Consider the following 72,089-nt stretch of genomic DNA (forward strand, 5'->3'; position numbering starts at 1 on the left):
GACGGCATCCACTGAGCTAAGACTGACATGAGGGCAGGGAAAAACTCAAAAACATGTCAAGTCAAGTCGTGTTAAATTTGTATAGCCCTTAATCTCAAGGAGTCTCTCGGAGACCAGCTCGGTAGCCTAGGTGGTAGGGCGCCCGCTCCGAGACTGGGAGGTCGCTGGTTCAAGCCCCGGCCGAGTCATACCTAAGACTTACAACATTGGTACCCATTGCCTGCTTGGCGCTTGGCATTAAGGGTTGGAATTGGGGGGTTTGGTCACCTAATGACTCCCAACACAGCAGTTGGGTCTAAAAACCCGGCGCCGATCTAAGGCGACGAGTCACGTCGATAGCTTCGCGGGACAAAATGGTTTCCGGTAGATATCACGTTGATGGTTGATACTGGCTGAATAATAATAAATAAAAAAGAAGGGCATACAGACCACAGATTATTGCAAACTAAACATCACTGATCTAAAACCTTCAAGAGGGAAAGGAAAAAAACTCAAAAACCTCAACATGAGGAAAATGAAGAAACCTTGAGAAGGGACCACACATCAGGCAATCCCCCTTCCAGGAGGACCATAGGAAACTCAACTTAAAATATTTACATATATATAAAAATCACAAAACAATTTTAACCTTTTTCACACATTTAAAATCAACAACACAAATCAACAACTAACCGGCTGATTGAGCCTCTTCGTTCGCAAACGATCACTAATTCAGACAGGAGTGAAGGCGTAGGTGTAAACGGCACGGACCTGTTGAAACTCCTTCCCTGTTTCTTGAGTGGACCGTTTCACAAACATATTTAAATCCCAAACGAAAACATTACAACATTACTCCAAACCTAAACATCAAAGTCAGTGCTTAAAAACAAGGCCTTTTATATTAATTTCAGCATTTTTTTTCCTTTTCAATCATGTTGAAGCCAAAGGTTCATATGACACTCAACCCCAAAACAATTTCGGAAGCTTCTTCTACTTTACAAATGATCGTATCTTACATCATTATCACAATCATGTCTCGTTGACAGATTAACTTTCTGTCTATTTTTTTCTCACTCTTCCTTTGTCAGCCCGTCAACAAACTTCTGCCCCGCAAGATGTGGGTTTCGACTCGGTCCTGTTCCTGTTGGTATTTCCTGTCCAGTATTGTTCCCGTTTATTTTGTCCTGTTTGATATCGGTTTCCAGGTTCGTCCCCGTCTATTTTTGTCCTGTTAATTATTTTCTCCAGTATTCGTCCCTGTCTAGTTTGTCCTGTTTATTTTCCATATCCTGTTTCATTATCTATCCTGTTTGTTCCCGTCCTGTCCGGTATCAACCCCGTCTGTCCAATATCAACTCAGGCAATTGGTATCGATCTCGTCGTCTCTGGCTTCCTGTCTTTCCACGCCAGACCACTGCCTAATCTGCATGACTCCCCATTTCCCGTAAAATAAAAGGCTTGTGTGAGTACATCACGCGTTTGGGTCCTGATCCAGTTCTGATTCTTGACAAATCATTTGTTTATCCATTTAAAAATGAACAAATATACTGACTTTCAAACACTGACTTTGACTTAACCATGATGTACCACAATGTTAATTGAGTACTAAATTAACCTTCATTGGTGTGAACTCAAATACTTTTTAGTGTTATTCTTATTTTCTCTCATTTTAATTTCAATATGGCTGGTTTGGTGTGTTTTTTTTTGTTTTTTTGCTAGTATGGATGCTTAATTAAACGGTTTGGTCCATTTTAGGACTTTGCAGGCCTGACAGCTCGTTTTGCTGTTCCCTAAACCAAAAAGTGAACTGCACTTATGTGGCTGCAATCCATTATGACCAATCATGTATTGCTGCAAGCAAGAAACTGCACAGTGTTCTTTTTCAGGGCCCGGCTGTTCTTTCCTGTCATTCTATCCACCAAAAAGTGAACTGCACTCGCGCGGTTGTGATCCATTATTCCCAACTGCATATTACTGCGAGTGGGGACTGGTTGAGCGCACTTACTCAATACTCATTCTTATCAAGTGGCATTAGCTGAACTCATATAGTAAATAAAAACAAATTTTCAAATGTTTTTTTATAGATCTGACAATTTAAAATATATTTCCTGGTGCTTTCAGATCATCTGTCTGATAAAATTGATAATTTTTTAAATTCATGAAGTATAATTGGTCTTATATGGCTTCACTATTTCAGACCTTCCAATTGGTCAGTTCTATCGCGTGGGTCAGAAGAGCCCAATTTTGTCAGGCCTGACAGCTCTTTTTGCCGTTCCCTAAACCAAAAAGTGAACTGCACTTATGTGGCCACAATCCATTATGACCAATCATGTATTGCTGCAAGCACGAATGACAATAAAGTAAATCTGAATCTGAATCTGAAGCAGGAAACTGCACAGTGCTCTTTTTCAGGGCCTGGCTGTTCTTTCCTGTCACTCTATCCACCAAAAAGTGAACTGCACTCGCGCAGTTGTGATCCATTATTCCCAACTGCATATTACTGCGAGTGGGGACTTGTTGCACTTACTCAATACCAGGGTTGGGTAGGGTTATTTTAACGGGATTACTTTCAATTACTTTTGGATTACTCCAATACCAAATATGCTAATAAAAGACAAAATAAACTAAATATGAATAAAATGATGACTCACAACACGTGGTAAGCTTTCTCTCCTGGCTTTGATCTCTTTGATCTCCGGCAAAAGTAACTTAAAATGCGACAGAAACAAAATGAAAATAAATCCAAATATCATTTTTGCCGTTCCATGTATTCCGTTACTCCCCAAGCCTGCACAAAATGTAGTCATTTTGTTCTTATTTAGTTTCTTTTGTCTTTTATTAGCATATTTGATATTGGAGTAATCCAAAAGTATTTGAAAGTAATCCAGTTAAAGTAACCCTACCCAACCCTGCTCAATACTCATTCTTATCGAGTGGCATGAGCTGAACTCATATAGTAAATAAAAATAAATTTTCAAATGTTTTTTTAATAGATCTGAAAATTTAAAATATATTTCCTGGTGCTTTCAGATCATCTGTCTGATAAAAGTGATGATTTTTAAATTCATGAAGCAGAATTGGTCTTATATGACTTCACTATTTCGGACCTTCCAATTGGTCAGTTCTATCGCTTTGTTTGGGCTACCCCGGTATTCAACCACATCATGTATTCCGTTTCACATTGATATGAGATAAATATCGATTCCGAAACTCCACCAGCTTGCGCGGCACATATGTCGGTTTGCAACGTGATAGTGGAGCTCTTAAATTAACTCCGATCGAGTGTTTTGCTGTGCTTACACTACATGGCGGTTAAAGGTCAGCCATTGTGAATTCGGTGCGATGCGTTGCGCACAAATCATCTCCAAAAAAATTCAATATCCGCTTTTTAGCATGAATAAATGATGCGCCGTGTTTATGATTAAAGGCCGCCGGAACAAATATCGAATGTTTAAAAACTCCACGCGGCCTCCCCGTTATTAATATTTAACCTTTCACCCTCGCGGAACACGTGGAGCTCTCATTTTATCACAAAACTTGTGTTATCCTCCAGAAAGTAAACGTTGCTCAAGTTGTTTATCGTCAACACATCAGTCGAGCTAATGCAATCTTCGGGGCTGGAGTTCGAGTCCCTTGCGAACGCACCCCGTGACGTCAAGCGCATTATACGGAGAGGATGCGTGCAATCGGGGGATACGCCACGGGGGCGCGCACATGCGCACACGCGCAATGAGAGAGAAAAGGAGAGAGAGAGAAGCGAGAGAAGAGGGACGCGAGCAGAGGTTGGCGCCACTAAGAGAGAGAGGACCATGCTGGATTGACTGCAGACAAGCAACCGCAATCAATGGCCGGGCTTTGAAATCGTTTGCAATTTATCGGCAAGGAAAAGGAGAAGAGCGAGCGTGCGTGTGCGTGCGTGAGAGCGGGGTGGAATTAAACAATCCCCCCCACCCGCCTCCTCCTTTTGATTTCCTCCCCCCCAAACATGGAGCTCACGATGGAGAACCTGCACGGCGTGGCGCACTCCCACCAAAGCGGGGACCTGATGAACTCCCCCCATCACGCGCGACAACCGTCGGCCTCGCACCGGAACTTGGTGTCGTCCCACGGACGCTCGGCTATGGTGTCCAGCATGGCCTCCATCCTGGAAGGGGCGGGTGATTACCGCACAGACCACGCGCTCTCCGGCCCGCTGCACCCGGCTATGAGCATGCCCTGCGACTCCGGAGGAATGAGCCTAAGTAGCACCTACACCACCCTGACGCCGCTCCAGCACCTGCCGCCTATTTCCACCGTGTCGGAGAAGTTCCACCACCCGCACGCACACGCGCATCATCACCACCCTCACCCGGCGCACCAGCGCCTGACAGCGGGCAACGTGAGCGGCAGCTTCACGCTCATGCGCGACGACCGCGGCCTGGCCTCCATGAGCAATCTCTACGGCCACTACCCCAAGGACATGTCCGGTATGGGGCAGTCGCTCTCCCCCCTTTCTAACGGTTTAGGCCCGCTGCACAGCTCCCAGCAATCCCTCGGTGCGTACGGCCCCGGAGCTCACCTCTCCAACGACAAGATGCTCTCCGCGGGGGGGTTCGACTCCCATGCCATGCTGAGCCGGGGCGAGGAGCACCTGGCGCGGGGGCTCGGAGGCCACGGCGCCGGCCTTATGACGTCCCTCAACGGCATCCACCACCACGGGCACCCGCACTCCCAAGCCAACGGCTCCATGTTGTCGGAGCGAGAGCGGCAGACGGTGGTGGGGGGCGCGCAAGGAGGAGGCTCCGGCCAGGTGGAGGAGATCAACACCAAGGAGGTGGCGCAACGGATAACGGCCGAGCTCAAGCGCTACAGCATCCCGCAGGCCATCTTCGCGCAGAGGATCTTGTGCCGCTCGCAGGGGACTCTCTCCGACCTGCTGCGGAACCCTAAACCATGGAGTAAACTCAAATCGGGGCGCGAGACCTTCCGGAGGATGTGGAAGTGGCTCCAGGAGCCAGAATTCCAGCGGATGTCGGCGCTGAGGCTTGCAGGTGAGTGACGAGGCGGCACTTGGGCGCGGGCGGGCGCACTACCGAACCGAATCAATCGGGAGTCGATGCGGCCAGACTGTCACACGGACGCGTACGACGTCGATGCTATCGAATAAAACTTGGTCGGGCAGTTCAATGTTGGTTTACTTGGATTGATGCTTAAAAACGCACGCTAGGGTGACTCGTTTGCGCACTTTTACGCACAAGAATTATCGCAATAAATGCAAGCAAATATGGCCTAGGATGAAAATTAGAAAAAGGGAGGGGCGGGGGGTGCACGACCTCGCGTAGATCAATACACTCCAGGTCCAAGCGTCCCCTTCCAGAGTGGCGCTCTGATAAATGATCGATCCGGATCAAGGAAGACAAAAACAGACGCGCGCCTTCTCCTCAAAAACCGTTTTGCAGGAAAACCCCCCTCCTGTCTGTTTTTTTTGTTTGTTTTCTATCTCCATCATCCTCGTCGATGAAGAGGACTTAAATAAAAGCACTCGAGACGAGCTTAAAAGCTCTCATCGACGCCTCTTTGGTGTAAAAGGCCCGTTGGACGTCAATCAGAACCCCCCTTGTTTTTTGCGCCTCGTATTTCAAGGCAACACTTCAATTAAGGCAGGCTATAGTGGCATATTTTAGTTCCAGTCGATGCCTTATTGAAAAGCACTTAATTGGCATGTAAATTGTACCTCCGTGCTGTTTTTTTTTCCTTTCGGTCAAGGTTTCTGGTAAATAAAGATTTAAACGCCGCCCTGCAATTGTCTCTTTAAGTGCCACCGCAGTTAAAGCTAATTGGGCTGTGCGGGGGAGTTTTATATCTTCGACACTCTGTATCGGGATAAAAGAAGCCGATATTCGTCGAGTAATTGAAGACCAAGTAAATCTATTAGGGATGGAGGTTGGGATGCAAAAAAGACCAGGTTTTATATATTTTATTGAGCAAAAATCTGCGTAAACAGACCAAAACGACGCTCCTGGGGACAAAATGACAAATGAGCGGCATGCAAATTATTTTACTGATTGCATTTAAAATATCCATTATCCCAAGTGTGTGTGTGAGTGTGTGTGCGTGTATAAGAGAGAGTGGGGAGGTTTTGCACTGAAAGTGAGGCTCGCTGGGCCACATCAATCAATAACTTCAAATTACTATTCCAAATTCATCACAGTCGCACAAATCAATGCGAGCTGCCCTGCTTAGCTAATGCGAAAATGCATGTACTGTCTCTACATGTGCGCGCACACATGCACGGAGAGTGGCCCGTTTTTAAGCGGATGGGCTTGCCCTTCACGCCTGATGGGCGAAAGACCCAGAGGCTCCAATGCTCACCCAAATAAATAGATACATACAATACCGTTCAAAAGTTTGGCGTCACCAAGATAATTTCAAGTTTTCCATGAAAAAGCCACACTGAGTTTTATTTATCAAATGAGTTGGGGAATATCTGTGTTCTTTTTCCCTTTTTAATCTCTTTCTTTTGCTGGATACAGTTTTTTCATTGCCACTCTGCCTTTAAAGCCAGCACCCCGGAGTCGACTGTAGATGTTGACACTGGTGTTTTGCGTGTACTGTTTAACAAAGATGCCAGAAAAGGACCTGTAAGGTGTCTATTTAACAAACTACCGACGCTAATGAACTCCCATTTTCTTTTTCTGGTTTAAGCCTGTTTGTCATCTGAAGGGAGTAGTACCCACTGTACAGGGAGTGCAGAATTATTAGGCAAGTTGTATTTTTGAGGATTAATTTTATTATTGAACAACAACCATGTTCTTAATGAACCCAAAAGTCTCATTAATATCAAAGCTGAATATTTTGGAAGTTGGAGTGTGGCTTTTTTAGTTTTAGCTATTTTAGGAGGATATCTGTGTGTGCAGGTGACTATTACTGTGCATAATTATTAGGCAACTTAACAAAAAACAAATGTATACCCATTTCAATTATTTATTTTCATCAGGGAAACCAATATAACAGCTCAACATTCACAAATATACATTTCTGACATTCAAAAACAAAACAAAAACAAATCAGTGACCAATATAGCCACCTTTCTTTGCAAGGACACTCAAAAGCCTGCCATCCATGGATTCTGTCAGTGCTTTGATCTGTTCACGATCAACATTGCGTGCAGCAGCAACCACAGCCTCCCAGACAGTGTTCAGAGAGGTGTACTGTTTTCCCTCCTTGTAAATCTCACATTTGATGAGGGACCACAGGTTCTCTATGGGGTTCAGATCAGGTGAACAAGGAGGCCATGTCATTAGTTTTTCTTCTTTTAGACCCTTTCTTGCCAGCCACGCTGTGGAGTACTTGGATGCGTGTGATGGAGCGTTGTCCTGCATGAAAATCATGTTTTTCTTGAAGGATGCGGACTTCTTCCTGTACCACTGCTTGAAGAAGGTGTCTTCCAGAAACTGGCAGTAGGACTGGGAGTTGAGCTTGAGTCCATCCTCAACCCGAAAAGGCCCCACAAGCTCATCTTTGATGATACCAGCCCATACCAGTACCCCACCTCCACCTTGCTGGCGTCTGAGGCGGACTGGAGCTCTCTGCCCTTTACCGATCCAGCCACGGGCCCATCCATCTGGCCCATCAAGACTCACTCTCATTTCATCAGTCCATAAAACCTTAGAAAAATCCGTCTTGAGATTTTTCTTGGCCCAGTCTTGACGTTTCAGCTTGTGTGTCTTGTTCAGTGGTGGTCGTTTTTCAGCCTTTCTTACCTTGGCCATGTCTCTGAGTATTGCACACCTTGTGCTTTTGGGCACTCCAGTGATGTTGCAGCTCTGAAATATGGCAAAACTGGTGGCAAGTGGCATCTTGGCAGTTGTACGCTTGACTTTTCTCAGTTCACGGGCAGTTATTTTGCGCCTTGGTTTTTCTACACGCTTCTTGCGACCCTGTTGACTATTTTGAATGTAACGCTTGATTGTTTGATGATCACGCTTCAGAAGCTTGGCAATTTTAAGAGTGCTGCATCCCTCTGCAAGATATCTCACTATTTTTGACTTTTCAGAGTCCCTCTTCTGACCCATTTTGCCAAAGGAAAGGAAGTTGCCTAATAATTATGCACACCTGATATAGGGTGTTGATGTCATTAGACCACACCCCTTCTCATTACAGATATGCACATCACCTGATATGCTTAATTGGTAGTAGGCTTTCGAGCCTATACAGCTTGGAGTAAGACAACATGCATAAAGAGGATGATGTGGTCAAAATACTCATTTGCCTAATAATTCTGCACTCCCTGTATTAGGAGATATTCACATATGGAATAGGCTTCATTTCTTAGAACAGCAATCGACTGTTGAGTTTCACATGAAAATTATTTTTCTGGCCATTCTGAAAGTTTAATCACACCCACAAATGTGATGCTCCAGATACTGGACTCGCTCAAATGAAGGTTGGTTTTATCACTTCTCTATTCTAGCTAAACTGTTCCAGCTGTGCTCACATAATTTCACATTCATTAGCTTTTTAACACAATTAGGAAACACGTTTTACTATTAGAACCCTGGAGTGCTGGTTGCTGGAAGTGGGCCTCTATACAGGTATGTAAATATTACATTAAAAATGCAGATATTTGCAGCTAAAACAGTCATTTATCACTTTAAAATAATAAGGGGTGTATTTCTGATTATCTTCATCCGAAAAAAAAACTGTGCTTTTCCTTCAAAAGCAAGGAAATTTCCAAGCGACCCCAAACTCTTAAATGCGTGTGTAATTCAGATACAGACACATATTTCCCCCTTATTTTAATGCGAGATAAATAGCATTAGCATTGCAAGAACACTAGACATTTTTTTCAAAATGGCGGCCAAAACAATCCGTCTTTTTTGCATCTGTGTTGAATTCCACACTCCATCTCAATGTATTTGCCGGGATCAATACAGGCCTGATCGATAAGGATAGCCAGTGCATCTATCAATTATCCCCGCCTCAGCACTCTCTCCCTTGCAGGAAAAAAAGGGGGTGGGGGTTATAAACGGACAGCTGCTGCTTTTTTTTTTTGGAGCAATTGCTATTTTCTATGTTCATAATGTGCAAAAATTCTTTTGGGGATTATCACCAAGAGTGTCATTTATATATACTACACTTATATATATATATTTAAAGGCGTCGTATATCAAAAGCAGGGCAATTTTCCAAACAAATAAAACGAAATGAAAGGCACAAATGCTTGAGATATTTCAGTTGTTCGGTGGTTTTATTGATTTTTGTTGTTGTTGTACGTTTGGGAAATACATTAAATGCTATTTTGGGAGGTAAAAAAAAACAGGGCTACATGTGTCCATTTTCTAAATTTATATACTGAGCAATCGATTATATTTTTCACATGTTTAGTAATTTACAATTACATAGGACAGGGCTCACCATTATTTCTTCGTTTTTTTTTGTTACTGATGAGTGCAAAGGGTTTCCAGTTTGCTATGCATTTGAAGGTATGTTTTTTATATATGTGAATGAAAATAAAAAACTTGATTTCGAACATTAGAATATAAAATCAGGATAAAAACAATAACAAAAATAATGTTAACATGTTCGAAAAGGGGTAGTAAGAAGCAGATGCTTATTTTCCCTACCCCTTTATCTTCCTTATTAATTACATTTTCCAGATAGCTCCTCTTTTGTGTCTAAATATAACACAATTTCACGGATATACATATTAGATAGGTCGGATATCAATAATTATAATTATAACAATAGTCACATATGTTATATACTATTCATCGTACCCATCTATTAACGCCATAATGCTACTAGTCACTAAATATTATTGAGACACCAATGATAATAAAATCAATAATAAAAGTTAGGATATGATAATAGTAACAATAACAACAAGGTTGACTATAACTGTAAACGTAGTATTTCCAATCTCCCCTATCACTCATACCCCATTTTCTTCATCTCTGTATTCTGCTAGTAATGTTTTTTGTATTTGAATTTGAACACGTGAATATTTGGACATTGTTTGATCTCGTCTTGTAAATTGTTCCAAAGTTTGACTCCACACACAGACACACACATACTTTTCCTGGTGGTTCTCACCATTGGGATTTTGAATTTACTACAGCCCTTTAAGTCAGTGATTTTCAACCTTTTTTGAGCCAGGGCAGGTTTTTTTACACTGGAAAAATTTTGCGGCACACCACTAACCAAAAAAGTTATAAAATGACACTGAACAGTATGTTTAATTACAATGTAATTTATAATACCCCCAGTTTTTACAGTACAGACACTTGACAATGACATAATATTTGCAAAAAATGATTCATAAATCAAATATTATATTTTAAAAAGTGACATTGGATAATTTCTCACGGCACATGTCACTGTGTCGCGGCACAGTGGTTGAAAATCAATGATTTAAGTTATAACTTTCCTCTATCCGAGTGAATAATATTTGGATGTTTTCTGGCGCTATGTTTTTGTTGACCTTAAATAGCATTTTCGAAGTTGTTACTATGTTATTAGGTTATTAACGGGTTGCAAACATTAGAAATTGGGGTTAAAAGAGGCTCAATCAACCACGGAAACATGACGGTTAGTAATCAAATATCCCAGAAAATCACAATGACCCATCACATTTCTAATGTAACTCATCCAATGCTTTTACTATGTTATTATTATTTTATTGCCTTGTATTCGTGGTTAAAAGTGGGGTTAAAATAGGCAAAATCAACCCCCTAAAACAACATAGCAGTTAGAAATAAAAAAATCAAGTAATTCACAATGACCCATCACATTTCTGAAATGATTCATCGTGCTATTACTATGTCAGTACTGTGTTGTTATTATGTTATTACCAGGTTATCCTTATCAGAAGTAGGGCTCAAATAAGCCCAATCAACAACTGAAACCTTATGCCAATAAGAAATCAAGTTTCTTAGAAAATCACAATCTCCCACTACATTTATAATATCGGAACATGTCATCACGATGTTGTTACTATGTTATTATTTTATATTAACATGTTGTAACTGTTGGACAAAAACAGGCTCAACTACATCAAAAACATCACGAGAGCTATAAAACAGATATCCTAGAAAATCACAATCGCCTATAGTCGCCACCATGTCAGTCATCTTGCTGCTACGCTGTTCTCATTTTGCACTGATTTTTGTTTGCATTAGACAATACAGTGCCATCTAGTGGTCAAGTATTACACAATGTACCTTTAATCTTATAGTTTGGTAGACACTCATAAAAAGGAGAGAAGACATCAACGGATTTTGAACTTGTAAGGTGGTCAGGGAGCGAAGTACAACCTGTTCTAAAAGCCCAAACCCCGGAGTCCTTTCTTTTTTATTAAATCTTCAAGGTTACAAAAAGGAGATCATCCCTAAGGGGTGTGGGGATCAATGAACAGCAACATGATTGGCTAGAAGTGACAATCAATTCTTTATGGTAACATACATTAAATGATTCACCCAACGCTTTACATACAAGTTTAATATGTTCTTGGATGTTGCTAATTGCTTGTATCTTGAGCGAATTTTCCTCATACAAAATAACTGAAAACCCATTAATCCGTTCCCGCCCTGCCAAAATTTGCATCTGCAGGTGTTCGATAGTAAAAACAGAACAAATTATTTACAAAACAAAAACAAAGAAATCAATCAATCAATTCTTTATTGTAACAGATCATTCAATATTTATGCTGTTGTGCACCCGAGTGCTAAGAAGCACAAGGGAAAATACCAAATATCGAGACGCAAAATGACCCTAACACAAAATGATTATCCTTTTTACTTATCTTTTTGCGAAGATTGAAAAACAAGTAGAAGAAAAAGGGAAAAAAAGAAGAGGGGAAAAAGAGAGTAAAATGAAAAAAAAATGGAAAAGAAAAAAAGGTAAAAAAGATGGTAAAAAAGGAAAAGGGGGAAAATGAAAGAGAGAGGAGAAAGTTAGAAAACAGAAAAAAAGAAAAAGAAAAAGAGAACAAAGAAGTAAAAGAAAGAAAGAAAAAAAAAATTAACAGTGAAAGATAACAAAATAATTGAAACACCGATTTTTTTTTTTACTATGTTCTATTTTTTTCTTTTTTTGTGAAAAAATATTAAAATTATGTGCAAAAGAAAAAAAAAGAAGACACTTTTAACGGTAGACTTGGCAGCAAGATGGCGGCCAATCGTGTCAGCACCCTCTCGGTGAGGATCACCTGTCAAATAACCAGGGTTGTGTAGCGTTACTTTAACTTGATTACTTTCAATCACTTTTGGATTACTCCAATATCAAATATGCTAATAAAATACAAAATAAACTAAATATCTGCGATTGGCTGGCATCCAGTTCAGGGTGTCCCCTGCCTACTGCCCGATGATTACTGGGATGGGCTCCAGCACCCCCGCGACCCTACTGAGGATAAGCGGTGTAGCTAATGAGATGAGATGAGATATAAACTTAATATGAATAAAATGATGACTCACAACACGTGGTAAGCTCCCTCTCCTGGCTTTGATCTCTTTGATCTCCGGCAAAACGAACATAAAATGCGACAAAAACAAAATGAAAATAAATCCAAACAGCTTGCCAACATCATTTTTGCCGTTCCATGTATTCCGTTACTCCGCAAGCCTGCACAAAATTTTGTAATTTTATTCATATTTAGTTTCTTTTGTCTTTTATTAGCATATTTGGTAGTGGAGTAATCCAAAAGTAATTGAAAGTAATCCAGTTAAAGTAACCCTACCCAACCCTGCAAATAACTGTTATACAATGTGATAGGTCATATATTTTTGCTTACTATATGAATAAATATTGTTTTTGTTTCGATCATTTTTTTTCATCACCAGGAGGCGCTAAAATCAAACACACTGTCCCTTTAACAGCGAAAAATAAGAATGTTAGGGGAAGGATTCAGTACGTTTTAATGATGTACTTATAAATAAAAATACACATGCCACAGTAGATTTTTCTGGTACTCTTCCACAAATACACATGATATTATAAATTCTATTTATTTTCATTTCCGGTTCCCGTGTTGCCATATTTAATTCCTTCACTCCTCACACTCGCATTTCTTGGCAATAACAAAAGCACAGTTGGCTTATTTGCATATGAATAGCCGAGGCACGTTCCAGGGTGCTTAGGTCAAAACCCTGTCAAGGGAAAAAAAAAGGGTAGCAAGGAGGGGGCCGTGGGGTATTATTTAGCGGGGCTTTCATTCAATGGACTACACGCCGGCACACTTATGCGCACGCACCAGCAATTAAAAGTCCGCAGCAAGTTGCACTTAAGTGATCTATTAAACGGGTTACAGTCTAGTAACTTGATTTTACGACCTGTTAGGAAGTCGTGAAGCGTCGTCGGCGAACATAACGGCTTTATGAACCGACTCTTGGAAGTGAGTCGTGTTTATTTGCAGGGTTGGGTAGGGTTAGGGTTTAACTTGATTACTTTCAATGACTTTTGGATTACTCCAATACCAAATATGCTAATAGACAAAAGAAACTAAATATGAATAAAATGACTACATTTTGTGCAGGCTTGGGGAGTAACGGCAAAAAATGATGTTGGCAAGCTGTTTGGATTTATTTTCATTTTGTTTCTGTCGCATTTTATGTTCATTTTGCCGGAGATCAAAGAGATCAAAGCCAGGAGAGGAAGCTTACCACGTTTTGTGAGTCATCATTTTATTCTTATTTAGTTTCTTTTGTATTTTATTAGCATATTTGCTATTAGAGTAATCCAAAAGTAATCGAAAGTAATCAAGTTAAAGTAAGCCTACCCAACCCTGTTTATTTGTATAGCTCTTAATCACAAGAAGTCTCAAAGGGTTGAACAGATATACTACAAAACACAACCACTGTACAAATATACTAAAGAAATACTTCAAAAATACTACTATGGAAATTCTACAAAAACCTACTACGGAAATAATTCAAAAATACTTCTACATGCAGAAGAACTACAAACACACCACGACAGTAATAATATAAAAAAATACTACTTAAGTATTATTCTGGCAGAAATACTACACCGATACAACCACAGAAATAGTACAAAAATACTACTATGGAAATTCTACAAAAACCTACTATGGAAATAATTCAAAAACACTTCTACAGAAGTACTACAAAAATACCACTAAGGTAATGATATCAAAAAATACTGCTAAAGTATTATTTCGACAGAAATACTACACAAATATAACCACAGTAGTATATAAAAAAATCAAAGGAATACTACAAAAATATTACTATGGAAATACTACAAAAATACGATTATGGAACTTATTAAAAAATACTTCTACACGCAGAAGAACTACAAACACACCACTACAGTAATAATATAAAAAAATACTACTTAAGTATTATTCTGGCAGAAATACTACACTGATACAACCACAGAAATGGTAGAAAAATACTACTATGGAAATAGTTCAAAAATACTTCTACAGAAGTACTACAAAAATACCACCACAGTGATGATTTAAAAAATACTGCTAAAGTATTATTCCGACCGAAATATTACACAAATACAACCACAGTAATAGTACAAAAAACCTAAAGAAATACTACAAAAATACTACAATAGAAATAATTCAAAAATACTTCTACAGAAGTACAACAAAAAATACCACTACAGTAATAATATCAAAAAATACTACAAAAGTATTATTCTGACAGAAATACTACACACATACAACTACAGTAATAGTACAAAAATACTAAAAAAAATACTACAAAAATACTACTATGAAAATACTACAAAAATACCATCACAGGCATACTATACAAAATACTACTAAAGTATTATTCTGAAAGTTTATTAGTGTATTTCATCATTTATTTCTTGTTGCGTTGAAAAGTTGATATATATATTTTTTCTTAGCTTTTTACTTCTTTCCCTGTCTATTTCTTTTCTTCGTCTTTTGTTTCCTTTCTCTTAGTTTTCTTATATGATTTTTCTTCTTTTTTGTTCTTTATTTTTCCTCATTGCTTTTGTTTTTTTTGATTTTTGTGTCTTTTTTGTTATTTTTGCTTTATTTTTTCACCCTTTTCATTTTTTTTCTGCCTAATGTTGCATAACAATTTATAATTCAAAAATTAAGGCAGAGACATTATGGCGGCGCAGTGGTTGGCGCGTGTGCGCCACAGTTCTGAGGTCATAAGATCGAACCTCCTGTGTGGAGTTTGCATGTTCTCCCTGTGCTTGCGTGGGTTTACTCCGAGCACTCCGGTTTCCTCTCACATTCCAAAAAACCTGCATGTCAGGTTAATGTCGGACTGGCAACCAGTTCAGGTTGTCCCCTGCCCAGTGCCAGAAGACAGCTGGGATGGGTTCCAGCACCCCCGCGACCCTACTGAGGATAAGCGGTGCAAATAATGGATGAATGAATGGATTAAGGCAGGGGTGTCAAACTCATTTTAACTGGGGGCCACACGATAGAACAAACATTCTGTTGGGGGCCGGATTAGTAGATTAAAGAGAAAAAAAAAGAGACAAAGAAATAAGAGAAAGAGGGAGGGAAAGGAGAGAGGGCGGGACAAAAAAGAAAAAGAGAGAGAGGGAGAGAGCGTGAGAAACAAAAGATAAAAAGTCATGAGAGTTGGGGAAAAGAAAGGGAGAGGAAGAAAGAAATCCAAAGAGAAATAGAAAGACAGAAGGAGAGAAAAGAGAAAGGGAAGTGCGAAGGGTAGGAAGAGAGAAAGAGAAAAGAGAGAAAAGGAAAGAAGGAAGTCAGAGCAAAATAATTTAAAAAGACACAGAGAGAGAAAGAGACAAAGAGCAACAAAGGAAGAGAAAAAGAGAGACACAGAGAGTGAAAGAGACAGAGAGTGGGAGAAAAGGGGTGGGAGAGAGAGAGAGAGAGAGAGAGAGAGAGAGAGAAAGAAATACAAGTACAGTGTCTTTGTTCGAGGCACCTGACTTTGGCAACATCAAGCTGACATATTTCAACCTGCAGCTTGTTTTTCTCTTGCGCTTCTCTGAGTGTCGTCTCGCGGGCCGGATTCAATCCCTTAGCGGGCCCGATCTGGCCCGCGGGCCGCCTATTTGACACCTGTGGATTACGGCAACAAAAACAATCCCAAGAGCCGTTTGGCGGCCTAAAGAATCAGCTCTTTTAAGAGAGCCGAGCCAAAAGAGACGGTTGTCCAAAGAGACGGCATTCCCATGACTATTAGGGAGCGTGTGGTTTGAGTGGGCAGTGCCGCCCCCTCCCCACTTCCTGCCTTATTGGTACCCTTGTGTTTGAGGACAGTTCAAGGTGGTGAACTCACCACAGGCTTAATCGCATTCTTGTAGGCCCCCTAAACACAATTATTTCATCCAGCCGTCGGATCGATGGCGCAATCCGCATCGGTGTCGATCACCAACACGGATCAGGCTCGCCCCGTCTCCAAATAAACAATCGCCGCTCCTTTAAGAAACAGGTTCTAATTGAATATGAGGCGATGATATACACGATGGATGCCAAAATAATCAAACAAATCTCGATGTAAGCTAGCTAGATGATCGATTGCGCTCCTTTAATAATTGATGGTGGTTGTGGTAAGAGCGCCTCGTTGTTCGTTAAGCAAACCGCCATGTAAGCCGGTAGGAGTGATGCCTCGTCTACAAGGTTTTGCGGGGCGCTCGTTTTACCGCAGGTCAAAACTCCCCCCGGGTGGTGACCAATGTTCCCTGTAATTTTCCACGGGTTTGAGCGTTCACACAAAGTCGGTGAGCAACGCTTGAAACAACAGTGAGCAACAGCAATCCCAAGTGTGGCAAGATAATTAATTATCAAACATGTCCAAAACGTGACATTTTCCGGCAATGCAAAATTAATTTTCTTTTTTGAATGAATTGACTCATGTACGATTGCAAAGGTTGTATGGCATACAAACGTCGTTTGTTCTTACAATTCTTTCACAAGATATCCATTTCTTTTTATTTCCTGATATATTTTGTCGCATAATATTAACATTTTGGGGGGCTTATTGAGTCGGTTGTAAGATACAGAACTGTACTTAATCACATTTTTTTGTGGAAGTACAATGTTGCCAACAAGATTCACTTGATATAATTGGAAATTATTTGAATGCAATACAAACTTTTTCTTCTTTTTTTCTGTGTTTTTTTTTCACCTTTTTTTAAATTCCTTTAAAAAAAAGTCTCATTGTGTTTATTTTTTCCAAGCTGTTACTTTTTTGTTGTTCTCTATTTACTTTTTTCCTACTATTCTTTCTTTTCTTTTTTTCTGTTTTTTTTTCTAAATTTTTCCTTCTTTTTTTTCTCTTCCTTTTGTTTCTTTTTTTTCTCAGCTTTTCACTACTTTTTCATTTTGGTATTTTTTTTCTTTTTTGTTCTATTCCCACTTCCTTTAATGCATTCTGTGCATAGTTTTACATAATATTTGGTCATGTTGGGATTAAAAGAAGCAAAAACAACCTGAAGAGCCGTTTAGGACCCGAAAGAGCCGGTTCCTTTTAGTAAGTCGAGCCGAAGAAGCCGGTTCTCGTCAAACTCTACTAACTTTACTCAACTTCGTTCTACTTCGACTCGACTTCACAATACCGCATTTAGGACACAACGCCAGGGGAACCCGTGTATTTTTACCTTCATGCACTGTAACTTTGACTTAAGTCGCTTCTTAATTAGTAATTTTGAGCCCTGATTTTTGTGCGCTGGCTAGATTTTCTTGTGCGCTTAGAAGGAACACTGGTGGTGACACCTGATCTCCTCGTCCATGGAAAACGCGAATGGATACCGAGTCCAAGTCTTTTTCTGAGGGGAGAAATAATACGACCGTCGCCCTACATCCGAGCGGTACTCAACTAGGGGAGGGCCAGTATCGATACCAGTATCTGTAATGTACTGGAGCAAGATCATATTTTGAGGTATACATGTGATGGACGGCTATCAAAAGAACAATGACATGGGTAAGATTTTCTTTCAATATATGTATTCGGTTGTGTGTTTTTACAGATATATTTTCAATGGATATAGAAATAAAACACTATAACAATCCTCAAAAAGGAAGATAGCTGGTATCAATACCGGTATCAGTATGGGTATCAAATATCTGTATCAAGCCTGTGAACGTCCAGACCCAGTTAAACGAATTCATATCCCATTGAGTACGCTCTTGACAAACGAGATTCAGTTTTGGGTCTCGGCATCAAGCCTTCGAACGTCCAGACACAGTTAAACGATCGCCTATTCCGTTCAGTACCTTTTTGACGTTCGAGATTCAGTTTTTGGTCTCAGCATCAAGCCTGTGAATGTCCAGACCCAGTTAAACGATCGCCTATCCCGTTTAATACATTCTTGACATACAAGATTCCGTTACTGGTCTCAGCATCAAGCCTGTGAATGTCCAGACCCAGTTAAACGATTGTCTATTCCGTTTAGTATGTTCTTGACATACGAGATTCCATTTCTGGTCTTAACATCAAGCTTATGAACGTCCAGACCCAGTTAAATGATTGCCTATCCCGTGAGTACCTTCTTGACATACGAGATTCCATTTCTGGTCTCAACATCAAGCCTGTGAACGTCCAGACCAAGTTAAACGATTGCCTATCCCCTTGAGTACGTTCTTGAGGAACGGGATTCCGTTTTTGGTTTCGGCATCAAGCCTGTGAATGTCCAGACCAAGTTATACGATCGCCTATACCGTTTGATACCTTTTTGACATTCCAAATTCAGTTTCTGATCTCAGCAACAAGCTTCTGAACATCCAGGCTCAGTTACACGATTGCCTATCTCGTTTAGTATGTTCTTGACATACGAGATTTCGTTTCTTGTCTAAACATCAGGCCTGTGAACATCCAGACCCAGTTAAACAATTGCCTATCCCGTTCAGTACGTTCTTGACGACATTCCGTTTTTGGTCTCGGCAACAAGCCTGTGAACGTCCAGACCCAGTTAAATGATTGCCTATCCCGTAAGTGCGCTCTTGACGTGCAAGATTCTGGTTCTGGTCTGAGCATCAAGCCTGTGAACCCCCAGACCCAGTTAAACGATCGCCTATCACATAAGCACATTCTTGACATAAGAAATTCTGTTTCTGATCTCGGCATCAAGCCTGTTAACGTCCAGGCTCAGTTACACGATTGCCTATCTCGTTGAGTATGTTCTTGACATACGAGATTCCGTTTCTCGTCTAAACATCAGGCCTGTGAACATCCGGACCCAGTTAAATGATTGCTTATCCCCTTATCCCCTTCTCGATTATACTTATGTTATCAGCATCTAGCTTGCGAGCACCCAGACCCAGTTAAACCATCGCCTATCTCCTTGTTACGTCTGTGATGCACGAGTTTTTGTTTCTGGACTCAGCATCAAGCTTTCAAGGGTCCAGACCCAGTTAAACGATCGCTTATCCGGTTAGTACAAACTTGTCGTACGAGATTCAGTTTCTGGCTTTGGCATCAAGCTTGTGAGCGCCCAGACCCAGTTAAACAATCGCCTATCTCGTTGCTTTGTTTTTGATGCACGAGTTTTTGTTTCTGGACTCAGCATCAAGCTTTCAAGGGTCCAGACCCAGTTAAACGATTGCTTATCCGGTTAGTTCAATCTCGTCATACGAGATTCAGTTTTTGGCCTCAGCCTCAAGCTTGTGAGCGCCCAGACCGAGTTAAACAATCACCCACCCTGCTCTCATCTCCCAAACAATTCCGAATGGTGTGAACCACTACAATTGCAATCTATTCCAAAGGTATCGACTCCTTGGCCCCGATCAATATGGAAATAAATCATCATGTGATCTCGTCAACCCGGTAAACAAGGAATGCTGGCGGAAGACAAGCGGGCCCTCAATTTATTGCATTCGGCAGCCTTATAGTCCACCGGTGGAGGATGGAGCCTTTATGACCCGACTTTAAATTATAAAATTGCATATGTCACTAGGGTTGCCATGTAGGAGAGAGTAAGAAAATCCTGTGAGCGACAGCTTGATTTTAACATGACAGTTCTTTTATAATGCAAACTGCATTGGCAAAGGTTCAAAACAGGTATGGGAAACCAATAAGTGTCCATCAGATTCAAATAGTATGTATATACAATATATTCTCATCTCATTAGCCTCATCGCTTATCCTCAGTAGGGTCGCGGGGGTGCCAGAGCAATCATCGGGCAGTGGGCAGGGGACACCCTGAACTGGTTGCCAGCCAATCGCAGAGTACACAGGGACAGACAACTCGCTCGCTCATTCACACCTAGGGACAATTTGGACCAGCCAATCCACCTGAAATGCATGTCTTTGGAATGTGGGAGGAAACCAAAGTGCCCGGAGGAAACCCACGCAAGCACGGGGAGAACATACAAACTCCTCACAGGAAATCCGGTAGCTGGATTTGAACCCACACAGGAGGTTCCTAAGACCTTAGAACTGTGCCGCACATGCGCTAACCACTGCGCCGCCGTGCTGCCTGCCCTGCGATTGGCTGGCAACCAGTTCAGGGTGTCCCCTGCCCACTGCCCGGAGATGGCTGGGATGGGCTCCAGCCCCCCCGCGACCCTAATGAGGATAAGCGGTACGGCTAATGAGATGAGATGAGATATTATTACACAAGGACGGCATGGCGGAAGAGTGGTTAGCGCACAGCCCTACAATGCGGAGGCTCAGGGTTCAAGTCCATCCTCTGCAGCTTCCCCGTGTGGAGTTTGCATGTTCTCCCCGTCCCTTGAGGACTCTGGTTTCCTCCCACATGCAGGTTAATTGGCCAGTTCAAATTGTCCCTAGGTGGGAATGAACGAGTGAGTTTTCCGTCTCTGTGTGCCCTGCGACTGTCTGGCAACCCAAAGATAGCTGGGATGGACTCCAGCATCCCCGTGGCCCTACTGAGGATAGGTGGTGCAGGTAATGGAATGTAAATACCAAACAATTGAGAGAAAGCAAACACCATGAGGTAGAGCGCTCGTCTTGGGATCAAGGGATCCCAGTTCGAATCCCGGCTTGTCCGTGTTACATGCCGAAGTGTCCTTGGGTAAGACACTGAACCCCTAAGACCCCCAATAAGCAGGTTAGTGCCTTACATGGCTGCACGGCCGCTATTGGGAAATGTGAAGCACATTGTAAAGCGCTTTGGGAAGTCATTGACTTGAAAAGCGCTATAGAAATGCAGATCATTTCATTTTCATTTCATTTCAAAGGAAAGGGGAATCAGTTTCAGCAGAAATGAGAACAGAAATGGTGGAGCAACACATGTTGACAGACACCAAGTCTTATTTGGCAGTTTATGTAGCAGTCATTACCTAGTAATTTGTAATAGATTTTCACAATGAGTGCGTTAAAAAAGGGAATAGTGTTCATAATATATTGTATAATTGTCATGAACCAGAACGGGATTAGGACCCAAACGCGTGACGTATCATACACAAGCCTTTTATTTACGGGAAATGGGGAGTCATGCACGTTAGGCAGCGGTCTGGCGTGGAAAGACAGGAAGCCAGAGACCGACGAGATCGATTCCAATTGCCCGAGTTGATATCGGACAGATGGGGTGGATACCGGACTGGACGGGACAGACAGGATCGATAAAAATAAACAGGACAAACTAGACGGGAACAAAAACTGGAGAGAAAAATAAACAGGACAAATATAGACGAGAACGAACTGGAAACCGATATTTAACAGGAAAAAATTAAACAGGAACAATACCAGACTGGAGATATCACAAGAAAACAGGACCGAGTCAGAACCCATGTCTTGCCGGGCAGAAGTTCGTTGATTGACTGACAAAGGAAAATGAGAGCACTGAGCTTAAATAGACAGACAATCTGTCAACGAGCCGCAGCTGGCGCCACACGGGGCCAATTGGGCGCCATGGCAACCGTGACAATAATATATGAAGTAAACAACAGCAATTTACAATTACAAAATTAATAGAATTAAAATAATTGAAATAGAATAAAAATGTATAAGAGCAAAAAAATATGGCTTGCATTCCAGTTAAGTACGTAAGTAGTCGCCTTTAAATGACAAAGCAATTAAATAAAAATCTATTATTACTTTTAAGTAAGGTGGATTAGTCGAGGAAATCAAATAAGAATACAACGCAAGTTGTTTTTATTCAATTCCCTTGTGACGGGAGAAGCGGATAACGTAAACATAGACGTAGAATAAAGACATTTTCCTGTGTCTTCAGTCATCAAAGCAAAGAACCAGATAATACAGAACAGAACATGAAAGTTTGATTCATTTATTCATTCATTCATTTATTTCAGGCAGTTACATTCTTTATGTACACTTCAATGTATAACGGAATGCCCGAAGGGGAGTGGGACGGAGAAAACTTATGAAAACCTTGCCATGACAGAAAGTACAGAACATGAAAGTTTTTAATCGGCTAATGAATGCAGTTTTTATACAAGACACAAATAAATGTTTTTAGAGAGTGATTTATTCACAAAAAAAGGATGGTTTACAGAAAAAAACCATCACGTTTCCTAAGGTCTTTGGTTATCAAAACACAGAATGTGACGATAATGACAGTACAGAACATGAAAGTTTTTAATTTTCTAAGGAATGTAGTTAGTACAAGACACAAAATAAGGTTTTTAGAGAAAGAATTATTTACAGGAAAGGATGTTTTAGATAAAATGTCAGATTATGTTTCTCAGAGTCTTAATTCACAAAAACACAGAACCTTACATTGCAGACAGTACAGAACATGAAAGTTTCTAATCATTTAGTGAATTTAATCATATTAGACATAAAATGGAGAGTGTTTGATTACAAAAAAGGACGATTCATCGAAAAAGACCAACAGCATATCCAGACTCTTCAATCATCAAAAGACAGAACATTGGCGTAACAGAAAGTACAGAACATGAAAGTTGTTGGTCATTTGGTGAATTTAATTATACATTGTTTGGGAGAATTATTTATTCACAGAAAAGGATGATTTCCAGACAAAAAACAGTCATGTTTCCTAGGGTCACTGAACCTGACAATAGAGTACAGAACATGAAAGTTTTTAATTTTCTAAGGAATGTACTTCGTAGAAGACACAAAATAAGGTTTTTAGAGGAAGAATTATTTACAGGAAAGGATGTTTTAGATAAAATGTCAGACAATGTTTCCCAGAGTATTCATTCATAAAAACACATAACCTCACATTGCAGACAGTACAGAACATAAAAGTTTCTGATCATTTAGTGAATTTATTTATACTAGACATAAAATAAGGTTTTGGAGAGTTATTTGATTACAGAAAAGGGCGATTCATAGAAAAAGACCAACAGCATGTCCAGACTCTTCAATCATCAAAAGACAGAACATTGGCATAACAGAAAGTACAGAACATGAAAGTTTTTCTAAGGAATATAGTTAGTACAAGACACAAAATAAGGTATTTTTTTTACAGAAAAGGACGATTCATAGAAAAGACCAACAGCATATCCCAGAGTCTTCAATCATCAAACGAAAGTACCAAAATAAAGAACCTTGGCATAAAAGAAAGTACAGAACTTGAAAGTTTTTAATCGTCTAATGAATGCGGTTGTTATACAAGATGCAAAATAAGGTTTGTAGAGAATGATTTATTGAAGAAAAAAATGTTTTACAGAAAAAGTCGGACAATGTTTCCCAGAGACTTCAATCATGAAAACACAGAATCTTACACTACAGTACAGAACATGAAAGTTGTTATTCATTTAGTGAATTTAATTATACAATGCTTTTAGAGAATACATTATTTACAGAAAAAGATGTTTTACAGAAAGCGAACAATAAAGAGTCTTTAGTCATCAAAACACAAAACCTTACAATACAAACAGTACAGAACATGAAAGTTTTACAATAGTTTTCAGTCATCTAAATATGGTTTTAAGTGAACTATTTACAAAGAAGAATGGTTTACAGAAAATGATTTTCTATGTTTTCCAGTGTTTTTGAAATAAAACACTGAAATAAGGAACCTGACAATGAAAAAAGTACAGAACATGAAAGTCAGTAAAATAAATCTGAATTATTTTGAGTGTCAGTAAATAATGACTTAGCCGGTTTTAAAAATCAGTTAGCTGACTTGTCATTTAACAGAAGATTTATTATACACTGCCTTTTTGATTGTAACCTGTTGTATACATGGGCGTTACCAACCAATTTTTGGGGGTGCTCACCCCCAAAATTCAACCCAAGCACCCCCAAAGATTAAAGCAACAAACTCCATTATCCCTAATGAAAGACAGGATAGGTTTTAATAGAATAGAAAACATGAGCTTAAATATAAGAAAAAACAAAACAAAATGAATACAACGCAACATGGGAAATACACCTCTCCCTCGAAATGGTTCAGTCCATTTGATCCCTATAGCACTGCTTCAGCTCCCCCTCCCTGCAGCCTTTTTGCTCGGCTAGTGTCACTTTTGGCATAGCGGCAGAGTCTGTGGAGGCTCCAGTGTATTACTATGAGAGTATGTTACTATGGAAGCCCAAGAGTGTCATAATTCAACAAAAAAATGAACATTAAATTAGTAATAACGGCCTTAACCGAACATTCAATTGATAAAAACGACCTTTCAAAATAAAAAGCCTTTAGTGAAATATTTGGATTAAAATGTTATCGTTGTTCATTTTTACATGTTACATCACTTAAAGTGAAAAAAGACAATGTCCAGAACGGAGACAGGACCCACTCGCGTAACGTTTCTCACAGTTTTATTGGGAAGAAGGGAAAGGAGCGCACACACGATCCGGAGATCGCTGGTCGCGGGGAGTAGGTTGCTCAGACGCGGTGGCGGGAACGGAAAAACGGGTCAATAGCCGGGATAGAAGAGCAAAAACGTGGTCAGGATCGGAAACAAGTCGAAAGCCAGGAGAGGAGTGTCGACGTGGTCGCGATAAAAATAAACGGATCGTTATTCGGGACGGGAGAACAGTTGAGGTCGAGATCAAAACAGGTCGTAATTCGGGACGGGAGAGCAGACGAGGTCTATCTCAAAACAGATCGTAACGGGAGCAAAAAAACAGGACAGGACTCACAATCGGCCACACATTGTTAGCGAGAAGGCCGTTGTGTCCATCCCTGAATACATATTGATTTCCATTCCCCGACCTCTAGCTTTCCATCCCTGGAGCCCAGCCATGCATCCTCCCCTCCCCCATTACACACCCACATCATATTCCCACTATCTACGCAATTCAGGGACCGTTTCTAACGCAGAAAACACATTTTTTCACCTTTTTTTCGCCCAAAGTTCACAAGCATTTAACTTGTCGGATTATGCATCCCACGCGGCTCGTACGGGGTCGAGGCTATTATTCAAAAACAATCCCGAATCTAATGGAAAGTCCAATTGGAGTCGCATGCACTCGCTCCCACCTGATTGGTCCAATTCACAGGGGGCGGGGATTGTGGCAAACTAGGGCCCGCGAGCCACATGCAGCCCGTCGGGCGTTTCAATCCGGCCCACCAAACAAACCGAAAAAGGTATTACGACAATAATATTCAATAAAGTACGACTAATAAATACTACGACAACACTATAAAAATACTAGAAACACACAACGACAAAATACTGCAAAAATATTGCCGAAATACTGTACTACAAAAAAAAATATAAAACACAATTACAGTACTACAAAAACACTAATACATAAATATTAGGGTAATAAAACTAAAAGAATACGACTGAAATACTACAAAAAGTAAATTTACAAAAATGCTCCTCACATACTACTACGGAAATATTACTAAAATACAACTATATAAAATACTACAGAAATACTATTATGGAAATACTAAAAAACACTACAAAAATATAACTGCAATATCCTACAAAAACACTACAGAGAAAACTACAAAAACTCAACTACAGTACTACAAAAATACTAATACATAAATATTAGGGTAGTAAAACTAAAAGAATACTACTGAAATACTACAAAAATACATTTACAAAAATAGTACAAAAATGCTCCTGACATACTACTACGGAAATATTACTAAAATACAACTATATAAAATACTACAGAGATACTATTATGGAAATACTACAAAACACTACAAAAATACAACTGCAATATCCTACAAAAACACTACAGAGACACTACAAAAACACAACTACAGTACTACAAAAATACTAATACATAAATATTAGGGTGATAAAACTAAAAGAATACGACTGAAATACTACAAAAATACATTTACAAAAATAGTACAAAAATGCTCCTGACATACTACTACTACGGAAATATTACTAAAATACAACTATATAAAATACTACAGAAATACTATTATGGAAATACTACAAAAATACAACTGCAATATCCAACAAAAACACTACAGAGACACTACAAAAACACAACTACAGTACTACAAAAATACTAATACATAAATATTAGGGTAATAAAACTAAAAGAATACGACTGAAATACTACAAAAATACATTTACAAAAATAGTACAAAAATGCTCCGGACATACTACTACGGAAATATTACTAAAATACAACTACCGGTATATAAAATACTACAGAAATACTATTATGGAAATACTAAAAACACTACAAAAATATAACTGCAATATCCTACAAAAACACTACAGAGACACTACAAAAACACAACTACAGTACTACAAAAATACTAATACATAAATATTAGGGTAATAAAACTAAAAGAATACTACTGAAATACTACAAAAATACATTTACAAAAATAGTACAAAAATGCTCCTGACATACTGCAAATAAATTAACTAATATTACTAAAATACAACTATATAACACTACAAAAACACAAATACAATACTACAAAAATACAAATACAGAAGTACTAGAGTAAAGGAATACTACTGAAATACTACAAAAATACATTTACGATATCAGTACAAAAATGCTACTGTCATACTACTACGGAAATACTTCGAGAATACAACTATATGAAATACTACAGAAATACTATTATGGAAATACTATAAAACACAACAAAAATACAACAACAATATTACTCAAATATACAACTACAAACTATAAATAAAATTCAATTGAACTACAAAAACACTATGGAAAATACCACAAAAATACTACTAGAACTACTACAGAAATATAACGACAATAATACTGCAAAATTACTACGGATAAATTACTATGGACATACTATAGAATTACAAAAAATATTCCAGAAATATTACAAAAATATTACTGCAACACTACTACAAAAATACTAAACTATAGATGTGCTAGAAAAATACAATAGAATTACCACTACTAAACTACAACTACTCACTTTCCTTTTTCCTTGTTTGTATTTTCTTTCATTTCCCCTTTTATTCATTTTCCACGATCCTCTTTGCCTTTGCTCTTTTCCCTTTCGTTTTTTACTTCTTTTCTTTACTTTTTTCTTCTTTTTCCTTATTCCTCTTTGCCTTTTCTCTCTTTCCTTTTCTTTTTTATTTATTTTCTTTACCTTTTCTTTTTCCTTAGTCCTCTTTGCCATTCTTCTTTCTCCCTTTCGTTTTTTACTTCTTTTCTTTACTTTTTTCTTCTTTTTCCTTATTCCTCTTTGCCTTTTCTCTCTTTCCTTTTCTTTTTTATTTATTTTCTTTACCTTTTCTTTTTCCTTAGTCCTCTTTGCCATTCTTCTTTCTCCCTTTCGTTTTTTACTTCTTTTCTTTACTTTTTTCTTCTTTTTCCTTATTCCTCTTTGCCTTTTCTCTCTTTCCTTTTCTTTTTTATTTATTTTCTTTACCTTTTCTTTTTCCTTAGTCCTCTTTGCCATTCTTCTTTCTCCCTTTCGTTTTTTACTTCTTTTCTTTACTTTTTTCTTCTTTTTCCTTATTCCTCTTTGCCTTTTCTCTCTTTCCTTTTCTTTTTTATTTATTTTCTTTACCTTTTCTTTTTCCTTAGTCCTCTTTGCCATTCTTCTTTCTCCCTTTCGTTTTTTACTTCTTTTCTTTACTTTTTTCTTCTTTTTCCTTATTCCTCTTTGCCTTTTCTCTCTTTCCTTTTCTTTTTTATTTATTTTCTTTACCTTTTCTTTTTCCTTAGTCCTCTTTGCCATTCTTCTTTCTCCCTTTCGTTTTTTACTTCTTTTCTTTACTTTTTTCTTCTTTTTCCTTATTCCTCTTTGCCTTTTCTCTCTTTCCTTTTCTTTTTTATTTATTTTCTTTACCTTTTCTTTTTCCTTAGTCCTCTTTGCCATTCTTCTTTCTCCCTTTCGTTTTTTACTTCTTTTCTTTACTTTTTTCTTCTTTTTCCTTATTCCTCTTTGCCTTTTCTCTCTTTCCTTTTCTTTTTTATTTATTTTCTTTACCTTTTCTTTTTCCTTAGTCCTCTTTGCCATTTTTCTTTCTCCCTTTCGTTTTTTACTTCTTTTCTTTACTTTTTTCTTCTTTTTCCTTATTCCTCTTTGCCTTTTCTCTCTTTCCTTTTCTTTTTTATTTATTTTCTTTACCTTTTCTTTTTCCTTAGTCCTCTTTGCCATTCTTCTTTCTCCCTTTCGTTTTTTACTTCTTTTCTTTACTTTTTTCTTCTTTTTCCTTATTCCTCTTTGCCTTTTCTCTCTTTCCTTTTCTTTTTTATTTATTTTCTTTACCTTTTCTTTTTCCTTAGTCCTCTTTGCCATTCTTCTTTCTCCCTTTCGTTTTTTACTTCTTTTCTTTACTTTTTTCTTCTTTTTCCTTATTCCTCTTTGCCTTTTCTCTCTTTCCTTTTCTTTTTTATTTATTTTCTTTACCTTTTCTTTTTCCTTAGTCCTCTTTGCCATTCTTCTTTCTCCCTTTCGTTTTTTACTTCTTTTCTTTACTTTTTTCTTCTTTTTCCTTATTCCTCTTTGCCTTTTCTCTCTTTCCTTTTCTTTTTTATTTATTTTCTTTACCTTTTCTTTTTCCTTAGTCCTCTTTGCCATTCTTCTTTCTCCCTTTCGTTTTTTACTTCTTTTCTTTACTTTTTTCTTCTTTTTCCTTATTCCTCTTTGCCTTTTCTCTCTTTCCTTTTCTTTTTTATTTATTTTCTTTACCTTTTCTTTTTCCTTAGTCCTCTTTGCCATTTTTCTTTCTCCCTTTCGTTTTTTACTTCTTTTCTTTACTTTTTTCTTCTTTTTCCTTATTCCTCTTTGCCTTTTCTCTCTTTCCTTTTCTTTTTTATTTATTTTCTTTACCTTTTCTTTTTCCTTAGTCCTCTTTGCCATTCTTCTTTCTCCCTTTCGTTTTTTACTTCTTTTCTTTACTTTTTTCTTCTTTTTCCTTATTCCTCTTTGCCTTTTCTCTCTTTCCTTTTCTTTTTTATTTATTTTCTTTACCTTTTCTTTTTCCTTAGTCCTCTTTGCCATTCTTCTTTCTCCCTTTCGTTTTTTACTTCTTTTCTTTACTTTTTTCTTCTTTTTCCTTATTCCTCTTTGCCTTTTCTCTCTTTCCTTTTCTTTTTTATTTATTTTCTTTACCTTTTCTTTTTCCTTAGTCCTCTTTGCCATTCTTCTTTCTCCCTTTCGTTTTTTACTTCTTTTCTTTACTTTTTTCTTCTTTTTCCTTATTCCTCTTTGCCTTTTCTCTCTTTCCTTTTCTTTTTTATTTATTTTCTTTACCTTTTCTTTTTCCTTAGTCCTCTTTGCCATTCTTCTTTCTCCCTTTCGTTTTTTACTTCTTTTCTTTACTTTTTTCTTCTTTTTCCTTATTCCTCTTTGCCTTTTCTCTCTTTCCTTTTCTTTTTTATTTATTTTCTTTACCTTTTCTTTTTCCTTAGTCCTCTTTGCCATTCTTCTTTCTCCCTTTCGTTTTTTACTTCTTTTCTTTACTTTTTTCTTCTTTTTCCTTATTCCTCTTTGCCTTTTCTCTCTTTCCTTTTCTTTTTTATTTATTTTCTTTACCTTTTCTTTTTCCTTAGTCCTCTTTGCCATTCTTCTTTCTCCCTTTCGTTTTTTACTTCTTTTCTTTACTTTTTTCTTCTTTTTCCTTATTCCTCTTTGCCTTTTCTCTCTTTCCTTTTCTTTTTTATTTATTTTCTTTACCTTTTCTTTTTCCTTAGTCCTCTTTGCCATTCTTCTTTCTCCCTTTCGTTTTTTACTTCTTTTCTTTACTTTTTTCTTCTTTTTCCTTATTCCTCTTTGCCTTTTCTCTCTTTCCTTTTCTTTTTTATTTATTTTCTTTACCTTTTCTTTTTCCTTAGTCCTCTTTGCCATTCTTCTTTCTCCCTTTCGTTTTTTACTTCTTTTCTTTACTTTTTTCTTCTTTTTCCTTATTCCTCTTTGCCTTTTCTCTCTTTCCTTTTCTTTTTTATTTATTTTCTTTACCTTTTCTTTTTCCTTAGTCCTCTTTGCCATTCTTCTTTCTCCCTTTCGTTTTTTACTTCTTTTCTTTACTTTTTTCTTCTTTTTCCTTATTCCTCTTTGCCTTTTCTCTCTTTCCTTTTCTTTTTTATTTATTTTCTTTACCTTTTCTTTTTCCTTAGTCCTCTTTGCCATTCTTCTTTCTCCCTTTCGTTTTTTACTTCTTTTCTTTACTTTTTTCTTCTTTTTCCTTATTCCTCTTTGCCTTTTCTCTCTTTCCTTTTCTTTTTTATTTATTTTCTTTACCTTTTCTTTTTCCTTAGTCCTCTTTGCCATTCTTCTTTCTCCCTTTCGTTTTTTACTTCTTTTCTTTACTTTTTTCTTCTTTTTCCTTATTCCTCTTTGCCTTTTCTCTCTTTCCTTTTCTTTTTTATTTATTTTCTTTACCTTTTCTTTTTCCTTAGTCCTCTTTGCCATTCTTCTTTCTCCCTTTCGTTTTTTACTTCTTTTCTTTACTTTTTTCTTCTTTTTCCTTATTCCTCTTTGCCTTTTCTCTCTTTCCTTTTCTTTTTTATTTATTTTCTTTACCTTTTCTTTTTCCTTAGTCCTCTTTGCCATTCTTCTTTCTCCCTTTCGTTTTTTACTTCTTTTCTTTACTTTTTTCTTCTTTTTCCTTATTCCTCTTTGCCTTTTCTCTCTTTCCTTTTCTTTTTTATTTATTTTCTTTACCTTTTCTTTTTCCTTAGTCCTCTTTGCCATTCTTCTTTCTCCCTTTCGTTTTTTACCTCTTTTCTTTACTTTTTTCTTCTTTTTCCTTATTCCTCTTTGCCTTTTCTCTCTTTCCTTTTCTTTTTTATTTATTTTCTTTACCTTTTCTTTTTCCTTAGTCCTCTTTGCCATTCTTCTTTCTCCCTTTCGTTTTTTACTTCTTTTCTTTACTTTTTTCTTCTTTTTCCTTATTCCTCTTTGCCTTTTCTCTCTTTCCTTTTCTTTTTTATTTATTTTCTTTACCTTTTCTTTTTCCTTAGTCCTCTTTGCCATTCTTCTTTCTCCCTTTCGTTTTTTACTTCTTTTCTTTACTTTTTTCTTCTTTTTCCTTATTCCTCTTTGCCTTTTCTCTCTTTCCTTTTCTTTTTTATTTATTTTCTTTACCTTTTCTTTTTCCTTAGTCCTCTTTGCCATTCTTCTTTCTCCCTTTCGTTTTTTACTTCTTTTCTTTACTTTTTTCTTCTTTTTCCTTATTCCTCTTTGCCTTTTCTCTCTTTCCTTTTCTTTTTTATTTATTTTCTTTACCTTTTCTTTTTCCTTAGTCCTCTTTGCCATTCTTCTTTCTCCCTTTCGTTTTTTACTTCTTTTCTTTACTTTTTTCTTCTTTTTCCTTATTCCTCTTTGCCTTTTCTCTCTTTCCTTTTCTTTTTTATTTATTTTCTTTACCTTTTCTTTTTCCTTAGTCCTCTTTGCCATTCTTCTTTCTCCCTTTCGTTTTTTACTTCTTTTCTTTACTTTTTTCTTCTTTTTCCTTATTCCTCTTTGCCTTTTCTCTCTTTCCTTTTCTTTTTTATTTATTTTCTTTACCTTTTCTTTTTCCTTAGTCCTCTTTGCCATTCTTCTTTCTCCCTTTCGTTTTTTACTTCTTTTCTTTACTTTTTTCTTCTTTTTCCTTATTCCTATTTGCCTTTCCTCGTTTCCCCTTTCTTTTTTACTTCTTTTCTTTACTTTTTTCTTCTTTTTCCTTATTCCTCTTTGCCTTTCCTCTTTTTGGCTTTCTTTTTTACTTCTTTGCTTCACTTTTTTCTTCTTTTTCCTTATTCCTCTTTGCATTTCTTCTTTTTGGCTTTCTTTTTTACTTATTCCCCCCCCCTTTTTTTTTCCCTTTCTTTGCCATACACTTGGCAGAAAATTGAGGAAAACAATTGCGCTTTATGGCCTCCGTAGTTTGTATTTTTCCTTGCTCTTTGTAGCACCCGTTTCCAGTTACACAACACAATACAGCAACGTCAAGTGGTCAAATAATAGACACTGTCCCTTTAAAGCACACGGAAATACACACACTGCCCCCCACCCCCCCATTCTTTTCAACCGAAGCGGATCAATAGGAGAGAATGACCTTTAAATCAAATTGCAGACAAATGGCATCGAAAGGGTTAACGTTCGCGCATGCGCTTTCACGCCTTCCCCCGTGCAAATATAAACAAAGAGCAGATAACATAATTTAATCTGTTCTTCCTTGTGCGATGTGCGCATGCGCGTGATCCTGATTTTTAACCCCGGTGCAAAATCGACATCGGTCCAAAGATGGTGTAAAAGAGGGTTGTGCAATTTGATAGCGCGGTGGGGAGTTTATTGTGCAAGATGGTGACAGCGCCGAATTCTTAAGCGTAGTCGAAATGTACGAAAGACGTTTACGAAATGTGAATTTGCTGCTTATTTGTACAGAAATCCGTTCGCGCGTATTAAAAAGTGTGTGTCAGAAAGATCTGATGCAGAAAAGGGGGTATTTGCAATTAAACAGCTCAGTGGGGGTCGCATTTAGCAAAATTTTAGTAAAGCCGAATTCTTAAGCTTAGTCGAAATGAATGATAAACATGCAAACAAAATAAAACTGACGTGAATGTTAGTAGAATTTAAGTTCTGCGTAAGAAAACGGAGTAAAAGTCGACGGGATTCGGTGAAAAACGGGCGTCGTACAAATAGCGCGGTAGGGTTTTCATTGTGCGGGATTATGATAAAGCCGAATTATTTGGCTTTGTCGAAATTTATGAAAAACGTGTAAACAAAATGCAAATTGTCTCTAGTGTTTGCAGAATTTCGGTTGCGTGTAAAAAAACGAGCGGGAGTGGAGGGGATCTTGTGAAAATGTGGTCAATTTTATTTTTATTTGAACAAAAAGTAAGAAAAAAATACCTTTAATTGATTTTTTTAATATTAAATACTAATAAAGCAATAACATAAATGACAATAATAGGGTTAGTAATAACAGTTTCCCCCCTTTTAATACACAGCTTTTATTTCAAACGCCGTGTTCTTAACGTTGTGTACGTGTGTGTGTGTTGTGCGTTTATCTGGCACCCTGACAGCCCATCGGTTATTAAAGAACCGATAATGGCTTGCTTAATAGAACCGGAGGATCCGATCCAATTGAACGGTGCCGGCCAAAAGGCAATTTAATCCGGTATTAAATGAAGAAATCTCCGTGGAAGATTTAGCGTTTGTGTGTGTGAGAGAGAGTGTGGTTGAATCTATTCACCTTGAAATTATAATTAATGTCAAAATACACCGTTTTTCACGTCTAAATAATTTATATTTGCGTTTTTTATTCATAGCTCAAACATGTTTTAAAGCTATGCTATAAAAAACTAAATACGAGTATAATTAGGAATTCTTCTGCTCGCAACACGCATGCAACAAAAAAAGGAGCAAAACGAGTGTGAAATCAATTCATAAACGAATCGATGAGGTGTGACTGCTAACATTCGGAATTACATGTTATTAAAGCGTAATAAGCAACCTGTGATTTTTTTCTCGTGTCCTCTTTGTTCTCAATTTTGTCCGCCCGCTCCTCAATAATCATGGATTTATTTGTTTCCTTCCACAACGTCGCCCTGGAGAGAATTGATACACATCATTATCGTTTTGCATAAAATGTAAAAACATGAAATTGTTACATAAATAAAAAATGTGTAGAAAAAAATGTGAAATATAATTACAGGATTGGAATTGAGTTAATTCTTTTCGAATCTGACCCTCCAGGTAAATATTTTATTTAAATATTTGCCACTATTGAAAAATATGGGCATATTTTTATATTCATGTTTGTATTTAATCACTGCGGCTTTAAATCTAATGCGTCTTATTTCTTCTTTTTTCGTGGTGGCACTGAGGAAAACAGAGAGCTGCTCTTTTCACAAAGCATTCACTTTTAATACAAAACACATCTGGAACCATTTATGATGCCCTTCGAGAGACATTATAATATCATTTTACCAGGATTATCCATATGAAACAGGAACAAAATAGGAGGCTTTTCAGTACTTTTTTCAATATTTACAACATACGATATTTCTACTGTTTTGTCCTCAAATCGAGTTCTCATTTGATATATTTGAATGAAAAAGCAGTAGCTAAGGTTAAAAAACACTACTATGTTATAGCCTATGAATAACCTATATTTTATGTTGACAATATCTGTGTATTATTTACCTTCATGTAGGTTTTAGATCATGGGATTGTGTCATAATAGTCTGTAGTTTGCAATAATCTGTGGTCTGTGCAGCCCTTTGAGACTCTTTGTGATTAAGGGCGTCACAAACAAACGCGATTTGACTATTCTTTATATTTTATCATTTAATGAATTAATTTTAATTATAGGGTGCACAACAAAAACAGTAAAAATTGCAAGAAAAAAGTAACGAAGAATTTGAGAAAAGAAGTAAAAATTATGTGTGTGTGTGTGTATGGATATCGGAAGTATGTTTTCTAATATATTTACAGGGTGGGTTTGGTGTGCAAATAATATATGGTCACATTACGACAATAAATGCATAAAACTGAATGAAAACAAATTTTTAACATAATAATTTTCAATTATTTAAATTAAAAACGTTGAGTTTAACTCTTAATCGGTCTTTACTGGTGTTGGAACGATGCTTTTCCTTTTGTCGTAGTCCAAACTAACACGTTTTTATATTTTTTGTATATTTTTGTAGAATTTGATCCCGTGTAAGTTGTTGTAGGGACCCCAAATACACGCATGAAAAATTGTGATTATTATTAAATAATTATCCCCCCCTTATTTCGAGCCACATGGTCATGGAATTAATACATCTCGTATCTCAAGGCATTCCTCGGACGCGGTTACAGTCGCTTTTGAGTTTCTGCAAACGCCCCCCTCCGTTTTTCACGGAAAATATGCGTCCCCCCACCCTCCATTTTACAATTAAATCCCTGCATCTTGACATTTAACGTTCGATTGAAATTCTTTGCCCATGCGACGCAGTTTTTGCACAACTATACCGCGTTTGTGTGCGTATTTGAGCGAGTGTGTGTCCGTCAGGCTGCAGGCCAAAAAGGCGAGCCAAGAAAAATCCTTGCAGCTCAATATCGTCCGCCTGTAATGAGTTCGAATTGGCGTTAATGCACTGATAACGCCGTGCAGATTTGTTGCTCGAACCTCCTGCAAGGCATCACTCCTCACAACTCCTCGCTACCCGACAAAATGCATCCATTTTTGCATCCTTTTAGCCAAACTAGAAAACGGGCAACAAAAGAAGAGACAAAACGTGCGCGGGTGTGTTTTTTTTAATAGTGCAATTATTATTATGATTATCATTACCAACCATGCGTTAATTGCGCTTTTTTTGCAGTCGTTCGTTTCCAATTTGTGTTGTTATGCAAGATTAAACATCGATTTTCTTTGTGATGAGCAGTAGGGCGCGTGCTTTGCACGTCGAAGGAGATTTTCGAATAAATAGTATTAAAATTTAACACAATAGGGACTGAGGTCCCAAGTTTTATACCGTAAAATAATTTGGTTTAATCATAGCGCCGATATCGGGGTTAAGAAATAATAATTAATAGATATATATGAAGGGAAGTCCAAGAGATATTAACAGTGGTATTATTCGTTTTCATTTCATATTTGTATTTTATTGTAGTATATTTTCTTTCAATTTGATGGTATTTTATTGTTATTATCATTATTATTAATAAACTAAAATAATAAACCTTTCAATGTAAACAATCTCCATCCATGCTACACTCATTTAATTTCATCATAAAATAAATGTGTATTAGTGTGTATATTTGTGTATTCTATCTTCTTTTGTACACATAGAAAGAAAAAGCAAGAATTATAAAATAGTTATTTGCATTCATGCTCATAATTTGGTCACGTGGTCATTTTGCATAGAATCATCAATAGAATCTGACATTTTGTTTTACAATTTCGACTAATTTGCATTCCACATTTCGCAATAATTTATCCCAAAACGTTTTTTTTTGTTCGATTGAATTGCCATTTCTAATTCCACCTCAACATCCCTCCAAATATTTTCACGCCAAATGAACGCTTTTAGTTTTTTATTTTTCAACCTGAAACTTATATATTATCCTGAACTTTTCCCTTCTAGCTGCATCTAGGTTATCATATTTATATACATTTTTCTCTCCACCATTTCTCTGCCTCTTTAATTTCCTCCACCCACTCCTCCCCCAGGCCATAATTAATTGGACCAAGTGAATTTCACACACGAATTATTCACAAATCCATCGATCGATTATTGAGCCGCCATGTGCCTTTCTCTTCACCTCTCTCGGCGTGTCACTTGCTGGGAAAGGGGATATTCATGTTTTCGTGTATTATATTAAATGTAAATATTTTCTGACGAATTATAATCAATATTAAAGTGCCCATTTCAATACGGTGCAGTTATTACCTTGCATGATGCACGAGTGATTAAAATACACATGTATTTTCTGCAAAAAAGCGCGACACCCCCTTCTCCCCCCGCATGGAGGGAGCAACGGGGAACGTGGCAATAACGCCGCAAAAGCGAGCTCCTGTCCCGGCTGATTCTTTTGTGCCTGCCCGGCCCCCTGCGCTCCGTGCACGGTGCCCACTGGAGCTCTAAAAGCTGCAATGATCGATTTCCCCTCCCTCCTCCTTCTCTTCTTTTTCTACGTCGAGCTTGGTTCAGTAATCAGGGCCCCCTTCCTCGACGGATCGATCGATATTGATTAGTAAATCCAACGCCTGTAGCAAAGGCAGTGCACTGTTGCCCCCCCCTTTGCAAAAAAAGCGACCGCTGAGAGAGCGACATCATGCGACCAGAAAGAGTGCTGCAAGGGGGTCGGGGTAACGGAGGTGTCCACAGTGGGGTCGGGAACCTTTTTCACCCAAAGAGGATGTCATCTCATCTCATTAGCTGCACCGCTTATCCTCAGTAGGGTCGCGGGGGTGCTGGAGCCCATCCCAGCAATCATCGGGCAGTGGGCAGGGGACACCCTGAACTGGTTGCCAGCCAATCGCAGGGCACACAGGGACAGACAACTCGCTCGCCCATTCACACCTAGGGACAATTTGGACCGGCCAATCCACCTGAAATGCATGTCTTTGGAATGTGGGAGGAAACCCATGCAGGCACGGTGAGAACATGCAAACTCCACACAGTAAGTCCGGTAGCTGGATTTGAACCCACACAGGAGATTCCCAAGACCTTAGAACTGTGCCGCACACGCGCTAACCACTGCGCCGCCGTGCTGCCCCATAGGCAAATATTTTATTTTTTAAAACCATACCCAGTGTTCATTTGACCTGTGAAAAGTGATGGGTCCTGGGGACTCGCATGCTCAAAAATCTATGGGTCCCAACAGAGATCTATGGGTCCCCAAAATTTAGTGTTATCGAGGTTGAAATCGTAAATCGGCGACAAATATATAATATAAATCTATATATTCATTCCATTTAAATAATCAAATTATTAATTCATTTTCTGCATCCATTTCTTGTTGGTAATATACCGATTAAAGGGATAACCACAAACCAGTTTTTTTTTTTTAATTTTCTCCTTTTATACTTCCTTTTTTCTTAACTTCTTTATACAACATAATTCGTAATATCAATCATCAAAGCAAGTGAGTTGTTTGAGAGCCGGCTCTTTTTAATGAGTTGAGCCAAAAAAGACGGACTTCCTTTCACTACACAACGAGATCCCGTTGGCCGAGATCGGCGTGCAGACAAAAACTCGAACCGCGAGACCAAAACAACAATGGCGGATCTCCCTGACGAAAAGTTTGGAGTGCAGGAAATTTATGTTAAAAAAAAGTAATCGGGTAATAGTGACAATTTTGTGGCAAAAAGGTTACTTCCCGGGGACGCACGTTGATTTGAGACGATGCTTCCCCAGCAAAAATGATGCGTTAAGGACGCGGGGACGCGGGCAAACGAGAACACTGTATCATACCATATATTTTATTACAAAATTCAGCAAAACCACTAAATCCGCTCACCAGACAAAACTATTTCACTATGTGGCATTCGATTTTTGGAGAAAATGTATGAAATAAGAATAATATTAGAGCCTGTGTCCCATATGACCAAAAATACCACTTAAAACATGTGCCCTACCTACCGCAGTTACTTAAAATAATTGCGGCTCATTTTGACCTTCATTTTTTTCATAAGGTGCGAGCAGAGTTCTTTTGTAAAAATGTCCCAAAAACTGCAAATGAGGTTTGTGACGTACTGTATTTATTTGCAGTGCAGACAGTGCTAGGGAGAGAGAAGTGAGTGCTGCGCTGTGTGCATACCTTCGCCCACACTATTTAAATTGCTCTCTGTGCCTGGCTGGTGTTTTTGGGTGTTTACAGTTTCTTCTCTGGGTTTTCATCATAAAGTGTCTCAACGGGTAACAAAGATTGTTTGATGAGATTCCATGTAAAGGATTCCTGAGTGACATAGAGTCAAAACAGGGTCTGTTGGTGTAACATGTAGACTGAAGTTTGCACTTTGGTCTTTCTGTACTGGATAGAACCATTTTTACCACTAGTGTAACGTCAGCTATTTGCATGATCAGAATTTTATCTCTCATCCATACATACTCATGAGAACCGTCATGTCCCGACCCCTGAATTATACCTTGATAAATATTAATACATGAATAAATTTCATTGTAAAAGCGATTTTTTTACAGTAATGGAACTCCAGAATTTTGGGGAGGTCTGATACTACATTTTTTCAGATTGATACTCAACTCATGAGTAGTCATCACTACCGATACCAGACGCTGATACCACTAGTTTATAGTAGTGTGTAACATTCATTTCTTGCAGCAACAATGGCTTATATTTTTGAAAATATGACTTTAAATTTCCACCTTTTCCACCCATTTGATTTTCTATAGGCTATATACACAACACACAGCACAGATAAAATGACTTTCCCCTTGCCGCGTGCGAACATGCAATAAATAAGGCACAATAAAAAATAACAAATAGAAGCAAGAACAAAAAAGCAGCAAGTTTTTTTTCTGTCAAAAAAGAAAAGAAAAAAGGATGCATGTAAAAATATAAAACTGTGCCGGTAAAAATATGAAAAAATAATAATGCGAATAAAATTGTGATCAATAGCAGTTTATTACATAGTTTCCCTATAATTATGTTTATTCCATTTATGCAACTGCATGAGCTTTGTTCAGTTCGTTTTATTAACAGTGAGTGCCTCCAGGTTGGCTATTTTTTTGTACGGGAAGATAAAGTTAATTCATCTCATTCTCATCTCATTAGCTGCACCGCTTATCCTCAGTAGGGTCGCGGGGGTGCTGGAGCCCATCCCAACAATCATCGGGCAGTGGGCAGGGGACACCCTGAACTGGTTGCCAGCCAATCACAGGGCACACAGGGACAGACAACTCGCTCGCTCATTCACACCTAGGGACAATTTGAACCGGCCAATCCACCTGAAATGCATGTCCCGGAGGAAACCCATGCAAGCACGCGGAGAACATACAAACTCCGCACAGGAAGTCCGGTAGCTGGATTTGAACCCACACAGGAGGTTCCCAAGACCTTCGAACTGTGCCGCACACGCGCTAAACACTGCGCCGCCGTGCTGCCCGATAAAGTTAATTACTTAGCGGTAATAATGTCTCTGTTGTAATTCAACCTTTAACCACAAGACGGCGGCACGTATTGGTAGTTGAAATTTGCAAAATGGCAGCATGGTTCCTTATGTTGTGGAAGTTTATAACAAAATTCACGAACTAATATATTTAGATAAAGCCAGATAGTTGTCTTAGGTACTTAGTAATCTGGCGAAGCACTCAGGAATACAGAAGTACGGTCTGACGTCCTCCTCTGATCGCTTAAGAGGAGAACGGCAGCCAATCAGAGAGCGCGCCAAACGATTGGCCCCATGTTCCCTCTAATTTTTCACAGGTCTGAGCGTTCACACAAAGTCGTGAGCAACGCTTGAAACAACAGTGAGCAGCCATAATCCCAAGTGTGGCAAGATAATTAATGATCAAACATGTCCAAAACTTGACATCACGTTACATTTTGCTGAGTTTCCGGCAATGCAAAATGATTTCTCTTTTGAATGAATCGACTCATGTATTATTGTAAAGGTTGAACGGCCTACAAACGTTGTTTGTTTTCACAATTCTTCCATTTCTTTTTTTTCCCAATATATTTTGTTGCATAATACTAACATTTTTGGGGGCTTATTTAGTCGGTTGCAAGATACAGAACTGTACTTAATCGCATTTTTAGTGAAAGTACAATGTTGGCAACAAGATTCACTTGATATAATTGGAAATGATTTGAATGCAACACAAACTTTTTCATCTTTTTTCCGTTTTTTTTTTAACTTTTTTAAAAATTCCTTTAAAAAAATCTCATTTTGTTTATTTTTTCAGAGCTGTTACTTTTTTCTTTTTGTTCTCTATTGACTTTTTTCCTACGTTTCTTTCTTTTCTTTTTTTCTGGCTTTTTTCTAAATTTTCCTTCTTTTTTTCTCTTCCTTTTGTTTCTTTTTTCTCCGCTTTTCACTACTTTTTCATTTTGGTATTTTTTTTCTTTTTTTGTTCTATTCCCCCCTTCCTTTAAGTCGTTTTATGCATAATTTTACATAATATTTGGTCATGTTGGGATTAAGGAAGCGGGCAGCACGGCGGCGCAGTGGTTAGCGCGTGTGCGGCACAGTTCTGAGGTCGTGGGAACCTCCTGCGTGGGTTCAAATCCAGCTCCCGACCTTACTGTGCGGAGTTTGTATGTTCTCCCCGTGCTTGCGTGGGTTTCCTCCGGGCACTCTGGTTATCTCCCACAATCCAAAGACATGCATTTCAGATGAATTTCAGGTGAATTGGCCGGTCCAAATTGTCCCTAGGTGTGACTGAGCGAGTGAGTTGTCTGTCCCCGTGTGCCCTGCGATTGGCTGGCAACCAGTTCAGGGTGTCCCCTGCCCACTGCCCGATGATTGCTGGGATGGGCTCCAGCACCCCCGCGACCCTACTGAGGATAAGCGGTGCAGCTGATGAGATGAGATGAGATGAGATTAAAGAAGCAAAAACAACCCGAAGAGCCGTTTAGGACCCGAAAGAGCCGGTTCCTTTTAGTGAGCCGAGCCGAAGAAGCCAGTTCTCGACCATCTCTACTAACTTTACTCAACTTCGTTCTGCCTGGACTCGACTTCAAAATACCGCATTTAGGACACAACGTCAGGGGAACCCGTGTATTTTTACCTTCATGCACTGTAACTTTGACTTAAGTCGCTTCTTAATGAGTCATTTTGAGCCCTCATTTTTGTGCGCTGGCTCGATTTTCTTGTGCGCTGAGAATGTGCGAGCAGTGCGCAATTGCGCATGCGTGCAGCTTAGAGGGAACACTGCCCCCAGGTGACTTCACTTTGGCAATCATGACAGAATCTAGAATAGAATAGAATAGAATAGAATAGAATAGACCTTTATTGTCATTGTTACAAATGGGCTAACATATTGTGACAACGAAATTGGGCATGACACTCCAGTTTTACACATTCATAGTGAGGTATGAGCAAGAAGATAAAGGAACAGAGAAGATAATGTTATAAGACAAGGGGGATAAGGCTATAGTTATAATTTACATGGTATTTACACAAGAAATGTCGGCATGTGGGATGTTACATACAGGGTTGTCGTGATAACGTTGGTATCGTAACGGTTGTGCCAAGGAAATCAAAATATGCACACAGGTTTTCAGCTAAAGTTACCGTGTTTAATTTCTTTTGGTAGAACAACAACAAAGAGGACAAAAACACCCCAAAAACGTAGCAGTCTGACTAGAAAGACATTCGGATTTCGGCATACAAAACCCGAAGGCTCTGACCTTAATCATACCGTGCATGTCAAGGTGTCGGAGTGCTAGGCAATGAAGTGTTCCGTGTACAATACGGCGTATAAATACACGGCGGCGAGCGACATCGACGCCAAACGTGAATATGATGGATGGCCCTGTGCACGGCTTAGACGTCTGTAGTAAACAGATTGGACTGCGAGGGCTGATCAATGAGCTCTGTTCCGCTGTAATTAGACACACGGCACCGCTGCTCCACTATAGCCGCTTCAGCACAATAGCAAAGAAAGAACCCCCCCCCTCTGCAAAATGGCATCCAGGCTGTGTACAAGTTGAACAAATTCCACCTTTACACCCGACAAACTGATCGAAGGCGACGTCCGCACGATGGGTGAAAACCCTACGTGTACAACATACCGTATTTTCCGCACTATAAGGCGCACCTAAAAGCCTTCATTTTTTTCAAAAGCTGACCATGCGCCTTATAATACAGTGCGCCTTATTTATGGAAAAAAATTAATTCGCAAAGTCTTGCAATTAACTTGCAGCCGCCGACTAGCTTTCCCCCCGAACGCCAAGTAGTCCGCGGTGTATGCTGGGATTTATTTACCGGAGTTTCATTGGCTAACCAATGTTTCAATCATCATTTGAATCGATCACTATTGGCTAAAGTTATTTGGAGGTCAAGGGGCGGATCCTTTTTATCATTTACAGGCTGGCATTGGCTGGAGCGGCAAAACAAAGCCTGCAATTGGCCGAAAAAGATGAATGTGTATAGCACGTGGTTGACGGCATACAGAAAGCATTTTTTACTATTCTGTATTTGTAAATATTTTATTCTCCTGGATTTACTAAACTCACGGATATAAGAGGACCATGGCTGCACATTATTATGAACACAACGACTTCGGTGAGCTACTCCGGCTATATATATTATCCCTGTATCTTGTTTCAGACTGAACTCGATGTTTCTGTGATAAGCGGTGCAGATAATGGATGGAATGGAGTGTCTTTTTTTAAATTAAACTCAATTCCAAGTGTTTATTGTCATATAAACAGTAAAAAAGAAAATAGAAGCTAAGGAATGGTTGGTATTTCTTGAATCCCAAGACTAACCTTCCGAATGATGGAACGATGCATTTGAGTGACATCGTACGGACACCGCATCCGCACGTGTTCTCGACACGTATTTGTGTCTTTGCAAGCTTTGGGAATGTTAAGGGGGTAATAAGTTGGACTGAACTATCTGACTGTTTTGTCCACGTTACCATTGTCCGGTGCGTCTTATGTATGTCAAAAATAGGACCAAAAACTATTTTTTCGGGGTGCGCCCTATAACCCGGTGCGCCCTATAGTGCGGAAAATACGGTACTTTCTGTCAGGACAAGAACGGAAACGGGACGCAATTGCGTTTCGTTTCTCACAAATTTTGTTCAAGAAATCCGATCCGGTATTCGCTTGGCGCAGGAAGCAAGTCGCTCTCGTACTTGGATTGTGATCCGAACACAGAAGTGGATCTTCCCTAGCGAGCGATGGCGGTGTCAGGGACGGAAAAACGGGTCGGTAGCCGACAGGAGAGCAAAAACACGGTCGGGATCGGAAACATGTTGTAAGCCAGAACGGGAGAATAGAATAGACTAGACCACAGGTGTCAAACAGGTGGCCCGCGGGCCAGATCAGGCCTTCTAAGGAATTGAATCCGGCCCGCAAGACAACACTCAAAGAAGCACAAGAGAAAAACGAGCTGCAGGTTGAAATAGGTCAACTTGATGTTGCCAAAGCCAGGTTCCTCAAACAAAGACACTGGACTTGTATTCCTCTCTCTATATCTCTCTTCCACCCCTTTTCTACCACTCTCTGTCTCTTTCACTCTCTGTGTCTCTCTTTTTCTCTTCCTTTGTTGCTCTTTGTCTCTTTCTCTCTCTGTGTCTTTTCAACTTTTTTTGCTCTAACTTCCTTTTTTCCTTTTCTCTTTCTCTCTTCCTACCCTTTGCGCTTTCTTTTCTCTTTTCTCTCCTTCTGTCTTTCTATTTCTCTTTGGGTTTCTTTCTTCCTCTCCCTTTCTTTTCCCCCTCTCTCACGACTTTTTATCTTTTGTTTCTCACGCTATCTCCCGCTCTCTGTTTTTCTTTCTTTGTCCCATCCTCTTTACTTTTCCCTCCCTCTTTCTCTTATTTCTTTAGCTCTCTTTTTCTTTCTTTTTAATCTACTAGTCCGGCCCCCGACAGAATGTTTGTTCTATCGTGTGGCCCCCGAGTTAAAATGAGTTTGACACTCCTGGACTAGACAATTCCCGTGGCTGTTAGCATTATGAGTTAGCATAACATTTTTAACCCAGAGAGATATTTCTGTCATTTTTTTACTTGGTTCTGTGGGGGGAATACGCCAGCCCAACACCTTGCTAGCGGCGCACATAGCTGTTAGCATCCTCTCGCTAGCATCCACTCTTTGGAATTCACCATTTACCCATGGTTAAAGGTAATGTGGGTCGTGCCCCCTCAAACCACCCTGGACAGTCCCTGCTTAGTCCCTACTAACCTCTGAAAAAGCCCTCGTTTCCATGACTACCCATAGAAATGAATGGGCCCATGTATTAATGGCGAGCGCCAAGCAGGGAGGCAATGAGTACCAATGTTGTAAGTCTTAGGTATGACTCGGCCGAGGCTTGAACCAGCGACCTCCCAGTCACGGAGCGGGCGCCCTACCATCTAGGCTACCGAGCTGTAGCCGAGAATGGACGTAGTCGGGGACAAAAAGAGGTCGTAAGCCGGGACAGGAGAGCAGACGTGGTCAGGATCAAAATGGGTCGAAGCCGAAGACAGACGGGAGCAAAAACGGGACAGGTGAGAGTCAGGGTCGAAAAAGACTTGCCTAGTATTTACTGAGGTTCGCAGACGGACTGACAACAGGGAATTTACAGGACCGGGTTCAAATAGTGACAGGGAGCCAATCAGAACCTGCGGCAGTTGGCGCCAAATGAGCGAGCACTTAGGCCACAGGTGTCAAACAGGCGGCCCGCGGGCCAGATCAGGCCCGTTAAGGGATTGAATCCAGCCTGCGAGATAACACTTAGAGAAGCGCAAGAGAAAAACAAGCTGCAGGTTGAAATATGTCAACTTGATGTTGCCAAAGCCAGGTGCCTCGAACAAAGACACTGTCCTTGTATTCATTTTTCTCTCTCTCTCTTTCTTTTCCACTCCTTTTCTCCAACTCTGTTTCTTTCACTCTCTCTGTCACTCTTTTTCTCTTCCTTTGTTGCTCTTTGTCTCTTTCTCTCTCTGTGTCTTTTGACCTCTTTTGCTCTAACTTCCCTTTTTCCTTTTCTCTCTTTTCTCTTTCTCTCTTCATACCGTTTGCGCTTTCTTGTCTCTTTTCTCTCTTTCTGTCTTTCTATTGCTCTTTGGATTTCTTTCTTCCTCTCCCTTTCTTTTCCCCCTCTCTCACAACTTTTTATCTTTTGTTTTTTACGCTCTCTCCCTCTCTCACAAAGACACTGTACTTGTATTTCTCTCTCTCTCTCTCTCTCTCTCTCTCTCTCTCTCTCTCTCTCTCTCTATTTCTCTCTCTCTCTTTTTTTCTTCCCACCCCTTTTCTCCAAGTCTGTCTCTTTCACTCTCTGTGTGACTCTTTTTCTCTTCCTTTGTTGCTCTTTGTCTCTTTCTCTCTCTGTGTCTTTTAACCTCTTTTGCTCTAACTTCCTTTTTCCTTTTCTCTCTTTTCTCTTTCTCTCTTCATACCCTTTGCGCTTTATTGTCTCTTTTCTCTCTTTCTGTCTTTCTATTTCTCTTTGGATTTATTTCTTCCTCTCTCTATCTTTTCCCCCTCTCTCACAACTTTTTATCTTTTGTTACTCATGCTCTCTCCCTCTCTCACAAAGACACTGTACTTGTATTTCTCTCTCTCTCTCTCTCTCTCTCTCTTTTTTTTTCTTCCCACCCTTTTTCTCCAAGTCTGTCTCTTTCACTCTCTGTCACTCTTTTTCTCTTCCTTTGTTGCTCTTTGTCTCTTTCTCTCTCTGTGTCTTTTGACCTCTTTTGCTCTAACTTCCCTTTTTCCTTTTCTCTCTTTTCTCTTTCTCTCTTCATACCCTTTGCGCTTTCTTGTCTCTTGTCTCTTTTCTCTCTTTCTGTCTTTCTATTTCTCTTTGGATTTATTTCTTCCTCTCTCTATCTTTTCCCCCTCTCTCATGACTTTTTATCTTTTGTTTCTCACGCTCACGCTCTGTCCCTCTCTCTCTTTTTCTTTCTTTGTCCCGCCCTCTCTCATTTTCCCTCCCTCTTTCTCTTATTTCTTTATCTCTCTTTTTCTTTCTCTTTAATCTACTAATCCGGCCCCCGACAGAATGTTTGTGGCCCCCGAGTTAAAATGAGTTTGACACCCCTGATTTAGGCCATCTAATAGAAGAAATATTACAGAGAAGGGATGGGTACCTGGTTAAAAATGTACCGACAGCCAGCAAAAATGTGATAACAAGAGCAGTGGGTGTGCACTGTGGAGTAAATATTTGTAATGGAGTAAAAAAAATTGAAAACAATCCTTTATCCCCTATCAAATCTTGTTGTTTTAATTTGGACTGGACTGCTTCAGCATGCCGTTGTGATCGTCCGAAAATTAACTGTTATGGCCGCGATCCATTATTCCCTGTTGACTATTGCTTAGAGCAGGGGCCAATACAGCAGATTGGTGTCATGTGTGTCAGCTTTCTACCCTCTTTTTTCCCCCGCCTAAAATGAGCAGCACCTGTGTGTTCATGGTCCATTATCCCCAACCCCATATGTCTGCGAGCATTGACCGACAGAAGACATTTTTTTCGGGAAATGAAATGCATGGTCCATTATTCCCATTTGAGTCTTGCTGAGAGCAAGAAGATGAGAGAGCAAATTTGTGTCATTTTTTCTGTTCTTTCCTACTAAAATTAACAGTACCCATAGGGCTGCGATCCACTATCCCTGGTCAACTATTGCTGCAAGTGGGGACCGGCACAGTTTTTAAAACTATGGAGAGCTGTTTCATGGATTTTCGTGTATCTCAGGGATTCTGGTCCTCATTAACAGGGTTAGGTAGGGTTACTTTAACTGGATTACTTTTACTTTTGGATTACTCCAATACCAAATATGCTAATAAAAGACAAATCAAAGAGATCAAAGCCATGAGAGAAAGCTTACCACGTGTTGTGACTCATCATTTGATTCATATTTAGTGTCTTTTGTCTTTTATTAGCATATTTGGTATTGGAGTAATCCAAAAGTAATTGAAAGTAATCATGTTAAAGTAACCCTACCCAATCCATTAATCCCATTTGACTCTTGCTGGGAGCAAGAAGATGAGAGAGCAAATTTGTGTCATTTTTTCTGTTCTTTCCTACTAAAATAAACAGTACCCATAGGGCTGCGATCCACTATCCCTGGTCAACTATTGCTGCAAGTGGGGACCGGCACAGTTGTTAAAACTATGGAGAGCTGTTTCATGGATTTTTGTGTATCTCAGGGATTCTGGTCCTCATTAACAGGATTGTGTAGGGTTACTTTAACTGGATTACTTTTACTTTTGGATTACTCCAATACCAAATATGCTAATAAAAGACAAATCAAAGAGATCAAAGCCATGAGAGAAAGCTTACCACGTGTTGTGACTCATCATTTTATTCATATTTAGTTTCTTTTGTCTTTTATTAGCATATTTGGTATCGGAGTAATCCAAAAGTAATTGAAAGTAATCAAGTTAAAGTCACCCTACCCAATCCATTATTCCCATTTGACTCTTGCTGAGAGCAAGAAGATGAGAGAGCAAATTTGTGTCATTTTTTCTGTTCTTTCCTACTAAAATAAACAGTACCCAGAGGGCTGCGATCCACTATCCCTGGTCAACTATTGTTGCAAGTGGGGACCGGCACAGTTGTTAAAACTGTGGAGAGTTGTTTCATGGATTTTCGTGTATCTCGGGGGTTCTGGTCCTCATTAACAGGGTTGGGTAGGGTTACTTTTATTTTTGGATTACTCCAATACCAAATATGTTAATAAAAGACAAATCAAAGAGATCAAAGCCAGGAGAGAAAGCTTACCACGTGTTGTGACTCATCATTTGATTCATATTTAGTTTCTTTTGTCTTTTATTAGCATATTTGGTATGGGAGTAATCCAAAAGTAATTGAAAGTAATCAAGTTAAAGTCACCCTACCCAATCCATTATTCCCATTTGACTCTTGCTGAGAGCAAGAAGATGAGAGAGCAAATTTGTGTCATTTTTTCTGTTCTTTCCTACTAAAATAAACAGTACCCATAGGGCTGCGATCCACTATCCCTGGTCAACTATTGCTGCAAGTGGGGACCGGCACAGTTTTTAAAACTATGGAGAGCTGTTTCATGGATTTTCGTGTATCTCAGGGATTCTGGTCCTCATTAACAGGGTTAGGTAGGGTTACTTTAACTGGATTACTTTTACTTTTGGATTACTCCAATACCAAATATGCTAATAAAAGACAAATCAAAGAGATCAAAGCCATGAGAGAAAGCTTACCACGTGTTGTGACTCATCATTTGATTCATATTTAGTGTCTTTTGTCTTTTATTAGCATATTTGGTATTGGAGTAATCCAAAAGTAATTGAAAGTAATCATGTTAAAGTAACCCTACCCAATCCATTAATCCCATTTGACTCTTGCTGGGAGCAAGAAGATGAGAGAGCAAATTTGTGTCATTTTTTCTGTTCTTTCCTACTAAAATAAACAGTACCCATAGGGCTGCGATCCACTATCCCTGGTCAACTATTGCTGCAAGTGGGGACCGGCACAGTTGTTAAAACTATGGAGAGCTGTTTCATGGATTTTTGTGTATCTCAGGGATTCTGGTCCTCATTAACAGGATTGTGTAGGGTTACTTTAACTGGATTACTTTTACTTTTGGATTACTCCAATACCAAATATGCTAATAAAAGACAAATCAAAGAGATCAAAGCCATGAGAGAAAGCTTACCACGTGTTGTGACTCATCATTTTATTCATATTTAGTTTCTTTTGTCTTTTATTAGCATATTTGGTATCGGAGTAATCCAAAAGTAATTGAAAGTAATCAAGTTAAAGTCACCCTACCCAATCCATTATTCCCATTTGACTCTTGCTGAGAGCAAGAAGATGAGAGAGCAAATTTGTGTCATTTTTTCTGTTCTTTCCTACTAAAATAAACAGTACCCAGAGGGCTGCGATCCACTATCCCTGGTCAACTATTGTTGCAAGTGGGGACCGGCACAGTTGTTAAAACTGTGGAGAGTTGTTTCATGGATTTTCGTGTATCTCGGGGGTTCTGGTCCTCATTAACAGGGTTGGGTAGGGTTACTTTTATTTTTGGATTACTCCAATACCAAATATGTTAATAAAAGACAAATCAAAGAGATCAAAGCCAGGAGAGAAAGCTTACCACGTGTTGTGACTCATCATTTGATTCATATTTAGTTTCTTTTGTCTTTTATTAGCATATTTGGTATGGGAGTAATCCAAAAGTAATTGAAAGTAATCAAGTTAAAGTCACCCTACCCAATCCATTATTCCCATTTGACTCTTGCTGAGAGCAAGAAGATGAGAGAGCAAATTTGTGTCATTTTTTCTGTTCTTTCCTACTAAAATAAACAGTACCCATAGGGCTGCGATCCACTATCCCTGGTCAACTATTGCTGCAAGTGGGGACCGGCACAGTTGTTAAAACTATAGAGAGCTGTTTCATGGATTTTCGTGTATCTCAGGGGTTCTGGTCCTCATTAACAGGATTGTGTAGGGTTACTTTAACTGGATTACTTTTACTTTTGGATTACTCCAATACCAAATATGCTAATAAAAGACAAATCAAAGAGATCAAAGCCAGGAGAGAAAGCTTACCACGTGTTGTGACTCATCATTTGATTCATATTTAGTGTCTTTTGTCTTTTATTGGCATATTTGGTATCGGAGTAATCCAAAAGTAATTGAAAGTAATCAAGTTAAAGTCACCCTACCCAATCCATTATTCCCATTTGACTCTTGCTGAGAGCAAGAAGATGAGAGAGCAAATTTGTGTCATTTTTTCTGTTCTTTCCTACTAAAATAAACAGTACCCATAGGGCTGCGATCCACTATCCCTGGTCAACTATTGCTGCAAGTGGGGACCAGCACAGTTGATAAAACTATAGAGAGCTGTTTTATGGATTTTCGTGTATCTCAGGGGTTCTGGTCCTCATTAACAGGGTTGGGTAGGGTTACTTTAACTGGATTACTTTTACTTTTGGATTACTCCAATACCAAATATGCTAATAAAAGACAAATCAAAGAGATCAAAGCCAGGAGAGAAAGCTTACCACGTGTGGTGACTCATCATTTGATTCATATTTAGTTTCTTTTGTCTTTTATTAGCATATTTGGTATCAGAGTAATCCAAAGGTAAACGAAAGTAATCCAGTTAAAGTAACCCTACCCAATCCATTATTCCCATTTGACTCTTGCTGAGAGCAAGAAGATGAAAGAGCAAATTTGTGTCATTTTTTCTGTTCTTTCCTACTAAAATAAACAGTACCCATAGGGCTGCGATCCACTATCCCTGGTCAACTATTGCTGCAAGTGGGGACCAGCACAGTTGTTAAAACTATAGAGAGCTGTTTCATGGATTTTCGTGTATCTCAGGGATTCTGGTCCTCATTAACAGGGTTGGGTAGGGTTACTTTAACTGGATTACTTTTACTTTTGGATTACTCCAATACCAAATATGCTAATAAAACACAAATCAAAGAGTTCAAAGCCATGAGAGAAAGCTTACCACGTGTTGTGACTCATCATTGTATTCATATTTAGTTTCTTTTGTCTTTTATTAGCATATTTGGTATCAGAGTAATCCAAAGGTAAATGAAAGTAATCCAGTTAAAGTAACCCTACCCAATCCATTATTCCCATTTGACTCTTGCTGAGAGCAAGAAGATAAGAGAGCAAATTTGTGTCATTTTTTCTGTTCTTTCCTACTAAAATAAACAGTACCCATAGGGCTGCGATCCACTATCCCTGGTCAACTATTGCTGCAAGTGGGGACCAGCACAGTTGTTAAAACTATAGAGAGCTGTTTCATGGATTCTCGTGTATCTCAGGGGTTCTGGTCCTCATTAACAGGGTTGGGTAGGGTTACTTTAACTGGATTACTTTTACTTTTGGATTACTCCAATACCAAATATGCTAATAAAAGACAAATCAAAGAGATCAAAGCCATGAGAGAAAGCTTACCACGTGTTGTGACTCATCATTTGATTCATATTTAGTTTCTTTTGTCTTTTATTAGCATATTTTGTATTGGAGTAATCCAAAAGTAATTGAAAGTAATCAGGTTAAAGTAACCCTACCCAACCCTGCTCATTAATCACAATAAATGATGGATAACAGTGCAGATCGGCAACATTTTGGGAATAATGAAACCGATAGTAAAAGTAACACTCTCACATATACAACAGCAGTTAGTATTGACATAATATTGGAACGTGTAGAACTCATTATTGCCCCCCACCCCATCATTTTTGGACCAGCCCAGGACAGAGTTTACACTTGGTTACAGAACGTATACATCATTTTATTAAGTACTTGTTTTCTTCCCCAGTTTCTGGAGTGTTTTGAAACATGTACGGGAATCGAGGGAGGGGGTACAGTCTCGAGTGTTTTAGGATTCGGGGGGGGGGGCGGGTTATAAATACCCTCTCCAGTGGGCTCCGTTTGAAGTCGCAGACTATAGACCAGCTCGGGGTGGGGATAGCGGGGGTTAGTCTGACCTCGCTCCCAGTAGAGCCCCCCCACATCCCCTGCACCCCTATCTTTCCTCCATTGCCAGTTTCTACAGAAAAGTCGGTCAATATCTCGCCCCCCCCCCCCCTTTTAGCGGACAAACACAGAACACCCCCCCCCTCCTTTGGTCTACAATCTTAATCTTTTCTTAGCCCCCTCATTTTGAAACACAAAATACTTTTGTGCCTGTCCCCCCGCCGTGACTCAAACTACATTAATATTGAATCAAACGGTAGTAAAGGAGGGGGGGGGGAGCCCCTGTTGCTGTCTGTGTAACCCCCCTTGGGCAGGCTGACTCCCTGTCTGCACTCGGCAGGATGGAAGGAATATTCCCACCGGGCAGGGCACATAGATTTGCTTTAAATCAACTTTTATAGGCGATAAGAGCCGAGCCGGAGAAGATTTTCTCGCCGGCCGATGGACTACTTTATGAGACGTGTTACTTTAAGACCAGGCGGCTAAAGTTGGCGATGCGATTTGAGCCTAGGACGAGAGAATTTTCACACATATTCATTTTATCTCTGGAAAGTAATGCATGCTGAAAAATCTATGGGTCCAAACAGAAATCTATGGGTCCCCAAAATGTAGTGTTGTCGAGGTTGCAATTGTAAACCGGCGACAAATATATAAATAAATATATAAATTTATACATTCATTCAGTTTTAATCATCACATTTAATTGGTAATACAAAGCAGTTATCACTTCAGATTTTTCAGTTCACAAAAATATCGTACATTATTCAAAATAATATCGCTGAAATATGAGTCTATATATTCATGCAGTTTTAAGCACTTCAGATTTTTCAGTTCATATATTCTTCATGGTTTGCAGTCCCGCCACAAGGGTTGGGTAGGGTTACTTGAACTGGATTACTTTCAATGACTTTTGGATGACTCCAATACCAAATATGCTAATAAAAGACAAAAGAAACTCAATATGAATGAAATGATGACTCACAACACGTGGTAAGCTTTCTCTCCTGGCTTTGATCTCTTTGATCTGCGGCAAAACTAACATAAAATGCGACAGAAACAAAATTAAAATAAATCCAAACAGCTTGCAACATCATTTTTGCACAAAATTGAGTCATTTTATTCATATTTAGTTTCTTTTGTCTTTTATTAGCATATTTGGTATTGGAGTCATCCAAAAGTAATGGAAAGTAAGCCAGTTCAAGTAACCCTACCCAACCCTGCCCGCCACAGTTGTAATGCCTTCTCAAGGTCCAATTGCAGCAACAGAATTTCCATAGCTAATTTTGTGGTTTTCATTGTCGTGGTGCCGATCCAATGTGCTTTTCTGAAAGTTCGTATTGCGAAATGATTAATGCGATCCAGTTTTTTTGTTACGCTGTGTGCACGCATCACAGAACATGTAGCCTCCATTATCATCCTCCTCATAGCGTAACCAGGAATATAATCAAGTCCATTTTGACAGAAAAGTCCTTTTCTTGCTAGGAGTTTTCTTTTGTTTATTTTCTTTCTTCGAATCTTTAGCTTCAACACACGTGTTTTCCTTGCCTTCGCGGTCTTCTGAAGAATTTTTCAGCTGTTTTTTCGTGCCGGAATTATTGCCGTTGTTACCACTTTCTGTATCATGTTTCGACTTATTACAAACACTGAAGAAATTACCAATTTTTTGTTGATTAGCACCTAATGGCAACTGTTTTTAAGGCTTGGAGTGCGGTAAATCTTTGTTTAAAAAAAAGGAATCGGGTAATATGACAATTTGGTGTCAAAAAAGTTGCGTCCTGGGGACGCACGTTGATTTGAGACTATGCGTCCCCAGCAAAAATGATGCGTCTAGGACGCAGGGACGCGGGCAAACCAGAACACTGCAGATTTTGAGGCTAGTCAGAAGTTACTTAGCCTCCGTTAAGCAAGAAGTGTTAACATTTTATAAATAAGTAAATTAGGAATGCACTTAAGTGAAAATAAAACCAATAATTGTGAAACATAAATGGCATTTTCTTCCTCTGCATGTTCATTTTTACATCCGGGTTATGAGACGAGAGCTCGGTCCAAACAGGAGCTGGAGAGATAAACAGTTCCTTGGAAGTTTTTATTACAGAATATCCCCAGCACAAATAACTGCAAATTTGCAAGTGCAAAGTCAATATCAAATATAAAATGTTGTCACGGACCAGGAACAGAGACTGGACCCAATTGCGTTCGTTTTACTCAGTTTTATTTAGAAGGGGAAAAGAACTCGCTTACGGGTAACAGATAGCTGGAACGCAGAAGTGGCAAAGGTAGTTGTTGACAACGAGAAAAAACAGGTCGATGGCCGGAGCAGAGGAGCAAAAACATAAACGGTCCAGAAAAGAGGTCGGCAACGGGAATCAGACGGAGAACGGGGCAGGATAGAGTGAGGAGTCACAAGAGTTTGCCTAGCGTGTAGCGTAGGTTCACAAACGATCCGACAAATGTTGACAGGAAAGCGGGGGTTTAAAATAGAGGAAGTAGCCAATCAGCGTCCGCGGCTTTTGGCGCCAACGGAGCAAACTCAGGTGCCTTGCATCAGTAATCATGACAAACGTACATGTCAAGACCGGAACACAGACAGGACCCACTTGCGTTGCGTTTCTTACAAGTTTTATTGGAAGAAAGTGAAAGGGTTCCGCCCACGATCCAGTGATTGCTGGACGCGGGAAGCAGGTCGCTCTGAACGCGGAAGCGGATCTTCCGTGGCGAGCGATGGTGGTGTCGGGAACGAAAAAAACGGGTCGGGTCGGAAGGGAGTCGTAACCCAGGAAAGGAGAGTAGACGTGGTCGGGGACAAAAAGAGGTCGAAAGCCGGGACGGGAGAGTAGACGTGGTCAGGATAAAAAAACGGGTCCAACAGATGGGAGCAAAAAAAAGTGAGAGTCAGAGTCGAAAAAGGCTTGCCTAGTGTTCATTGAGGTTCGCAGACGGACTGACAAAAGGGGATTGATAGGAGTGGGTTTGAATAGGGACAAGGAGCCAATCAGAAACCGAGGAAGTCTGCGCCAAAGGAGCGGGCACAGGTGATTCACATCGGTAATCATAACAGTACATATCGAGGCCCAAGTGTTTTTTCTATAAATGCATAATGTCTTATCTTAATTTTTTCGCATGAATAACATATTTTTTATAAGATAGATCTTTTTTTATGTAGCAGCAATAATATTATAAATATCGGATACGCCTAAACGATCTTTTTCCTGGCGTATTCCAGAGTTATCAGATCGCAGCCTGTATTGTTACCAAATAATCTCATCAATCATTTTTTTCCTCCTGCCCCGGTTCTGCCAAATGTTTTTAAACCCAATTTGGTTCCACAATCAACAGGTTTGCCTACCTCTAGGTCAGGTGGTTTAGGGAGTGTCAAACTCAGTTTGGCTTCGTGACAAAGTCGGCTGGATTACAAACACAAAATTTGCTCACAGTGGGACAGACGGGAGCAAAAACAGTGTTTTCATTATTACGCGGTGACGATTCGGAGCAGGACACTTTTGTATACTTACCTCCCTTTGTGTTCTTTCCTCCTCTCTGTCTCCCACGTTCACCCGCATCCCTCCCACTGCTGCCATCCACGCCAAGCCTGCAAGCGCAAGGAACAGGAACAACACAAAGACCGCAACGCCGCGCCCAAGAAGCAGCGCTTGGTCTTCACCGACCTTCAGCGCCGCACGCTCATCGCCATCTTCAAGGAGAACAAGCGACCTTCTAAAGAGATGCAGATCACCATCTCCCAACAACTGGGCCTGGAACTCAGCACCGTCAGCAACTTCTTCATGAACGCCAGGCGCCGTTGCGTGGACCGCTGGCACGACGACCACGGAGCCAGCCCCGGACAACCGGGCCCCTCCGCCACCTTCTCCAAGGCTTGAGGAGGGAGACCAGGGGACAGGAGGAGGCAGGGCGGGGTCCGGGTGAGCCGGAGTAGCAAATCCAAACCCCCCTCCTCCTGTCCAATCCTTTGTGCCATGCAATCATCTTTTTGCAGAAAACGGTGAGGTCAGGTCCACTCGGTATAACTCACACAAGGACAATCATTGAGTCTTTGAGAAGAAATCATCCTTAGGGCATCTAAGTAAAGAGACACCAAAGATTTCCTTTTTTCAGTTTGGACGTAGCCAGTGATCATTTCCTCCCCTTTCCTCCAATCACGTCACCCCTTTCCGGAGGAACGGCAATAAAACCCACGACAGCACACAGCCTTAGAATCCATGCGCACAGGAGGCCGTCACCCTCCCCGACAGAAGGTACCGGATTTTCCGCACTATGAGGCGTACCCTATGATAAGTCACAACCCCTAAAGATATACGAGTAGGGTTTGCAATAAAAACAAACAAATAGTGGTTGTATTTGCGCATCGATTGATCAGTCAGTATACATCATTGGTCACAATTGGATTACTTCGAATGCAACAGGAATCAAACCCAGATCCCATTCACCAGGCCCCTAGGAACGATACTCTGGGTTAGGTCTTATCTCATTATCACAGCATTTTAAGTCCCAGTACCAAATTTTTTTTCAGACGTTAAACCAGTTAGGGGCAGCACGGCGGAGCAGTGGTTAGCGCGTGTGCGGCACAGTTCTGAGGTCATGGGTTCAAATCCAGCTACCGGACTTCCTGTGCGGAGTTTGTATGTTCTCCCCGTGCTTTCCTCCCACATTCCAAAAACATGCATTTCAGGTGAATTGGCCGGTCCAAATTGTCTCTAGGTGTGAATGATTGAGCGAGTTGTCTGTCCTTGTGTGCCCTGCGATTGGCTGGCAACCAGTTCAGGGTGTCCTCTGCCCACTGCCCGAACATAGCTGGGATGGGCTCCAGCACCCCCGCGACCCTACTGAGGATAAGCTGTGCAGATAATGGATGGATAAACCACTCAGTGGTCTTAACAAAGCGCACAAGATTCAGAACTATAAGATGAGAAGGGCATTGTGGGAAGCAATTTGGTTGTCCTGAACTGGACCCAGAAAACAGCATTGTGGGAAGTCATTTAGCCGCCCTGAGATATTTAAATAAGCACATGGCCGCACGTAATCAAATGGTTCGTCGCTTACAATGCTTAGTTTGAGCTGAGAAATAGTGTAACAACATTCTCTCTACTCTAACATACCCGGTTCACGGATCCCTTAGCCGCTAATGCCTTCTCATGTGTCGTCTGCGTCCCTGGGGGTCTAGTGGATGGGAACTGCCACACTCTATGCCAGATCTTAGTTTGATTCTCGTTGCCTTCAAAGTTATGTCTTTAGCGGCTTGGTGGTTATCCTGTTCAAACTCTGTTGCCACCATTGCTATGCAATCGTGGACAGGGCTAAAAACGAACGACTGAGCAATACCTATGATAATTTTGGTTTATGTGACATTTCTGGCCAATTTAGCATCTTTCGGTACGCCTTATAGTCTGGAAAATACGGCATTCCCCTCACACCGATCCCTCAACCGACTAATGAATTGAAAAATGAATCGATACGGGCAGAGAGAGCGAGGCCTCGACCTCTCCCTCAAGGTGAAAACCGAGACGCTCGGCGGCAGGTCGTCCGGGGCCCGGGTCTCCATTTTATTTTTGCACAGATGTTGGAGGGCCTGCCATTGTCAAGTTCTTCGGGAGAGGTCGGCGACAAGCTCTTTGTTCCTTCCTTTTCCGACCTCTTCTGATCGATTACCCGGAAAGCCACAAAAAAACACGCTCGGGCATCCGTCTGGTTTCTTTAGAACCGGGGAAGAAAATAAAGGGAGCACCCAGCGGAGACGGCAACACAAAAGGCGGAGCCACAGTGCGCTCTGCCGGCCGAAGCAAAGGCGAATGCACAAAATGTGATCAATACGTAGACCATTACCCTATTGTTGCTTCGACGCCGGAAAAAAAGGAGTGGGGGGGGGTTGCGTTGCAACCCAATCGTAAAAATTGCAGGGATCAAGCCGAGGCACGCAGACCAAAAACTTTCGAGCTTTACAAATAAACAAAAAAGAAAAAGAAGGGAAGACACAAAAGGAGTGCGGAGGCGGATTGGTTATTTGGGGAGGGGGCTTCGCTGTTCCATTGAAAAGTGTTTGGGCCACACTGAAAGAGAAAGAATCATAAGGAACTTAATATCGAAGGAATAATCGACGACAAGGACTCTACTCCGACTGACTGCTCCGCGAACGAAAATGACTGCATTTATGTGATACTATGCACATTTTCTCTGCAAGCAATTTTTTAAAACATCATTTTTTTGGTGGGATTACATTTTTGAAAGGTACATTTTTGCATTAGGTTTTTTTTCAAATTCAACTAAAAATACGACTTAAAGTTCAAGTCCAATTAATATTGGTATTTTTCTAATTGCTGTCAGGAACCAGAACAGGATCAGGACCCAAACGCGTGACGTTCTCACACAAGCCTTTAATTTTACGGGAAATGGGGAGTCGTGCGCGACAGCGGTCCGGCGTGGAAAGACAGGAAGCCAGAGACCGATGAGATCGACTCCAATGGCCCGAGTTGATATCGGACAGATGGGGTCGATACTGGACAGGACAGACAGACAAGATAGATAATAAAACAGGATATCGAGAATAAAAAAGACAAAAATAAACAGGAACAATACTGGACTAGAAATACCAACAGTAAAACAGGACCGAGTCAGAACCCACATCTTGCGGGGCAGAGTTTCGTTGACGGACTGACAAAGAAAGAGTGAGAGCGATGAGCTTAAAAAGAAGGAAAGCCACTCAGTTAATGAGCCGCAGCTGGAGCCACACGGGCGGGGTCAATTGGGCGCCATGGCAACCGCGTCAGTTGCTATTGTTGGTATATTTTATTTTTTAAATTATAATGAATTAGTTTTTGTTTTTTTATGTTTATCATTTTTGCATTAATTATTTTCATTATTTTCCTATCATTAATAGTAATCAACTAAAAGTTAAAAACAAAACCAGGTTAGACGCCTTTAATTTGATCAAATTAATTTTTCTCAATTTTTTTTAGAATTAGATTTTTGAAAAGTACACATTTCTATTGTTTTTTTTTCATATGAAACCCGCTAAATATACAACTTATAGGCTCCAAGAAATAGTAATACTATATCGGTATGAATTATTTTTATTTTGATAAATCTTCTATTAGTTTTTAAAAATATATTTTATTTATTTACTTCATTTCTAATGCATTTTTTAATGTCAATTTTCCTTCATTTTTATTAGTAGTAATAAAAAGTAAAAGTAAAAAAGTATACAAAAACAGGTTACCTGCTTTTAATTTAAACAAATTACTTTATCCATTTTTTTTAGATTACATTTTTGAAAAGTACACAATTTTATAGTTTTTTTTTCTCAAATCAAACAAAAAAATACAACTGAAGGGTCCATGGAATAATATTGATAACACTTTTATTAATATTGCTAAACTGTATTAGTATTCATTATTTCCGATATTTATTTATTATATTTTTATCGGTACTCTATTTCATTTGTTTAATTGTAATGTATTCAATATTATTATTCTATTTTCTTGATATTTTATTTAATCTATTTAATTTTTTTGGTATATTTACTCATATTTGTATCTTTCAAGTACATTATAAGAATAATAAAGGTGAAAGTTTCAAACACTTTGAAAAATAAAAATAACTGCGCCTGAAGAAAAAAACCTCAATGAGAACAAATGGATGACTTGTAGGTTCCCTGACTGGTTGATTTGTCAAGACCAGAACGGAAACAGGACCCACTTGTGTGACGTTTACCACAAGTTTTATTGAAAAAAATAGGAAGGGCTGCGCCCGAGTAAAATCGCTCTCATTCTCGGATTGTGATCCGAACACGGAAGTGGATCATCCGTAGCGAGCGATGGCGGTGTCAGGGACGGAAAACCGGTCTATTGCCGGGACAGGAGAGCAGACGTGGTCGGGATCAAAACGGGTCGTAGCCGGAGACAAACGGGAGCAAAAACGGGACAGGCGGGAGTCAGGGGTCGAAAAAGGCTTGTCTTGAAAAACAGAGGTTCGCAGACGGACTGTCACCAGGGGATTGATGGGAATGGGTTCAAATAGTGACAGGGAGCCAATCAGAACGGGCGGCGGGTGGAGCCAAATGAGCGGGCACAGCTGAGTCACATTAGTAATCATGACATGATTTTCCTCAGATGCAGCAATTTGTTTTAAATTAAAGGCACAAGAGTTTTTTTGTATCACTCTGAAGTCATAATGACTGCTTTATTGAACGTGAAAAATCAGTTTCTTCAAAAATATGTCAGCGTCACTTTAATTCAGTGCCATTGATAAAAATCGACATAATTTCCTGTTGAATTGGGTCAACAAATTTGTAGTTTATTTTCTCAGTGTGGCCATAACACTCCTAAAATTCTTCGTCCCATACCATGCCTCCAAAACCATACACACCCTCAAATGCATTAGCCGTGGCTATGCTAACGCTACGATATTTCCAGTGCTAGTGATTTACTGCCTTCATTCCAATCAGACGACGCGGTAGTGGGCTAGTGACAAAAGGTGCTCGCGCGCCAAAGCAATCAACAATCAGCTCAAATTCTTTTCCTAGTAAATTCCGAAAGTCAAACCTCAAAACGTCCTGAAAGTTTTTTTTTTTTCTACCTCCCCTTCACCCTTTCTTCTCTACAACGATGCGGGTATTCAATTCCTACCATAGATGACAAAGTTTCTATTTCTTGTTACTGTTGTGCGATGTTGTGCATAAAGTAAGGCACCTTGTTGACAAATCAAACGCCCCCCCAAAAACAAGGACTTTGGAAAAGAGTGGCTCACGGAGGACATCTTTTTGTGTTTTTGTTTTGCCATTCGGCAATACGGACGAGACATTTACCTCGAGGAAACGGGGAGCTGTTGGAGAAGCTTTCGGGGACGACAACGTCGGAACTGTTTTGGGGCCCGTAAATATAAAAGGACGATGACAACCGACCTTGGAACGGGGAATGTGTGCGTGTAAGTGTGTTTGTTTTAAAGCTCGGAACTTCTCAGAATGCTCTTAAATGCAACTGTAGCATTTCCAACCATGTAGTCAGAGGAGTGCTTGGTTAACACGCTTAACTCCACCCTGCTGTGAGCAGTGAGTTAAGGCTGCTAAAACACCGGACGAGCTACAAGGGTGGTAACGGAGAAAAAAAAGAGAAAAAATCGTAAAAAAATTGGGGTTGGGGATTTCGATAAGTGACGAATCAGCTCGAGCGTTTTGGGGCTGACGAAAATGTTTGTAGTGAGAAAAGCAATGTTGGCTACCTCACTGAACTGAGTGGTTTGTGAAACCACAGCTAATACCAAAGATACTGCGGCCTACCGCTCCCAAACTGCCTGGGGGGGCACCCAAGTACACACAGACGTATGTGAACTTACACTAAATTGCGAAATCCAGGTCCAGAAGATCAAAAACTGCAGGAGTCTGGCCGGAGACTTTGCTAAAGCAGTTTGCTTTTTTAGTTCTTAAACTCTGTCGCAAGGCTAACACATCGACCTTCCTTTTAGTCAACATCCTTCCGATCTCCTCTTTCTTCCACTCAGTCGCTTTACCTCCACATCCTCTCACATTTAGTGACACTAGGGTTTGCGAGACCTTTGGGTCTCCTGCCCCCCTTTCTTCGCCTTGCTGTCTCTTAGGGAGTAGAGATAGAGTGGAGAGGATCCCCAGTCCCCTCGCTTCCTCCACTTTAGTCACCTCTTACGACACGCAGCAGACCACCGTGGGAGAATTCTCACACCTCCAAGGGAGAGTGGGCCCCTTGCTGTCGGTCACCCTTCTCGACGGATATGACCAGGATAGATAGACAGATAGATAGAAACTCTGTCGTCAAAGTTGGAGAAACCCGCCAGGTTTTGGTTAAAATGATATGTGGTTCTACTTTTTGAGTAGAAACACATATGGTAACCATACCGTGGTAGGTTTTCTTCTTCACAACTGACTGTGGTATGGTTTCTCATACTCAACTGTTTGTTCTATTTAAAGACAAAGACATCTTTTCACTGTTTAGGTACAGCAATACATACTTCAACTTTGCTGTTTGAGTACAGGCAGGTAGTACCTTAGAACCATACTGTCACAGAGTTTCTTCTTCACATACAACTGTGGTTTACTGTGTATGGTTTCTCATAGTTAATCGGTGGAGTAGGAGAAACCCTGCACTGAGGACTGAGTAGAACAAACCATACCGGTTTGGTGTGTGCTAGAAACCCTTCAAGAGTTTAATTATTTAACCATATTAGTTTCTATTCATAAAGCAAAGTGTCTTTCTCAGACCAAACTGATACGGTTTGTTCTGCTCAATCCTGAGAACAGAAGATACCCTGCCACTGTTTGGTTCCATTGATACGTGCCTGTTCAAGCAGAAGTACATACAGATAAAGCCAAAGCCAAACTGTGGCATTGTTTATTCAACTCCTGTTACCAGATTGCTTCTTTTGTAAAACTCAGTCAGTAAGGTCTAAGAAATCCAGCAGAGGTTTGGTTATATCCGTTTAGCTTCTACATTACCCTTCGAGTAGACACACATCTGGTTAAAACCATACTGTTGCAGGGTTTCTTAAACACACTAAACTAGTTTGTTTTGTTTCACTCAATCCTCAAAGCAGAAGATACCTTACCCACAGTGTCTTATCATCGTATGTGCTTCTACTTTGATGTTCCAAGTACAATCTGCGTAGGACCATACTGTTCCAGGGTTCCTTCTCCAGAGCCAACCATGGTATGGTTTCTTCTACTTAATCGGTATAGTCCGAAAACCCTGCCACACTTTGGTTGTAACCATAAGTGCCTCTACCTTGCTCTTTGAGTAGAAGCACCTGTGGTTATAACCAAACTGTGGCAGGGATTCTTTTTCAGTCCCAACCATGGTATGGTATGTTCTACTCAATCGGCAGAGGAGAAGCTACCCTGCCACGGTTTGGTATTTGACAGAGTGGTTTCAGCTCAAAAGACTGATAAAAGTGTACCGCCAGAGTTTGGTTTTATCCACCAGTTCTTCTACTTTTCTGGTTGAAAATGACCTTGCGCATTAAAATAAACTCTGGCAAGGTCTACTCAACCCACAGAACAGTGTCTCTCCGCTTCTACTTTACTGTTTGGGTAGAAGCTGCCTAATTCTTGCAAAGATTTTGACTTCCTGGACTTGGATTTCTCATTTACATGTTGGTAGTAACAGTGCAGTCATACTGCAACTGGCCACGTAGAAGGTGGCGGCCATTTTGCAGGACAGAGTTGAGTGCCTTTTCCCTTCAACCACGGGTGGGACTGCACTGGCTACACAATACACACACTTGGAAGGGTAGCACGCCCTTTTTAGCACCCCGCCCAAACTATACGCCCATAATTGGATGGACAATAACGGGGGGGGAGGGGATGCGGGAGAGCGACACACGCTGTGTCGGCGTTTTTCTCCCGTATTGACTTTCCATCTTGATACACCAGAATACAAGCACTTTATCATGTAGAAAGTCTATAAAACAATCTCTATACGCTATTTATTTCAATCGAAATGAGACGTTAGCTCTTTCACGCGTCACATGCTCTTGTGTTTTTAAGCCCCGCCTCTGCTGCCCAGTTTGCTCCCTCCACCCTGTTTCTTTTTTTGTTTTTTTGTGTGCCTCTCTCACATCAGAGATATTTTTGTGTAAAAGAGAGAGGCAAAGAGGTGAGAAGGTGCCGGGCGCCCAGAAGGGTTTTCTACTTGCTCATCATCTCATTCCACTCGTTCATTCACAGAGGCTGTTAAAAGTGTGGAAGACTCACGGAAAAAAAAGAAAAAAGATGAAAAAAATCTCAGTTTTTCACCTCGTCCATCCCTCAAACAAGCCCCCCAACCCCCCCCAGCGAGCGCTAAGAGCCGGTAGGCATGTGTTCGACAATTAATTCTGAAATACCTCAAAAACCTTTCATGTAAACTTTATGTAATTTAAAAAGTGAAAATAATACTGCTAATGATTAACAATGATTATGAAACTATGACACTATGATAGTTAGTTTTGAAACTTGTGACTTGAAGCTTTATACTGTTAAAAAAAACGGAAGAATCCTTATTTTTTTGGGTTGATTTCTTTCGCTCATATTCTCTCCTCGTATGTTTGCTGTTTTTGCTACGGCATGTACTTTACTCGTTTTTCATCAAAGGAAAAGACAAGGTGAATGTGTGGAGGGCCACGAAGGACACAAGATGATAGTTGGATTACGAGCACGACTTCGTATTTGGGAGGAACACGATTTTGACGCCTCGCCTCAGTCTTCCTGACAATGTTTTCACTTTTGCTGTATGGCATCAATGATAAAAAGAGCGGCCTAGAGTTTTTCAATGGTTTTAAGATCTATGACCAAGATGTGCTGTTGCCATTAACAATTTTGGATGTCTTTAAACAGGATGTCACAGGCTACTCTTACATGCAGGCGATAATCCGATAGGAATTAACCAATTGCCAGTATTCAGAATGTGTAAAAGCAAGTAAACAAGCACAGTAGTCAAGTCATATTTATTTGTGACGCCCTTAATCACAAAGAGTCTCAAAGGGCTGCACAGATCAAAGACTATTGCAAACTACAGACTATTAACACACCATACCCTGATCTAAAACCTACATGAGGGCAAGGAAAAACTCAAAAATATGTCAAATCAAGTCAAGTCCAGTCATGTTAAAATTGTGACGCCCTTAATCACAAAGAGTCTCAAAGGGCTGCACAGATCAAAGACTATTGCAAACTAAAGACTATTAACACACCATACCCTCATCTAATACCTATATGAGGCCAAATAATACACAGACATTGTCAACATAAAATATAGGTTATTCATAGGCTATGAGATGGTAGTGTGTTTTAAGCTTCGATTTAAACATTTCCACTGAGTAAGTAATCCTATCCACTTTTAGTCCGACTGCAACTATTCCGATTTTCAAGTCAAGTTTATTTGTATAGCCCTTTAGCACAAGAAGTCTCAAACTGCTGAACAGTAGACAAGGTATCCCAGCACACTGGATTATTACTCTAATTGATATACAGTAATCCCTCGGTTATCGCGGTTAATGGGGACCAAAACCACCCGCGAAAAGTGAAAATCCGCGAAGTAGCGACGGCCCTTCAAAAATGCTTAAAAAAAATATATATATATGTATAATAATATTTTTTAATTATTTTTTATTTTTTAAATTTTATTATTATTATTTTTCAGACCCGGTTAATGGGGACCAAAACCACCCGCGAAAAATGATAGTCCACGAAGTAGCGACACACCTTCAAAAATGCTTAAAAAAAGAAAAAAAATATATTATTTTATTCTATCATTATTATTTTTTAGACCCACGGAACTGAACCCGCGAACGTGGAACCGCGAAGTAGCGAGGTCCCACTGTATATCTTTTAATTTTTGCAGTAGAATCTTAATGGTTAGTCCTTTCCCGTGACGTGCTGTGGAGTTAGTCTCTGGTGAACCGCAGTCAGATTTACAAATAAACGAACCTATATCTTATTCTGTCAAGACCAGAACGGAGACAGGACCCACTTGCGTGCGTTTCTCGTAGTTTCATTAGAAAGAAAGGAAAGGATAGTTTACACGATCCGTAGATCGCTGGTCGTGGGGAACAAGTTGCTCAGACGCAAAAGTGGTATTTCGGTGGCGAGCGATGGCAGTGTCGAGAGCGGGAAAAAACAGATCGGTGGCCGGGACGGGGGAACAAAAACGTAGTCAAGTTCAGAAAATGGGTCAGAACAGGAGATAGTCAGGGTCGGAAGGCTTGCCTAGCGTAGCTGAGGTTCGCAGACGGACTGACAAAAGGGGACAAATAGAAGTGGGTTTAAACACGGACACGGAGCCAATCAGCATCCGAGGCAGTTGGCGCCAAAGGAGCGGACTCAGGTGCCCCGCATCAGTAATCATGACACATACATCATTTGAGGAAATTTAGCACATTTTCTTAAGTTATTAATAAAGTTTATGTGCTACTCCTTTTGTATAAACAAATTAAATTTAATGGATGGCTTGACTTGCTGTTAGCCTGCTAATACTATCACTATTTCTCTTGTTTGGGGCTATGGTGCGTACCAAATAAGAGTCCTTGGTCTCACAATCGCCCTCTACCATGAAGCAAGAGAGTTGCGTGCCTCACTCTGTATCTGCAGACATTTAGGAAAGTAATACATTACATACTGTTCCTTTTCAATAAATAGATGGATAGGTAATCCTCCATTATTAATTAAAAGTCCATGAAATAAAATACTGGATGTCTTGACTTGCTGTTATCTTGCTAATACTATCAATAATTCTAATGTTTGGTGCCTCCATATCAGATTCCCAGGTCTCACTGTTGCCCTCTGCCATTAGGCATGAGAATTGCACGCTTCAATCTGCATCAGAAGATTTTTAGCACAGTAATATGTTAGAAACTACTTGTAATAATAATATATTGTGAAAATTCGGGGATTTTAATTAAGAGTGTAAAAAATAACAAAATTGTGATGGCGAATGAGTAATAATGAACACTGAATACAACTAACCCTTTAAGAATATCTCTTATATTTTATATTTCTATTTATAACAGTTGATGCTGTGACTCACCTGACTGCACGTCGCCGATTCTTTCATTTTTCGACTATCGATGCAATTGGTTAATCTGATTTTGTCTGCACTGGCAGTTTCCCTCATCTGAAATATTTTAATGCCCTAAAGCGATGCGTGACTTTACTTATGAGTATTGAGTTATTTTGCTGGCCCATTGCTGTATTATTTTCTACGCCCACATGGAAAATGCCATAGGTGTATACTTCTACAGTACATATAGTTGATGTCACAGTTGTATCCATCAATATACAGTGTAAGTCTCTGCTTTTGCTAGCCACCTACGAGCACATCCTAAATGGAGCTAACTTTTGGCATGTAAACAATTCATTGGGGTTGTTCCAGAAACCCAATCGGATGATTGCCTGCATGTAAACATAGTCACAGACGAGTAAAACGAGTCCTTACCAATTTCCTTTTTCGACTTTTTAAAAACAAGACGTCTCATGTTTACAAGCAAAAATCGACAGCCGACGTGAACCAAGTCAGGAAGACGACGCAGGCATTAAAAAAGTTCCGATACGAAGCTGTCAAAAACGACAAACCAAAGGAAAACTATTTCACTCGTTGTTAGCTTTCTCCTGTCCCTCAAGTTGTCTTTTTCTCTCGGGTCGGGCGGAATTATTTTGCGGTTGTGTTCAAGTGCTCCTGATGTTTGAAAAGGTGCACTTTTCATTTTGTTTCTTTTGTGCATGGATATTGTATAACTGTATAGAAACCAACAGGAATGACCTGTGTTTTTGTGTGGGAGGTGGAAAAAAAGACCTGGGAGCGGGTGGGAATATTTTGGTTAGCTAAAAAAAAATCTGAAAAAAACAGAAAAACAACAAAGGAGCTTCGAGTGGGGAGGAGGTCCTCTTTTTTTATTTTTTACTTTCCGTCGCTGGTTGTGTGCATGTGTTATTGAAACCTCCCTACTCCCAGCGCCCCCTGTTTCTTTGTTGTATATAACTCCAGACAGTAGGGGGCAGTGTGTGCTAGGGCGAGGTCAAACTCTACTCCCGATCGATAGCATCCGTTCCTCAATATTTCGTCGGCCGTCCGGGTTCCGACGTGCGTCCTGCTTTTCCAAAGACAGGGCTGTTCACTTGGAGTTAATCAGAGGGACGCACGAGGGCCCGGGGGCCGACCTTGAACTCACCTCAACGTCCCTGTCTCTTTGATTTTTGTGTACGATTTTTGTATCTCCGCGAACGACCGACGTTTGCGAGATTTGTCGTTTGTGAGATTTGTCGTTTCCTTGGTGACAGGCGGACCCCGCCCCCTCCCGGAGGCGGGGGGATCGATCCCACAACGGCAGGGACGACCTCGGCGTCCCCTGTCAAACAGTCTCACGTTATTACGCTTGGACGGGTTTTCGGGGGCCGATGTGGGTACAAACTCCCCTACCCCATCCTAGTCACACTGTGCTCTCCCTCTTCTGTTACCTGTCAATCAGAACCAAGTGTCTTTGTGATGGTAGAAGACAATCAGTTTCAAAACAAAAGGAAAATAAGGTAGAGAGAGAGAGAGAGAGACGCAGGCTAGTGGGGGAGGACAAAAAGGGGAGGACAGAATCAAATCACGGGGTGGGGGGAGGCCTTGAGGCTATCTGAATCGTGCCGGGCTGCTGTGTCCAACTGCCAAACATCTGGTAACACCTTCCCTCTCCATGCTATCGCTAACGCTTACTCCAATAGACGAGTGGTCGGCAACCACCGGGCGGCTGACCGGTATCGAACTGTGGGTCATTTAGTACACGGCCGCAGAGAAAGCAAGAAATGTACCTTATTTTTTGCTTATACTGCATTCATTCGTGTACACACTCATTTGCTGCGCGTTACAACATGGTTTTACGGTAGTATATCAACGTAATTGAGCAATTATTACTTCATGCGACGGGTATCAAACCCAGGTCCTGGCGGTGAGAGCGCTACCCATTAGGCTACCAGGACTGTGGATGACTAAGAAAAATGCATTCGATTATTTTTACTCACGTTTTACAACATTGTAATGGAGCATTATGGGACAGAGTTCAGCCAAAAGAACATTGCACAACGTGGTACAGTGAGTGAAAATGTGATGGGATAAAATCTAATACCTTTTCCTATGTCATACAGATCCCTAGTTGTTTAGTGTTAACAAAGTGGATTTGGGCCTGTTATTATTATTATTATTATTATTATTACTACTGTTAAAATTGTACCGGGTTGTTAGACATTAAACCGGTCCCTTGTACAGACAAGGTTGCTGACCACTACTATAGACCCCTTTCCGCGTGGCCAAACTATGTTCGCATTGTTGAGGCAGAATGGCTGAATTCATGTCACTTTATACCAGACCACAGACAAAAAAAGATAATAGATTTTAACATCTCATACATATATTCGTATTAATAACGATTGACAATTATCTACAAGGTAGCATTAGTAGTAGCAAACTTATAGTCTATAGTATGTATAGTTGGTAGCAAACACTTTCCCCTAAACTTATCCCACTTACACTTACTAACGCATTTGGCATTCAAGTTAATCTAATCCAGGTCACTTACCAGAGAAAAAATGGGCCCTACAAACGCGGACATTCTTAGTGATGTCCTCGGTCCTGTCAGTTATTAGAATGGCTTGCAGCCACAGGCTCATACGGTGAAGGCTTCCTTAAGAATTGCTATTTGTGCACCCATCCACACAGTTGTTTTGTATATTGCGACTCCTAAAATGCAACTCAACATAGAAATCTTCCTTTGCTCTATTCAAACTCGTAACTGCTACTCCCGCTGTTCTGGGTCAAAAATGCGCACGCATAAAAGTACCAGTGATGACGTAGGCTGGAAAGGGGTCTATGATAAATGATAAGATAAAAAACAATCCCTTTAGCACCCATTCATTACACAACAGTAAAGGCTCCGGTTGGTGGCTTTTGCACACAGAACTATGCAAACACCTGACCCAACCCAATCTTAATCGTTGCTGCTGGGTCAGGGTGTAGAACCCCTCCTCCCCATAGAACCCCTACCATCCAACCACAGTAGGCAGCAGAGCGCCCCCTATCCACTCAGGGTTAAAGTAGCGAGTGGCCAGCAGGGGGCGAAGCACTGATGTCACGCAAAACTGCCACCGGCGCAAAAAACGGAGTCCGCCATTATCCGACTTTTTTCGTCTTTTAGCGACGATCGAAGGTCTTTGCGACCCCCCCGAAAAGCGCCAAGGAAGGGCCGCTCACAATCAACGCAGAGACCTTCATGTCGGACCGTTTACAATTTTTGGAACCAAAGATGAAATCAGAAGTACGACAATCGGGCTCTCCGGGTCACGCCGTGCGCGAGTGGACCGTTTTTCACCCGGTACATACGCACACACGTTCATAAGCGAGGGATTCCAGGTTCAAATCCGATTCAGAGAGCCTCTTGACTTCCCCACTCCAGCTGCAGAAGCCGGAGAGCCTGTGGAGGACTTTGTTTTTTCTTTATTGGGTTTGCTTTTAATTTATGCTCTTGTTGAGACTTTGAGAGGGGAAAGTAACCGTTACAGAAAAACATCACCAAAAAGGATAATATGGGTACATTTGCGTGTTTTGAAATAAATTAACAAAATAAAATGATTGTAAAAGAAAAGTCTGGTTTTTGTTATTGTGCTTTCTTGATTCTTGCAATACACATCGAATTTTATACGAACATTTGACTTACGATAAACGGAAGATTCGAAGATTTTTTTGTGAATGTCGAAAAGTTAGATTTTGTATCGTGTGCACATTTTTCCGAGTACAGGACAGTACTGTAGTGCTCCTTTCCACCACTACCGGAGTGTGGCGCTGTGAGAGGTCACCCAGCATCCACCCCGAAGAAGAAATCCGGCTTCCTCTTCCTAGTTCGTGTATAAACATTCTATTTTGTATCTTGTAAGAACTTTGACATTTTTATTGATTAATATCTCGAGCATCCATTTAATATTATTGGTGTAAAGAGTAAAGAAGAGGCAAGCCGTTTCTTTTGAAAGGAGAGTGGAATAAGAAAGCTTGATGCGGTTGAGAAAACGGTTGGATTTCTTTTTTTCGGCCACTTTTTACCACAGAGGAGGAAGTCGCCTAACACTTAAAGCTCATCTTCCAGAAGTAAGTTAAACTTAAATTTATTTATCATTATAGAGCATATTATTTTATGAAATGTTTTTTTTTTAGTACAAAACAATACAGGTTACCTATACAAGCCTTAAACATACTTATTTAAACCTTAAACATACAAAATATAGCACCGAAGCAACTTACAAACCAATTCAAATTACGAACAATCGTCCGGAATCTCGTTTGTAAGTCGGGCATTGTCTGTTTTTTACAGGAAGTTTGTTGTACCCCTCTAAACCAAACACTTGCATCATCAAGATAATTTTCGACACTGGAAACTAGATTCTTCTTCTGCACCATAATCAGGGTTGGGTGGGGTTACTTTAACTTGATTACTTTCAATTACTTTTAGATTACTCCAATACCAAATATGCTAATAAAAGACAAAATAAACTAAATATGAATAAAATGATGACTCACAACACGTGGTAAGCTTACTCTCCTGGCTTTGATCTCTTTGATCTCCGGCAAAACGAACATAAAATGCCACAGAAACAAAATGAAAATAAATCCAAACAGCTTGCCAACATCATTTTTGCCGTTACTCCCCAAGCCTGCACAAAATTTAGTCATTTTATTCGTATTTAGTTTCTTTTGTCTTTTATTAGCATATTTGGTATTGGAGTAATCCAAAAGTAATTAAAAGTAATCCAGTTAAAGTAACCCTACCCAACCCTGACCGTAATGAGCTTCTGCTTCATAGGAAGCTAGCTTATTTTATAGCCAGAGAAACAAACTCGTTTAGTGTTGACATTTTCCATCCTGTAACCTAGCATGGTCTTTTTTCATTGCAAATTAGTTTGTTCTACGATGAAAACAAAAATCCTCTGTTATACCAAAAACTAGTGTCATCTTCTACGACCAAGCAACATTCCTTGCAGGAAATTAGATTCTTTTGGTAAAAGGAACATTTTTTAAAAAACAGCATTGTCTTCTATGTCATCTTCAACACCAAAAACGACCCCATTCTCACCTGAAAAATAGCTATATTGAAGCCAAAAAGACTATCTTCTTCGCAGTAAGCTAGCTCGTTTTAGCACTAAATAAGCATTGATATTCTAAGCCGAAAACTCACTACTATGCTAAAAACGTATTCTACGTTTGAAAATAAACAGCCTATTCTATGCCATAAACTAAAATAATCTATGCCAAAAACGACCTTTCTCACACCTGAAAAGTCGCTTTTCCTAAGCCCAAAAACTAGCTTTATCTTCTTCGCAGGAAGCTAGTTTCTTTCAGCCTGAAAATTAGTGTTGTGTAAACTACCACTACCACTATTTTATAAATTTTTGCCGTCTTTGGTGAAACCTAGGTTTCATCTTTTTTGAGTTTCTAGCGATAACTTTTCTTTGTTGAAAACAAGTATTGTCATCTATATACCTTGAAACTCATCTTCAACATCAAGAAGTATATTTTTTGCATCCAATATAAAATGTCCCAATGTTCGGTGTCAGGTTGGGAAGAGCAAATGGGAATGAATGTTTGGTGTATGTGAGAGTGTTCTTCACTCTCGTGGCCGCCAACTAGGAGGGTATGGCTTCGGTAGATAGATAGATATATAGATAGATATATAGAACGATAGATAGAACGATAGATAGAACGATAGATAGATAGATAGATAGATAGATAGATAGATAGATAGATAGATAGATAGATAGATAGATAGATAGATAGATAGATAGATAGAACGAAAGTACAATAGAACAATAGATAGATAGATAGAACGAT

The 72,089-nt window shown here is 39.8% G+C and overlaps 1 protein-coding gene across 1 annotated transcript; it reads left to right on the plus strand.

The window, feature by feature from the left end:
- The first annotated feature begins 3,964 nt into the window (after nucleotides 1–3,964).
- Nucleotides 3,965–55,618, plus strand: onecut3a (one cut homeobox 3a). The gene is made up of 2 exons (XM_088348840.1): nucleotides 3,965–5,009; nucleotides 55,315–55,618. The coding sequence occupies exons 1-2, from the start codon at nucleotides 3,965–3,967 to the stop codon at nucleotides 55,602–55,604; spliced, it is 1,335 nt and encodes a 444-aa protein (XP_088204966.1). The 3' UTR covers nucleotides 55,605–55,618.
- Nucleotides 55,619–72,089: the final 16,471 nt, after the last annotated feature.

This window comes from Urocampus carinirostris, chromosome 12 (assembly GCF_059441175.1).
Source record: "Urocampus carinirostris isolate Australia breed hairy pipefish chromosome 12, RoL_Ucar_1.0, whole genome shotgun sequence".
Lineage (NCBI taxonomy): Eukaryota > Metazoa > Chordata > Actinopteri > Syngnathiformes > Syngnathidae > Urocampus > Urocampus carinirostris.

What these genes read in the sequence shown, in the direction of transcription:
- onecut3a (XM_088348840.1), top strand. Translation starts at nt 3,965, where the DNA reads ATGGAGCTCACGATGGAGAACCTGCACGGCGTGGCGCACTCCCACCAA. An exon ending in GTCGGCGCTGAGGCTTGCAG is followed by an intron (nt 5,010 to 55,314) that starts GTGAGTGACGAG and finishes ATCCACGCCAAG; the next exon opens with CCTGCAAGCGCAAGGAACAG.